This window comes from Ovis aries, chromosome 1 (genome assembly GCF_016772045.2).
Source record: "Ovis aries strain OAR_USU_Benz2616 breed Rambouillet chromosome 1, ARS-UI_Ramb_v3.0, whole genome shotgun sequence".
Classification (NCBI taxonomy): domain Eukaryota; kingdom Metazoa; phylum Chordata; class Mammalia; order Artiodactyla; family Bovidae; genus Ovis; species Ovis aries.
The window spans coordinates 266,393,461-266,464,305 of NC_056054.1; the positions used below are offsets into that span (position 1 = coordinate 266,393,461).

A 70,845-nucleotide genomic window follows, 5' to 3' on the forward strand; every position below is an offset into this window, starting at 1 on the left:
TAACTTCATGATTTAAAGAAAAAAAGGGGAGAGAAGAATGACCAGAGCCTCCAGGAATTGTGGGGCATTGTTCATACACCTACGTGTGCATAATGAGATGCCAGAAGGAAAGACAGTGGGGAAAAAAAAATCCACCAGAATAATGGCTGAAAGCTTCTCAAATTTAATGAAAAACAGCAATCTATGTATCCTGGAAACTTCACAATCTCTAATAGGATAAACACAGAGAGATGCACACCCAGACACATCACAGTCAAAATATTGAAGTCCAATATTTTGGACCTCAGTTTTAAAAATAATTTTATTTATTTACTTATTTTTGGCTGTGCAGTGGCTTTTCTCTGGTTGTGGAGAGTGGGAGCTACTCTCTAGTTGTGGCGTGCGGGCTTCTTAATGCAGCGGCTTCTCTTGTTGTGCAGCGTGAGCTCTAGGGCATTGGGCTTCAGTAGTTACAGTTCGTGGGCTCTAGAGCACAGGCTCAGTAGTTGTGGCTCATGGGCTCAGTTGCTTGGAGGTCTATGGGATCTTCCTGGATCAGGGATCAAACCCATGCGTGTGCTGGTGGGCAGATTCTTTACCACTGAGCCACCAGGGAAGCCCTCTCTCTCTTTTGTTTTTTTTTTTTAGGTCCCAGGCTTCTTTATTTAAGAACAAAGTGATGAGTGATGTGGGGATTAAAGTCAAGAGCATCACTGAACTTCACCTTCCCTCCAACCAGTTTCCCCAAACTCCCTGCCCCCACACCCATTGTGTTCCCAATTCCTTTCTTAGTGAATGAAAAGCTTAATCCCAAAGCCCTAGTACAAACCCTAGGGTTCTCTCCCTAGCTCTCCCCTTCCTCTGCCCCCCATTCCTGGGGTGAGCAGGCACCTCAGTTTGAATGCGTAGGAGAACCCAGAGCGGTGACAGACACCGAGGGAAAGGCCTCACCCTCAGGGAATGGGACCAAAGAGTACAGTGTAATGAAGTGAGGGCCCCCGTAGCCTGGGGTGCCAACAGGGGGCCCTGGTGCCAGAGGAAAGGATACGGGTCCCCCTGTGAAAGGAGACCCAGCAGCCTCAAAATCCTCGCGTTGGGAGTAGTCACTGCTTGATCGTTTGCCCTTCTGGCGACGGTTGCAGAACCACACTCGGACCACATCCTCTCCAGCCCGAGCTGCTGGGCGATGTGGCTAATTTGCTGCAGGGTGGGCTTCGGGCACTGCAGGAACATGCTCTCCAGGTTGCCTCTCACTCGGTTCTCGATACTCGTCCGCTTTCTCTTTCGGGCCTGCACAAGGGTCTCTGCCTTGCCTATCTCCTGCAGATTCTCGTTGTTGTCAGCTTCCTCCACCTTCTGCAGCAGGGCCCGCAGCTTACACATGTTCTTGAAACTGAGCTGCAAAGCCTCAAAACGGCAGATAGTCATTTGGCTGAACACCTTTCCAAAGAGAACCCCCAGGGTGAGCCCCACATCCTGGGTATATTCTAGGGTGATCCTCTTCTGCTTTAGGAGCTTGGCAAATTGTTCAAGGTCTTTCTGAAGAGCTTTGATGTCCTGGGACTCCTCAGGGTTCGGCTCCAGCTTCTCCTTGTCCAGCTTCGCGGCACCTGCGGGGGCGGCATAGGGGTCCGGGGAGGCCCCCTCGGAGTTGCTCTCCACCCCGGCTCCCGCCTCGCCCTCGGGCTGAGGGGTCTCCAGGCCGCCTGGGGGCACCGGCCCCACTCCAACCTGTGGCGCACAGTAGGCCATCCCTCCGCACAAGTCATAGGGCGGGGGTCACGGGGGAAGCCCCCACACCTCGGCGCCGGGCACAACCCCCGGTCCGATCCCTGACCCACCAGGAGGCCCTTGGAAGCTCAACCAGGTCCGAGGATCAACCCAGCCCGGCTCTGGCCCTCCCGGCTCATCGCCTCCACTGCCCGGTGGGGGCGAGAAGGCAAAGTCAAAAGCGAGGTGTCCCGCCATGGGGAAGGAAGGCACCCCGAGCCGGGGGCCTAGGAACTCAATTTTTTTTTAAAAGAAAATGCTTTAATTGTAAAACTAACTTGAGAGAAGGGGAGGCTACGTCTAAGGGGTAGGAACCTGACCTTAGAGCAAAGGTTCTGTCCCTAGTGCTGCTGCAGGCCATAGCCATCTGCAGGCCATGTACCCAGACAGGGCTAGAATGTCATAAGATGATGACACAAGTAGATTCTAGGAAAGAGAAGGTTGTCCAAGTGCCATGGTCATGGCTGGACTGGGTTGAGGTGAGTTCAAAGGCAGAAAGATTTGAGCAGTAAAAGAAAAATGACCTGCCGCACACAGGGAACCCCAAGCATAGTAACAGCTGACCTCTCATCAGAATCAAAGATAGGCAGATGACATGTTCAAGTACTCAAAGCAAAAAGCTGTCAACTGAGGCTCTTATATCTAGCACAACTATCCTTCAGAATGGAGAAGGCAATGGCAACTCACTCCAGCACTCTTGTCTGGAAAATCCCATGGATGGAGGAGCCTGGTAGGCTGCAGTCCATGGGGTCGTGAAGAGTCGGACACGACTGAGCGACTTCACTTTCACCTTTCACTTTCATGCACTGGAAAAGGAAATGGCAATCCACTCTAGTGTTCTTGCCTGGAGAATCCCAGGGACGGCAGAGCCTAGTGGGCTGCCGTCTATGGGGTCGCACAGAGTCAGACACGACTGAAGCAACTTAGCAGCAGCAGCAGCATCCTTCAGAAATGAAGATAAAATGAAGAAACTTTCGGGTAAACAAAAACGGAGAAGGTTTGTTATTAGTGGGCCTCCTGAATAAGATATATTACAGGAATTTCTTTGAGCTAGAAGCACAAGACCTCAGACAGCAATTCAAGTCCACACAAACTCATGAACCAAGAGCACCAGTAAAGTTAGTATGTACTAACTATAGAGGCAGCACAATTACATATTTCTTTTTTTTCCTGACTTAAAAAACAATTGTAGAAAATAGTATCTATAAAATTGTATTATGGGGCCTATAATATACTTGACCTTTGTCACAAGGAGGGGGTAAGACTGATGCTATGTTGGAAACAACAGCAGATGAAACCTCAGATCCACAGGGGGAAATAAAACTTAAAAAATAATAAATATATGGGTTAATATAAAAGTCAATAAACATATTTGCTTCCTACATGTCCTCTGAAGGTGGGGGTCCTCCTCCCAGCCCCCTTCTCTACCCACTGGAAACCACACCTGGACTTTGACTGTTTTATCTCCCGCCCTATATATTTTACCTCCTCCTTGCACAGTGTTTCATTTTGCACAGTTTTTAATGCTGATAAGTTTAATCGTGCTAAGTGCATTTTCTACTACAAGCGTTTTTTTCACGTGGTTTTTGTGTGGCCACTGACTCTGTGACCCAAACATTTTTAGGGTCAAACAGCATTCTGGTCACATGTGTCTGCTCATTGCAAGTGGAATTGGGGTTATTTGCAGTTCTGTTTGCTTTTTACTGTTATAAAGGTCACTGCTGTTATAAAGGTCACTGCTGTAAACATTCTTCTGGGGTCTCCTCACACAAGTATTTGTATTTCACAGGAAACACTAGGATTTGGACAGCCCCCATGCACAGCAAGCGAGGACACTCATGGTAGAGGCAGCAGGCCTTGGCGGAGGTCACTGCAGCCCCACTGGGCTGCCCAAGAGAAGCCCCATCAGGGCACATCTGCCACTAGGATCTGCACTCTGACTGGGAGACCCTCCAGGGCACTGCATACTGATAGCTTATGGTGAACGGTGTCCGCTTCGTGATCTCTGCAGAAGATTTAGCTTCGAGACCAGGGGCCAGGCTTGATCACTCAAGAGCTTTTGTGTAGCAAAGTTTTATTAAAGTGAGAAAGCTTCTGACATAGACATCAGAAGGGGGACAGAGAATGCCCCATCCCTAGGCTTAGCAAGGGAACTATATGCTTTTTAACTGATTGTTACAATAAATCAAAAGAATGTCTCAAGGTTATAAGGATCTTACTAGACCTACTCCCATAATATACATTTTAAGATAACAGGATTAGTCAAGAGGTTTTCAGGAAGGAGAAACATGTCCTTAAGCAGGATACATTATTGTTATACAATTCTTACTAAGGAATGTAGAAAAAAAAGTTTGTGCTTTCCTCCTCCTTGAGAATTCCAGATCCCTCTCTCCTCCTTGAGAGCCCCAGACCCCTTTCTCCTTCTCAGGGACCCTGGACTTCTTATCAACCTGCCTAGGAATTGACTGTCTCAGTGCTGATGGGAGACCCTCCAAGGAGCTGTACACTAACTGGGACACCCTCCAGGGTGTGGCACGTGGACTGGGAGACCAGGAGCCAGTGAGGCTGGAGGATCCTCCCCCAGAGCTCCAGAGGGCACGCACCTCTAGGCTGTGAGAAAATGAACTTCTACGGCTTTAGGCCGCCCAGTGTGTATACTTCATTATAGCAATCCAAGGTAATGTAATCACACAGGAGAAAATGGAGCCGAATTTACAGCCAAAGGCCCTGATGGGACTCAAACCAGACCCCCGGGAAAGGAGCCGCAGCTGTCGGGCCAAGTCCCAGGGCAGCACTGCTGGCGCCCCAGGGACACAGCTGCTGGCCCTGGTCAGGCACAGGCATCTAGATGAGCACGATGCACATCCCTCCAGACCCTGGTTCTAGAACCATCTCTGCAGGTTTCAGAAGGAATCTGGCTCCCTGGGGACGTGGCTGGTCCAGGGCAGAGCACAGAGAGGGTGAGCTGGAGCCTGGTGCTCAGAGAAGCACAGACACAGGGCTGGTTCCACTGAGTCCTGCTGGCAGTCAGGAGGCCAGCGTGAGCAAATAAAGTCTCAGCAGTCACAGGCCACAAGCTACAGAACAAGAGGAGAATCCGTGGGTACCCACAGCAATAAATGCAGGAAAAGTCAAGGGGTGCAGGAGGAAACTCTCCCTTAGAGCAGAAAGCAAACAACTGGAGATGGAACAAGGAAATTACAAAAACCACCATTAAAGAAGTCAGAGTCAGAGTTGTTTTCATCAAGAATCATCAAAGGATGTTAAACACTTGTAGGTGAAGGTTTAATGAGAAATAAGAAATTTAATTTCTTAGAAATAAGAAAAGCATGTTTTCCAAGAACATGCCCAGAAGATGGTAACCTCTCAGTGGAAATCTTGGTTGATGTCCCTTCACCTGGGAGCTGATCAGCCATGATGTTCCCAGCGGGACACGTGGACCTCAGGAGGCTCCTGACCCCATGTCCTAAGAAGGGCTCAGAATTCCTGCCAGGAACATACAGCTTGAAGCTGACCAGGAGGGAACATCAGGCAAACCCAAAGTGAGATGCATTTTACAAACTAAGTGTCCTGATTCCTCAAAAAAGTCAACTCAGGAAAGGCAAAGAAGAGGTTGAAAAGGTCTGACAGCCAGACCTAAGACGTCATCCCGGGCTGACCCAGGCAGTAGGTGTGTGTGTGTAAATAGAAAATTTTCCTCTTTGCTGTAAAGCATGCTACCATGATGATTAAAAGCACTTGAATATGCTCTGTAGATTAGGCAGTGTTATCTGGTCAATGTTATTTCTGATGCTAATTATGATACTTGCTTGCCCTCGATTATCAGGAACATGCAGGCAAGACTGACTGACCTGACCCTACAGAGCCCTGGGGGTGAGTGTCTCTTGGAGGCAACAGCATTTGCCATTGTGGCTCCTGGGCCCATCCATCCGTGGGGGCTGCAGCTGCCCCACGGGGTGGACCTCGCCTCCCAGGTGTCCATAAAGGCTACTTCAGTGGTCAGGGCGTCCTCCCAAGCAGGTGCAGACGTGAGCCTCCAGTGCTGGGGATGGCGCGCTGGCCCCTGACGGGGTCCGAGCAGGGCGCTGCCAGGCCCTCCATGGACACTACTTGGCATGTGCAGGGGGCCAACGGGATGGCTGGGAAAAGCTGTAGAGACACAACTCCTGGAAAAGAGGGCACCGCACCCGACCGGACTGCACCTGTGAAACCCCCCAGGACACAGGATAAACAACCGCAGAAAATAATTCTAAAGTGTCAGGTTATGAACTCAGTGTAGGGGGAGATGACCCCGCTTGCAAGAGTGAAACAACCTAAGACAGCAGAATAAAGTGAAACAACAGACCCATCAGCGTACACTGAACAAGAGCTGCCCAGAACATGTGAGAAAAGACCCATGCCTGCCCTGACATTTCTGCCTGTGGTCGTCCCCTGGGCCCCCACACCCCGATGCAGATGCTCCACCTGCCCCCCACAACCAGGGCCTCGGCCTCGGGCTCAGGCCCTGGACGAGGCTGGGAGGGGGGCGTCTGCATGAGTCCCCGGTGGGCAGCAGAGGGCGCCCCAGGCCCAGCACACTCGCCCATCCAGAGTGACCATGTATGATTCCTCCAAGCATGCCGCGTCATCCTGAGTGTCCAGCGGGTTTGGTGGGAGGGAGGCAGTCCTGGCCCCTGCCCTCCTACCACGCCCAGGGAGAGGGCCTGGAGGGAGCAGAAGGGTCCACAGACAGAGACCCCCCAACTCCAGCCAGTGTCAGATGTGAGTGCCTGCTTCTGCATGTGTGGGGGACACTGGCGCCAGCCCATGGCCCACAGAGACCCTCGGTCCCGGTGCTGAAGCCTGGAGGTGTCAGCCTCATGGCTGGGGGCTCAGAAGGCCTCATCTCCCTCGGCCTCTCCCTGGAGGGGAACCCAGGCCCTGCACACACCCGTAGCCCAGCACAGGGCAGACTAGCGCTCCCCGTCTGCCCCACACCTGGGCCCACTGACACGTAGTGGGAAGTAGAGGCTTTAATGGTGCTTCTTTGGAATAATTTAAAACCATGGCCCCTGGAGGCCCCTTTCCCTGGAACATCAGTGTTCTGTTCTGTACACTGTCTCTGGGGTTTGGCTGGACGGCAGAGGACGAGCAGAGGCCAACCAGGCCCCACGTGTTCCAGAGAACCCCAGCTATTCACCCCAAGCACACATCTGTCCCCCTATGCACGCTCAGCACCACTCATCCCAGAGGCGAAGCAAATGTGGGAAAAATGGAGACGAAACGTGGACTCAGGCTCAGGAGGGTGGCCCACTAGACCACTGGACCAGTGTCCACGTTCTCCAGCCTCGTGGGGAGCTCGCCAGCCAGACTCCAGGCCAGCGCCATGCCCCACCCCCACCCTGCTATCATTACCACCCCCGCCCCCCAGCTCCCACCCTGAGCGAGGCGGGATTTCTCTGGGCAATTTTTGGAGCTGATGTGGCTGGCCTGAGGTCACACAGCAGGGGACAGGGCTGGACCTCTCCAGCCCGACTGTCCCAGCTCCTGGGGTTTTGGACCTTGGGGTAAACTGGCTGGACACCAGCAGCTTCCTAGAGCTGTGGTTCGGTCAGGCTGAGGGTCGAAAGGGCTCAGTGGCCCTCTGCAGATGCTTTGGTTCTGGGACTATCAGGGCAGGAAGCAAGGAGAGGGGCTTGCTGGCCAGGGGCCACAGTGGCCCAGGGCGGAGGTCATTCTGCGCCTGGCCAATGGAGGGGGCTCCCTCCTTCCTTGGGATCCTCTTTTGTGTACTGGACCATGGATATGGCGGCCTCGCCCTTCTGGAGCCTGGTTGCACCTCCAAGAGGCCAGGACAGGGCTGGCCACCCCACAGGGCCTTTGCCTTGGGACCCCTGGCCTAAATACCAGCAGGGCAGGAGTGACCTTTGTCTGCAGGAATGTTCTGGCAGCCGGGGCCCTAGCGGGTGGGCTCTGGGCCCATGGGAGACGGTGGTGGGCGGCCGGGTCCATCGCTGCCTGGGAAGCCCCTTCCCCCTGAGTCCTGGCTGGGCCTCCCACAGGCCCCCAAGTTCTGTCTAAACCTTGGCCGTCTCCAAGGCAGGCGGCCAAGCTTCTCCCGCAGCCTCAGAGCCCATTAGAGACATTTTATTGCCAGATGTTTTGCTTTTTCCACAGAACCAGAGGCCAGCTTGAGGTAGCCGGGGGAAGATTAACCCCTCCAGACCTGCAGCCGGGTCCTATGTCTCAGCCTGTCCTCCAGGTCCTATGTCTACCCTCCCAACCCACTCAGGGCAGGGCGGGGGGCAACCTCCCCAAAGACAAGAAGCACCCCAGCCGAAGCCCCTGGGAACTTTGTGAAACAGACAGCTATGGGTGCTCAACCAGCCTCGGACAGGGTCCCCCGTGGTCCCCCATGCCAGCCCACTCCCCCACTGTCACAGCCGTGCCACAGTGCGACCCAGGGGGGTGACCCTCAGCCACAGGTCCATCAGGTGGGCAGTGGTCCCAGCCCCACCCCCCAGGACGCGGGGGCAGCCCCCACACAGAGTCCATCGCAGACAGTCTGGAGGGTCCTTCCCTCTCCTCCCCATCCCTTCCACAACCTCCCTCTCCCCTTCCCCTCTCTCTTTCCTTGCCTTTTCACTGTTTTTTCAAACACAACCACAGCCTCTATCTGATTCCAGCCGACCAGAGGACCCGACTCTTGGCTCTTGAGCAACATGACAGAGTAAATCAGGCCAGGCCAACGCATGTCTCTGGGACGCCGGCCAGTCAGACTCATGGGTTTTCTCGGGGCAGCTGGGGTGGGAGGGGTGGGGCAGCCTGGTGACAGCCCCTCGGCACGGTTTCACAGGGAAGCACACAGCCCCATACTCACGATGAACAGGGCAGTACAGAGGGCCGTGAATGCAGGCGAGATGAGGCTGAGCCCCTCCTGCCCAGGGCCCCGTTGGCCAGAGGCTGGGTGTCCAGAGCCTCCCCAGACAAGTGGGGAGCCCTGCTGGGTCTGCACAAAGGGGCTGCTGTCCCTACCCCTGTGCCCCAACACCCCCCCAACTGCCCACCCTCCTCTTGTGCCTCTCACACCAGGCCTGCGTATCCAGTTCCGTTCTCTGCAGCTGGTGGACCTCAGACAGTGAAGGGCCCCATAATTTTCTGAACAATCCCTATTGTTGATTTTTCTGGGGATGTTGCCACATTTTTTCAATTAAAACCCATCGTTTTTCTGTTGGTTTTACAAACATGTCTGTAGGATGTCTTCCTGGCAATGAAATGGCTCTAATTCACACTCCCTTGCGGGTGTGCCCCACCCACCCTGCAGGCTGAGGCCCTGGGGGCCTCCTGTCATCCAGAGTGGCGAGCACACATCGGCATCAGTGGGCTAGCACAAGCCCCTTGTCAGTTAGGACGTGAGTCACTCCTCGAGGGGTTCCGCCTGCAGGGCAGCATGACTCAAATACCCCATCTACCAGCGCTTCCTCCTGGGCAGGCAGCCTGGCCGTAACTGGTCCACACCTCTGAGCCCTAGGAGCCTAGAGGGAGAGGCTGCTCCACGCTGGGGGCGGGGACAGGAGCCCGGCCAGTCTGGTGCCCCCAGTTCCAACCTCTGCTCAGTCGCACCGCCATGGAAACCACATGTGTAGCTGCAGAAAACGTTTTCCTTGATGAATCATGTTCTAAGTTGGGAGGGAATTCACTCGATAGTTGAGGCATTAAAAAGAAATCAAAAGGGTTTTGTTCAACAGATGCTAAGAGGGCTTGAGTCTTTGGTGTTTATAAATGAAGGCAGCTTTCCATCACCCACGCCCAGGAAGGAGCAGGACATTCTGGAAACACCCGCCATCATCGCTCAGGAAGCCAGGCTCCTAGGACACTCTTCACGTCACTCTAGAGCCCCCATCAACCCATCCTCTGGGCCCTTCTGGTCTAGAAAGTTCTAGCAGGAGGAATCTGAATTTTTGGAGACTGTCAAGGATGGCTTACCCTGGTGTGGGTCCAAGTGGCCCTGGGTGGGGCCGGATGGTGTACATTCAGTGGTGAGGGCTCAGCAGTGGGCAGCGGCCTAGGTCTGTGTCCGTGGGTTTCTCATCCACCATATGGCTGAGACACCCATCCTCACTTTCCCCACCTGGACAATGGGGGTAATTTCTGCCTACCTACCCCGAGTCAGAGGAAGCCTTGAACCAGGAGACATAGGACAAAGCCCTTTCTGCCTTGACAAATAGTGTTTGCAATTATAAATGTAGTTTTTCCCAGAAAGCACCATTTCAGACCAAAGAATCAGCATTCAGCAAAGTGGACTTTGCTCCCAAGAGCAGTGCCATCCGACCCATCAGCTGACCGTGGCCGTGGGGACTCTCACCCCAGTATGGGACAGAGGAAGGCCCTCTGGATTCCATCCGTATGGTTGCTTCAGACCAGAAACCTCACTGCACGTGGCCTGGACCCTGGGCCTGCACAGAGGCAGGTGGAGGTAGAAGGTGGACAAGAGGGAGTCAGGTGGGGGCTCTGCAGCTGCACAGACCATCCAGGGAGGACTAGCCCTCACGAAGGTCCTGGGCACCGAGAGTAAGAGCCAGGCCTGAAACAGTTGCCTGTGTGTTCTGGACATTACACCAACAGCCTGCCCAGAGAACTACCAGTTGTTTGGTGGCTTGGGGCACAACATGGGGTCACCCGCTGGCCACCTTCACTGTGTGGACGCAGTGCTGTGAGCATGTGGAGAGGAGGTTCTGGGGGCTACATTGCCCATGGCAAGGCACGCTGCCTGTCTCATCCTCTGTAGGTGTGAACTTGTTCTAACAGCCGAGGAGCAAAGACCTTGAGGCCTGACGGGTGTCCTCACAGCCCACAAAGCATGTCCACATTCCCCACCTGCCCAGGCCAGATGGTGCTTCACCCGTCTGGGAACATCATGCATCTGGGGGTATCACCCATCTAGGGGCCATCACCCATCTGGAGGGCATCACCCGTCTGAGGGCACCACCCATCTGGAAGCACTGCCCACCTCGGGGCATCACCCACGGGGAGCATCACCCATCTAGGGGTGTCACCCATGGGGAGCATCACCCATCTAGGGCCATCACCCATCTGGAGGGCATCACCATCTGAGGGCACCACCCATCTGGAAGCACTGCCCACCTGGGGGCATCACCCAAGGGGAGCATCACCCATCTGCGGGGCATCACCACTGATGCAAAACCCTCTCACCCTCCTTTCATAAAGGTCCTGGGCTGTTGCTTTGCTGTCCTTCCTGGGGGTGATTCTGTGTCTATGGGGCCTGACCCCTGGCTGGGGCAAGCTGGTAGCCCCCCCACAAGATCCTGGAGAGGGTCCCACAGCTGGGGTAGGTGGGGAAACGTGCCCTGGGGATCCTGGCACGACCCGGGCCCTGACTGTGGCTGGTGGGGCTGCAGGAGGTCACCTCCATACTTGCTGCCTGAAAGGGTGGGAAGAGAGGGGAAGGAAGATAGCTGAGGAGAAAAGAAGAGTATTAAGCTCAGATGGTAAAGAATCCACCTGCAATGCAGGAGACCCCAGTTCAATTCCTGGTCGGGAAGATCTCCTGGAGAAAGGACAGGCTACCTACTCCAGTATTCTTGGGCTTCCCTGGTGGCTCAGCTGGTAAAGAATCCGCCTGCAATGCGGGAGACCTGGGTTTGATCCCTAGACTGGGAAGATCCCCTGGAGAAGGGAAAGGCTACCCACTCCAGTATTCTGGCCTGGAGAATTCCATGGACTGTGTGATCCATGGGGTCACAAATAGTTGGACACGATTGAGCAAAATCACTTCCCTAGAAAAAGGCCTGCCCTGAGCTGTGGTGAAGACTTCCGCAGGGTGGAGGGGGCGCTGTTGCTCCACGGAGGGGAGGGAGGGGGCGGGGAGGTCTGCTGCGCCGCCGCCCCCCACCACCCCCATCAGCACGGCCTGGGCAGCAGGCCCTTCCCGGCTGCACTGCGGCTGCGGACGCCAGCCGTTTCCTCCCAGCTTCCACCCACTCCATGGTTGGGTTTTAACCCCAACGACCGCCCTGGTGGACTTCCTCTTGCCTCACACCTACTTTTGAAGGCTTCTGGTGACTCAGGGGTCGGGGAGGCGCTGGAGTCCATTCGGAGGGTCTCCCGGAGGGCTCCTGTTAGGGCCCGGGGCCCAGTGCTCCAGGCCTGAGACCAGGGAGTGAGTCGCGCGGCCTCTGGGCACCAAGGGGCACAGGACACTGCAGGCCGCACCCTGGGGCTAGTGACCCATGCTTCCCCGAAGCAACCACCCAGCATGGGTGCGGAGCTCCTATCACCACCCTGCCCTTCCTGGGGACAGCCCTGTCTCCAAGCCTCCTGTCCCGAAACCTCCTAGCCCCTCTCCAGGGCCTTGACTCCCCCTTGGAGACCTCGGCCGCCTGAACAGGGTCACGGGGTGGTGGGTGGATCCCTTCAAACCTGCAGGAGCCCTGCTACCTGCCCCACCCCGCCCCTGGTCCCAGTGGATCTCGACCTGTCTGTCGCTCACCTCTCATGGATGCTGGATGCCAGGCACAGTTCAAGGGCGGGTTGGTGGGGGGGGGGGGTGGTGGTGCTTGCATCCTTGGGGCCAAGTATGTCCCTGTAGCATCCCCCTCATGACCCTGGAGGTGGGGGATTCTGGTGCTCCCACCTGGCAGCCTCCCTTGTGGTCCTCGTAGTGCTGTGGGGAAGGCCGGCGCCCTCAAGGCTCCTCTCAGACTTCACATGAGTGACACCCCAACCCTGGGGAGGGGTCAGCAAGGCCCCTGGGGGAGCAAGAGGAAGAGACAGCAGCACCCAGCTGCCTGTCCTCTTTCCTCTCAACAAGTGGGGGACCGCAGAGCCCTGAGCCCCAAACTTCCTCCCTTACACCCTGGCAGACAGTCCCTCAGGGCAGCTGTGCTGTCTGTCTGGCTCCCGGGAGCCCTGCAGGGATGGGGCAGGGGCCTGGCTGGGCCCTGGGGGTGGGGGTGTTGACGCTGCCAAGGCTGGTCCACCTCGTGTGTTCAGAACCACCCAGACTCACGGTTCCTGGTTTTGTACAATATGGTTCGATTTCTTCTCCAAACCTGCAAGAACCTAAGAGTTGCTATCTCTGCAGGTAAAACAGCTCAGACTTGGAGAGGCCATGGCAGGTAACAGCCTCGCATGAGGAGCTGAGGCCCTTTTTTTGACTCGGAAGCTGGGCGCCTGTGGCAGACCCCGAGGCACAGAGAGAAGGGCCCACAGCAGGGCTGGTGAGGCTCGGGGCAGGAGAAACCACCCTAGTCAGGCCACAAGTTTCAGAAAGTAGGTACGGGGAGACGCTGGAAGAGATGCTACAGCTGCCACGGAGACGCACGGTCTCCAAAGTTCTCCCAAACTTCTTACGGTTACACGATTTCTGCATGTCTTAAACTATAAAACATTTCAGCTGGTATTAGACCAGTGTTAACAGCGCCAGCTCTGGGGAAGATCTAGAATGTTCTCTGGGGCTGGGGTGGGTGTGGCCTCGCCCGGAGCCCACCCCCAGCAGGCCCCAGGGTGGGGCCTTCACACCTGTCCCCAGAAGCAGGGCCTCGGCTCCTCCCTGTGTCTCTGTCTACTCACGCTCTCCGGTTTCTCCAGTGGCTCAGCTGGTAAAGAACCTGTCTGCCAGTGCAGGAGACTCAGGAGACGCGGGTTGGATCCCTGGGTCAGGAAGATCCCCTGGAGAAGGAAGTGGCAACTCGCTCTAGTATCCTTGCCTGGAAAATCCCACGGACAGAGGGCCTGGGGGTTACAATCTATGGTGTCACAAAGAGTCGGACACAACCGAGTACAAATGTGTGTGTCATTATTGCTCTGTGCTTCCCTAGAGCAAAAGTGGAAGATCTTTTGTCAATATGTATGTGACTAAACCGTGAAGAGGTATTTATACAACAGCTCGAAAGTCAGACAGATCCACGGAGCTGAAACATTTAAACAAACAGCACCACTTTGTAGAAATTGGTTAGTGAGGGGGAGGTGAAGAGGCCGGTGGATCCCATGCAAAGACTGGAAACACCCAAAACATGTTTCAGGGAAATTCATCTTGGGTTATGCACTCTTTTTCAGACTTCTTAAACTCAACAGGAGAATTGTAAGCAAATAAAAGTCCTCATAAACCAGGGAGGTAAATCCTCTAGCCGAGGGCTCCAGTGGGAGGGGAGAGGGAGTGACTCACCCAGAGCTGGGAGAGACGCCCCCCACCAGGCTCCTCCTCCACCCTCTCCTCCCTCCACCCCTCCCTCCCTCCTGGGCTGAAACTCCGGAACGAGAGCAGACAGGACTTCTCTCTGCCCGGCCAGCATCACGGTCACTGCAGCCCACCCTGCCCGCGGCCCTTGCTCCATGGTGGCACGAAGGCCGGTGACATGAGGCTGCCCCGCGCTCTGCTGCCCCTGCTGCTGCAGGCCTGCTGGGCCTCCGCGCAGGACGACACCGTGGCCTCGAGGGCCATCGCCTTCCAGGGTGAGTGGACTTGCCGCGTCTGTTGGGCGAGGCCGGCCTGGACCAGACGCATCCGGTGTGAGGTCCAGGGGACCCCGGCCCCTGCCAGGATGCTCAAGCGCTTAGATGCGGCCCAGCTGGTGGGGGACCCTGGGGAGGAGGATGGGCCTCACCAGGTCTCAGCCCCTGTGTCCCCTGAGTGTCTGTCCTCAGCGGGCACTGCACCCCCTCTGCCTCCATCATCGGCTCCTTCTGATTCCTTCCTGGTGGTCAGTCAGGAAACACGGTCACCTGGTCCTACCCACCCTCTCCTGAAGGTCAAGCCCCTCCCTGGTAGTTTCAAATTCAACTTGGAAACACAATGAGAAACGTCTCCTTGCTCTTTCAGGAGTGTCGGGGCCTGACTGGGTATAAGGGGGTAACTGGCTGGGGAAGGGGCCAGGGGGGCTGGTGGGGGCTTCCCCTGAGGAAGGGGGAGCGCAGGGCTGAGCCTCTCCTCCTGTCCCTGGCCCAGACTGCCCTGTGGACCTATTCTTTGTGCTGGACACCTCCGAGAGTGTGGCCTTGAGGCTGAAGCCCTATGGGGCCCTGGTGGACAAGGTCAAGTCCTTCACCAAGCGCTTCATTGACAACCTGAAGGACAGGTAGGACCTTGTCCTCTTCCTCCCATCCACCATCCTCTTGGAGGGCGGGGGAGACAGGCTGGTGTCTCCCCTGCCGCAGCCAGTGGGCAGGGCTGGGCCTCAGTGTCCCCATCTGAGAAGGGCAGTGTTGGCCAGGCCACTCGAGTCCCTTCCCCTGGGGCTGTGTGGTTCAGATGGGCTAGAAAAAGACTGAGTTGAGATGGAGCCGGCTGTTTAGCCAGGAGGGCCAAGGGGGACAGTGCTACAGCCTGGGCTCCCCAAACGCAGTGTTGAACAGCTCCCCTCCCCCACCCTGAGACCGCTTGGGAAGCTGGCCTGAGGCCCTGTGGGTCTGCCTGGTATCTAGAGGGGGTGCCCCTCACCAGCCACCTGGACACTGACGGCTGCCCAAGTAGACGGTCACAGCCCAAGTCCCAGACCTGAGGTCTCAGTGTCCCCCGTGTCCAGTGTCCTGGTCAGAGGGGCCCCAGCCTGGAGTTGGCTTTGGGGGCAACATGCTCCATCCATCCATCCATCCATCCACTCACTCACACATGGGGAAGCCCCCGGCAGCGGGTGTGGCGGAGGACGGGACACGCCTGCAAGGAGGCGGGGCCGGGCCAGGGGGCGGGCTAAGCTCAGAACCAGGCTCCACCCCATCTCCCTCACCCTCACAGGCCCTGCCCCTCCTCCCACTCTGACCCGCTGACCCGCTGACACAGGCCCCCAGCCTCCCACCCACCAGAGAGGCTGCAGGGAAGGAGGAACATCTGCCAAATGCAGGGCACGGTGGGGCAGAAACCCCAGACCTCCTGAAATGCCCGGGTTTATGAAGGCCAGGGAAGGCCCAGGTGTGGACAAGTTTCGTAGAGTGGGCACGGGGCAGCCAGGTGACCCAGCATCCCACTCTGGGGGGCTTTGGCCCTGTACCTCATTCACTCCAATTGTGAACTGGGGGCTCTTCCTGCCTTTGGGGCTGTTGGCGCCCCACGGAGGCCTCTGTCACCTGTCTGCTGATGGGCTGGAGGGGCCTGGCTACCCCCTGAGATCCTCGGCCAAAGTGACCAGGGCAGAGAGAAGAAGCTACTCAGATCCAGGGGTCCTATCCTCTCCCTCCCCCGTCCCCTGTCACTGGCTCCACTTCTCTCTATGCAGGGTCTGTCCCCCACTCCATGGCCCTGGGATAGGGTCTCGCTCACGGCTCCTCTTCTGAGGCCTTGGAGATCAGGGGATGTGGTGGTCACTAGCTGGCTGGGCCCGCCCTCCTGGCCACCGCCATCTATCCGCCATGTGCCCCGGCGCGGGGACCAGTGTCTCAGGGCTGCTCACGGGGCCACAGGCTCCTCCCTCTCGGCGTGAGAGGGGACCGGCCGTCTGTCCACCTGTGACCCTGCTGAGCAGGGGAGGAGAGCGGGCCGGGGTGTGTGGAGGCCCGCTCACCATCCCGGGCCCGCAGGTACTACCGCTGTGACCGCAACCTGGTGTGGAATGCGGGCGCGCTGCACTACAGCGACGAGGTGGAGATCATCCGCGGGCTCACGCGCATGCCTAGCGGCCGCGACGCTCTCAAGAGCAGCGTGGACGCCGTCAAGTACTTCGGCAAGGGCACCTACACCGACTGCGCCATCAAGAAGGGTCTGGAAGAGCTGCTCGTGGGGTCAGTGCCTGCCTCCCTGTGGCGCCGCCCCCCACCCCCCGATGCCCCGTAGCTCTGCCTGGGGAGCGCCCAGCGCTGCCTGGTCGCTGCCCGCTGGCCGGCGGACTTTGGTGCCTGAGGTCCCCAGAGCAAACCTATGCCCCAGGGGGTCATGCTGGTGACCACCGCCCAGCCTGCCCCCTCACTCTCCACCAATCTGTCCCTCCCTCCAGCTATCTGCTGTCTCCTCAACCACTGAAGGCAGAGGGGACCTGAAGTGTGATCCCACAGAACTTTATTTTCTGTTTTAATATCCTTTCCTATGTTGTTGAGTCGCTCAGTAGTGCCCCCCTCTAGACCCCATGGACTGCAGCCCTGCCAGTCTCCTCTGTCCTTCACCACCTCCTGGAGCTTGCTCAAACTCATGTCCATTGAGTCAGTGATGCCATCCAACCATCTCATCCTCTGTCAACCCCTTCTACTCCTGCCCTCAACCTTTCCCAGGATCAGGGTCTTTACCAGTGAGTCGGCTCTTCGCATCAGGTGGCTAAAATATTGGAGCTTCAGCTTCAACATCAGTCCTTCCAATAAATATTCAGGGCTGATTTCCTTTCAGATAGACTGGTTTGATCTTGCAGTCCAAGGGACTCTCAAGAGTCTTCTCCAACACCACAGTTCAAAAGTATCAGTTCTTCGGCGCTCACCTTTTTTATGGTCCAACTCATCCCTTTCTGTAAGCCCACCTTGTGGCCGGATCAGCACAGAGAAACTGGAAACAGTGCTCTGAGAGCCACCCTTGGGTCTGCATCTCCCTCTGGGGTCTCTAGCCCCCTGCCCCTCACCTCCAGCCTCGGGGTCTCAGCGATGTGGTCCCAATGGGGCCCTGGGCTGGCTGGGCCAGGTGGTCTCACCTCCTCCACACCCTGCAGGGGCTCCCACCTGAAGGAGAATAAGTACCTGGTCGTGGTGACTGACGGGCACCCCCTGGAGGGCTACAAGGAGCCCTGCGGGGGCCTGGAGGACGCTGTGAACGAGGCCAAGCATCTGGGCATCAAAGTCTTCTCTGTGGCCATCACGCCCGACCACCTGGTGGGGCATCCCCCAGGGCCTGCAGTGGAGGGAGGGGGTACCCAGGGACTACACTGGGAGAGGGGTACGGACATAGCCCGAGGGACTGCGGCTCCGGGGGAGCAGAGGAGGGGAGGGCCTGGCGCTCTCACTGTCACTGACGTTCACCCTCGCTCTGGTTGCGTCCATGGCAGGAGCCACGTCTGAGCATCATCGCCACGGACCACACATACCGGCGCAACTTCACAGCAGCTGACTGGGGGCAGAGCCGCGACGCGGAGGAAGTCATCAGCCAGACCATCGAGACCATCACGGACATGATTGTGAGCACTGCCTGCAGGCCCGCCCCAGCACCCCGCTGAGTCCAGGTGCCAGAAACCCTGTGCCCAGGAATGGAAGCTAATTTGACTTTTCTCTCTCACTTTTCAGAAAAATAATGTGGAGCAAGTGGTAAGCGCCTCCCCGCCCCCCTGCCCCCCGCCCTGGCATCACCAGCACCCGTTCCTCCACCAGCATCCTGAGCGTGGGCTGCTGGCGTGGCCGTGCCCACGCTCCTGACATGCCCCTCTGTCCTCCCATTCCGCAGTGCTGCTCCTTCGAGTGCCAGGTGAGTGTGGCCCTTGCCAGCCCCCACCCCTGGGCCGCCCCAATAGTGCCCCCCTGACTGTTCTTTTTGTGTCTTGTAGCCTGCCAGAGGACCCCCTGGGCCTCGAGGCGACCCCGGGTACGAGGTAAGTGGCCACATCCTGCCGGTGCTTACCTTGATGAAGGGGGAAGCCTGGGAGAAATATCCTGCAGGCTGGCACCTGGTCTAGGGGTGCAGCTGGACCCCAGGCAGCTGCCCTCAGCACCCACCGCCCACCTGCTGTGCTGAGCAGGTGTGCCCCCCATGGGAGAGGGTCTGGGCGTGGTGCCCCACAGCCGACGTGGTGGCCATGCTGCCGTGGAGGGGGGTCCGCTGCCCCAGCCTCCTTCCCGTGGTAGAGGGCATGGCCTTCCTGGAGTGAGTGTCCCTGTGGCTCTGCTCCTGGAAGTGGGCCTGCCGTGGGATGGAGCAAACATGGGCCTGAGGCCGGACTGGAAAACAAAATTCGTTGCTAGTATTCACAACCTAGGAGCTCACTCGTGAAATTCTAGATTTCTGGCTTTTCCTGGAAAGTGTCAAGTCCAGTGGCCATGGACCCATGTGGCCACCTCCCACAGGGGGCTCCCAGGCTGCGTCCACCCTGCCCTCCCACCCATCCCTGGGGGCCCAGCACGGCAGCAAGAACAGGCAGACAGAAAAGAGTCAGGGTTTTTTTGCTGGTGCCAGGCAGTCCCAGGGCTTGGCGGAGTGTGTGGCAGAAACCCTGGGCCTGGCCTCACACCCTGGGCCACAGGAAAGATGTCTGGAAACCACATAGACGCTGGAGATGGGATGGAATAGCTTCACAGACCTGTTTTTGTTAGCAAGTAGGGGCTTCCTTTCACCAGCTTTTTAGAAATAAATGGAATCTGTCCTCTGACCATGATCTGCTCTCTGTTCTAGGGAGAAAGAGGGAAGCCTGGGCTCCCAGGAGAGAAAGGAGAAGCTGGAGACCCTGTGAGTGCCGGGTACCTGACTGAGGGGTTGGGACGCTGAGAAGCCAGAGGCCAGGGAGCCAGACTGTGGAAACTTCCAGAAGGATGACTGGTTTCATGAGCATCATGTGGCCTGATCCTCAGAGGACACGGCTCCTGTGGGTGATGAGGACTTGGGGGCAGACGGCACAGCTGGCCTTCCAGCACCCCCACTGGGGCAGACCCCGACGCCCCTCAGCCGCCCCCCACAGGCCCACCTGCTCCCAGAGGACAGGTGGCAGGGATCAGCCAGCAGGTGGCCTCTGCTTCAGCCATGGTGGTCTCCGCCCCGGGGGGACCCCGGTGTTTCTCCCTCCCTGGAGCTCCACTGAGAGCCCCCAGGGGTGGGGTTGGGCTTCCACAGCAGGGCGCTTCTTGGACACAGGTCAGTGGTCAGCAGGCCGGGTCTCTCTAGCTGACCAGGCCTGAGTAGGGTGGCGAGTGAGGGAGCTGGGTGGGGGTTTCCTGCTCCCAGGGCTGTCTAACACGACCCCCTCCTCTGCTGCAGGGAAGACCTGGGGACCTTGGACCCGTCGGCTACCAGGGCATGAAGGTGGGTCTCTCCTCCCCAACGCGGCCTTGCCCTGGGCCTCAGGGCATTAGGCCTCCGGCACCCCTCACAGCCCCTTCTTCTCCTCTGTTTGCTGTGTAGGGAGAAAAAGGGAGCCGAGGAGAGAAGGTGAGTGACCTGCGGCTTTGGGACGTGTCCCTGGGGCACGGAGTGGCCCCCCACTCTGGACAAGGACAATGCTGCCTGTTCCCGGCGTGGTGGGGCTGCAATGAGCTGGGGGTGCCTCACCCCACGATGGGGAGACCAAGCCCCTCACCCTCCCTTTCTATCTCCACAGGGCTCCAGGGGACCCAAAGGCTACAAGGTGAGATGCTGGAGGGGCACAGCCGGTGGAGACACTGTCCTGTGGGGGTGCAGTCTGACCTTCGTCTGACCTTTGATTTTTTCACTTCTCAGGGCGAGAAGGGAAAGCGTGGCATGGACGGCGTGGATGGCATGAAGGTCACCCTCAGCTCGGGGAGGGTGGAGGCGGGGCACATATTTCGGGGAAGGGATGGTGGGCCAAGCTGGCTATCCTCGAGGAGGTGGGTGGGTAGGGGTCTCCTGTGTGGCCACCCTGGGCAACTCTGAGGTAGCATGGAAGGCAGGATTCGCATTCTACCTCTAATTAGAATCTGCTGCTGATTCTTGCCAAGCCTCAGGTCCCAATGGACCCTAAGCTACCCAGCCAAGCTCAGAGCGTCTTCCACTGGGGAGAACTTCCTTGGGAAATGGTGGATGAGCCAGAGCTGAGAGGCTTGACCCCCAAACCCACCTTCCTCCTTACAGGGGGAGTCAGGGTACCCTGGCCTGCCAGGCTGCAAGGGCTCGCCCGGATTCGATGTAAGTCACTTTCTCTCACCCACATCTTAAGGCTATAAGCTCTCAGAAGTGAAAATTGCCTCAGCCCTCCTGCTAACCATGTGAAGTCACGCATGCCTTGTAGCTTGGGGACCTGCCCTGCTGGCTTGTCGCTCGCCAGCAAGTGGCTGCCAGTGGCTGCCGTTTCAGACTGTGGTCTGACTCTGCGACCTTTCCCCAGGGTGTCCAAGGACCCCCCGGGCCCAAGGGCGATGCAGGTGCCTTCGGACTGAAAGGAGAGAAGGTCAGTGACTCGAGCCCACAGGGGTGGCCCGGCTGGGGCTTCATGACCTGCCTGGCATTGAGGAGAAATTCCTTCTGGAAGCAGGTTCTCGGCTTTAGTGTGGGGGCCAGGCCCCACTGCCCTTCCCGGGCTGGCAGGGATGGGCATGGGAACCTCTGCCCGGGAGAGCACTGGGTGCCCAGCCTTGGGTGTTTCTCCCCGCCGCCCCCCCCACCTCCATTGCACTTCCTGCATCTGCCTGTCCATCCAAGGCCTCTCTGGGCACCTCAGGACCGTCCCTGCAGCCTGTAACCCTCCGGTCAGCCCAGGATCGACCTGCTCACGTGAAATGTAAACTCAAGAATAAGCAGGGAGATACTCAAACTGCAGCGGGCAGAGCAGTGAGGCCTGAGGATTTGTATTCTGCCTCTAATTCGAATCTGTTGCTGATATTTCTTTGGGTTTTCAGCAACAGGAAATGCTGGAAAAGTTGGAGGAGTAACACGGATTCTGTCCCAAATGCATTCTAGCAACATGGATGTCCTGGAGTGTGGTTGAGGTCTGAGGGTGCCAGCCCCCAGCCTGGTAACCCCAGGCTTCCACTCTCGAGGGCCCGGCTGGCCCCTGCCATGGGCAGTGTTTGAACCCGGGAAGTGGGTTTGGTGCAGAGATGTGGGTGGCTAGGGTCGTCAGGGACCACGGCCTGAAGCCTGGGTGAGGAGGGCCAGTGTGGGGCCATGGGCCTCCAGGACAGCCGGGCACGACCTCCTGAAGGCTGACCCTCAGGTCTTTCCAGGGTGAGCCCGGAGCAGACGGGGAGCCTGGGAGGCCAGGGAGCACGGGGCCCCCCGGAGATGAGGTGAGCGTGCATGTTTCCCTGATGCAGTGGGGGTGCCCATGCCTGGGAGGGCCGCAGGGTCAGAGGAGACAGTCTGCGCTGTTGTTCTCAGGGTGAGCCTGGAGAGCCCGGTCCCCCAGGAGAGAAGGGAGAAGCCGGCGATGAGGTAGGCGCCCTCCTGCCCGCGACGCCCCAGACTCAGCAGAGATCCTGCTGCTGATGAACTCATGTCGATTCCTCTTACTCCAGGGAAATGCAGGACCAGACGGAGCCCCCGGAGAAAGGGTGAGCGGGTGCTCTGAGCCTCACCAGTCAGTGGCCCACGTGGCCCCAGGTGGACAGGGCAGGGCATGAGACGGAGAGACCACACATCCTGGCATCTGCTGGGGGGACAGCCCCGAGCCCAGGCCCCAGGCTCCCACCCCACACCTCACCGCCTCTGCTCCCTCCACACAGGGCGGTCCTGGGGAAAGAGGACCTCGAGGGACCCCAGGTGCGCGGGGCCCAAGAGGAGACCCGGTGAGTCACTGTCCCCAAGCTGGGACCCCCATGCCCTTGGCAGGGGGGTGCAGAGACCGGGCCAGACTGGGGTCAGGCCATCAGAATCAAGGACAGGCCACCATGACCCTCTGGCCCTGAGATGTGGATGACCCATACACAGGACTCCCATGTCCCAAAGATCCCCCTCTCCTGCCCACTGCCTGTGTGGGACCTCACCCCCCCCCCCCACCCAAGGCCCCAAGCTGCAGAGAAAGGTCAGCAACAGATTTGAATTAGAGGCGGAACACGAATCCTTAGGCCTCCCTGCTCCGCCCACCATGGTGTCAGCATCGCCTTGCTTGTTCTTGAGTTTACATTTCACAGAGGGGAGTGTGGCCAGTGCCCCCCGAACCCCTGCCGGGGGGTGGGGGGAATGAGCTGCCTCCAGGCCTCGGCAGGGGTATAGGCCCCTCATCATGGCCCTTAGAAAACATGAGTCCCCTGATGGCCAAGCACGTGCCACTTTGGAGGACTGAGGTGAGAAGGAAGCGAGGCCACGCACAGCAGATGGCAGACGCTGCTGGACCTCAGCCGGTGGCCCCCAGGGCAGCCGGCCTCCTCCGTCTCCTCCTCAGTGGCTTTTCCTTCCCAGGGTGAAGCTGGACCCCAAGGTGACCAGGGACGAGAAGGCCCCGTCGGTGTCCCCGGTGACCCGGTAGGAAGCCTGGCTGGCAGGGGTGAGGGGCATGGTGCTGCCAGATGGGAGCAGCTCACAGATGCAGGGGGAGGTCTCTTCACTGCACACCCAGGTGCTTCCTTGTGGGGTGTGGCCTGGAGACCTGGGGTGTCTGGGGCTGGGGGGACGGTGGCCAGGGGGCTGGTACAGATTGGCAAGGTGGACCAGTGCTCACAGGGGGAGCCCTGTCCCTGGGTGGGCACTGCCAGGATGCAGCCCTGAGCAAAGATCCCTTATGCTGCCCCTCACACTGCCCTCAGAGTGGGGAGGGTGCCTTGGTGTGGCTAGTGCTGGAAGAGGTCACTGAGGGTGGAAGCCGGGCAGTGAGCCATCAAGACCAATGGAGGCAGGGCTGGCAGCAGCAGAGGCGTGCTGGAGCCTGGGCCCTGGGGACCCCTCCAGCCTGGGGAGACGGGCGAGGTCTCAGAGGACTGAGCCCAGACAGGCACCACACTGGAGATGAACTGTGTAAACCTCCCTCAGGGTTTGGAGCCCTGGGGGTGAGATGCTGGCAGGAAGTTGACTTGGGAGTGTCAGTTCAAGGAACATTCCAGAATTCCTGGGCGTGACCTTCTAGAGGCCATGCTAGGGGAGGGGAAGACAGTGGAGGCCTAAGGAAGCAGTGGGCTGGGCGGGAGGAGCAGTCAGGGAATAGGCTGGAAGCTGTGAGCGGCTGGATGGGAGGGAGAGCTGAGACTACTCCCCCAGGGAGCATCGTGCCCGAACGCCCCCCTCCCCCCCTTGCCCGCTGGTACTCTCAGCCTGTCTTCTCCAGACCCTGACTGGGTCCTGCCACAGGGCTCGCAAGCGGAGGGCATGTGGGGTGACAGAATGACACAGAGGCGAGGCAGGTTGGGTGGACTGTCACCACTGAGCAGGCCTCGGCCAGAGGGACAAGGCAGGAGCCTGGCTGTCGGGTTTGTCGAAGCTGCCACACCACATTGATGGGTGGTCTTGGCCAGGCCATGCTGGGGCTCTGGTGGTGTCCTGGCACTCCTGGTGGCCAGTGGGTCCTGGAAGAGGTCTGCAGAACCCACTTGAACTCCAGCCCACCCTGGGGAAGCACTGGAAGGGGGGCACACAGCCTGGTGCCACCCTCATGGGGCACGGGTGCTGGCAGTATAGTTGGGAGACAGGCCATATGCACGTGAACGCATAGCAAATGGACCAACGTGCGTGGTGAAGATGCATGGCAAGGGAGCTGGGTCCTGCGAGGCCCCGGACTGCACCTGCCACCTCCTGTGGGGTGAGGGCTGCACCCGGAACCCACAAGCCCCTGAGGGCCCCTGAGATGCAGGGCACAGCCTGGGCTGGACACCCTTGGCCTGCGATGGGGCCTCTTCCTTGGCGTCCTTGGAAGGCTCTGCTTCCTGCCCCTCATCATTCGCATGGACTGTGTAGATTGTCTGCAGTGCTTTGCTTTAGAGAAAAATACTGTCAAAAATATCGACGTCCATCTGTTGTTCAGTCAGCTCATCCGTCCGTCCGTCCATGTGTTTATCCATCTTTATCTGTCCATCCACTTATCACCTGTGTACAGGTGTCAGTTCAGTCCATCTGACATATGTGTCCATTCAGTTCAGTCGCTTGGTTCTGTCTGACTCTGCAACCCCATGGACTGCAGCACACCAGGCTTCCCTGTCCATCACCAACTCCCGGAGCTTTCTCAAACTCATGTCCATAGAGTCGGTGATGCCATCCAACCATCTCATCCTCTGTCATCCCCTTCTCCTCCTGCCTTCACTCCTTCCCAACATCAGGGTCTTTTCCAGTGAGTCAGCTCTTCGACTCGGGTGGCCAAAGTATTGGAGCTTCATCTTCAGCATCGGTCCTTCCAATGAATATTCAGGACTAATTTCCTTGAGGATGGACTGGTTTGATGTTCTTGCAGTCCAAGGGACTCTTAAGAGTCATTTCTAACACCACAGTTCAAAAGCATCAATTCTTCAGAACTCACCTTTCTTTATAGTCCAGCTCTCACATCCATACACGACTACTGGAAAACCACAGCTTTGACTGGATGGACCTTTGTTGGCAAAGTAATGTTTCTGCTTTTGCTTATGCTGTCTAGGTTGGTCATAGCTTTTCTTTCAAACATCAAGCGTCTTTTAATTTCGTGGCTGCAGTCACCATCTGCAGTGATTTTGGAGGCCAAAAGAATAAAGTCTCTCACTGTTTCCATTGTTTCCCCATCTATTTGCCATGATCTTAGTTTTCTGAATGTTGAGCTTTAAGCCAACTTTTTCACTCTCCTCTTTCACTTTCATCAAGAAGCTCTTTAGTTCTTTGCTTTCCACTATAGGGTGGTGTCATCTGCATATCTGAGGTTATTGATATTTCTCCTAGAAATCTTGGTTCCAGCTTGTGCTTCATCCAGCCCGGCATTTTGCATGATGTACTCTGCATAGAAATTAAATAAACAGGGTGACAATATACAGCCTTGATGTTTTGGAACCAGTCTGTTGCTCCATGTCAGTTCTAACTGTTGCTTCTTGACCTGCATACAGATTTCTCAGGAGGCAGGTCTGAGATGGTCTGGTATTCCCATCTCTTTCAGAATTTCCCACAGTTTATTGTGATCCACACAGTCAAAGGCTTTGTTGCATAGTAAATAAAGCAGAAGTATGTTTTTCTGGAACTCTCTTGCTTTTTGTATGATCCAGAGGATGTTGGCAATTTGATCTCTGGTTCCTCTGCCTTTTCTCAGTCCAGCTTGAACATCTGGAAGTTCTCCATTCATGTACTATTAAAGCCTGGCTAGGACAATTTTGAGCATTACTTTGCTAGTGTGTGAGATGAGTGCAATTGTGCAGTATTTTAAACATTCCTTGGCATTGCCTTTCTTTGGGATTGGAATGAAAACTGACCTTTTCTAGTCCTGTGGCCACTGCTGAGTTTTCCAAATTTGCTGGCATATTGAGTGCAACACTTTCACAGCATCATCTTTGAGGATTTGAAATACCTCAACTGGAATTCCATCACCTCCACTAGCTTTGTTGGTAGTGATGCTTCCTAAGGCCCACTTGACTTCACATTCCAGGATGTCTGGCTCTAGGTGAGTGATCACACCATCATGGTCATCTGGGTCATGAAGATCTTTTTTGTATAATTCTTCTGTGTATTCTTGCCACCTCTTCTTAATATCTTCTGCTTCTGTTAGGTCTATACCATTTCTGTCCTTTATTGTACCCATCTTTGCATGAAATGTTCCCTTGGTATCTCCAATTTTCTTGAAAAGATCTCTAGTCTTTCCCATTCTGTTGTTTTCCTCTATTTCTTTGCATTGATCACTGAGGAAGGCTTTCTTGTCTCTCCTTGCTATTCTTTGGAACTCTGCATTCAAATGGGTATATCTTTCTTTTTCTCCTTTGCCTTGAACTTCTCTTCTTTTCTCAGCTATTTGTAAGGCCTCCTCAGACAACCATTTTGCCTTTTTGCTTTTTTTTTTTTAATGTATACACATGTGTGTATCTATCCATCTATCCATCCACCCATCTGTCTAGTCATCTGTCATATATCCATGGATGTATGTATCCATCCATCCATCTGTCTGCCCACCCACTTGCTCATCCATCCATCCTGAAGAACTTCCAAGGCAATATCCAGAATGTAAATTCTTAGCAGCAAAATGTCTTAGCCCCAGTGTTGTGTGTATGAGTTGACATTTGCCAAATAATCCTACCTACCTGCCCATCTGGCCCCCACTCACACTCCCCCAAGAATGTAAAACAAGCTGCGCACACACCTCTGCCAATATGAGCTATGATGAGACTCTGGCTCCGCACATTTACTCGTCTCCCGGTTTGACTGTTGGTGTGTTTGTGGGCTGAGTGGTCTCTGCAGGGCTGTTTATGCAGGTGATCACTTCCCGCCAGGGTCTGTGTTCCCTGTGGTGGGGGGGGATGGGGGGCTGCACCCATGGTGCGGGCGTTGTTCTCATCTGTCCTGAGCTTGTCTGGGGGGCCTTGCAGTTGAGGTTGTCCTGCTTGTGCACAAATGTTCACAGATGCACTCACCCCTTCCAGTGTGGTTTTGCTCACCTCTGATTTGTCAGGAGCATAGACTTCAGCGGTGGAAGAGGGGTGGGCTTGCCCTGCATGGCTTTTTCAGTGAACAGCCAACGCACACGAGTGCAGTCTGTCTCAATGATTGAAATGCAGTTCCATCAGGTTTAAAGTCCCTCATCTCTACGTGTCTCTTTCTGGAATGACTGTCACCCGCCCCTGCTCTTTCCGTGTCCACCCCATTCCCACAACTGATTCTTGTGGCCTCAGGCTGAGCAGGCCCTGTTGCCAGGCCACCTCCCCGGCTGTGGCCTTTCCTGGACGGTAACTGAGGAGCTGTGACCGCTCCCGGCCAGTGGTGCTGACACATTCTGCCCAGGTTCTTCCTGAGGCACTGTCAGGAAGTCATTAACTCTAAAGGCACAAACACTGGAAGCAGGACCCGGCACGGGGTCCTGGGTGCATCCCAACTGCGTTAGTTTCCAGAGTAATTGGTCGCTGCAGTAAAAGGAAGCTGCCGAGAGTGTGGGGCAAAGGGAGGCCCCTCCTAGGCCGCAGGAACCCTGGACACTGCTGGGAACGGCTGCCTCCTTTGGGAGGGGGCCCTGTGTCCCCCTAGCCTGTGACCAACTGCGGATGGTCCCCCCTGGACCTGTGGCTCCCAACCCAGGTGGCACTTGGTCACCTGCACATTCAACTTCCCGGCCCCCAGGTCTTCTGCTTCTGAGCTCAGCCCCACCCTCCTGACCCTGTTAGGGGTCCCACAAGCCCCTCCTGACTCCAGACCCAACAGGAGGTCGGCTCCGACACCAGGGTCCATGCGGAAGGTCCTGGGAAATGTGTTTTCCCAAATCGCAGGAAAAGGCCACTGAGAAACTGAGGATAGGGTCCCGTTCTCCCGTCGTGCACCCGGCCACCAGGCCTCGCCCATCCCGTGTCCCCCTGCAGTGGGCACCCCCGTCCCCCCGCAGTGGGTGCCCCAGGAGCTCCACCCAGTTTGGTGTTTCCATGTCTCAGGTAGTTCCTTGAGTTCCCAGGATGCGCTACTGGGGACCAGGAGGCATCACCACACAGGGCCACTCCCATCCCTTTCCTGTCCCAAGATAGGTCAGGGGTCTGTGGAATCCTTGGGGGACCAAGAGCCTGGACGGAAAGACAGGCGATGGCCCCCAGGGAGCGGCAGGATGGAGCAGCCAGCAAGGGTGGGGTGTGGGGCCGGGGGCCGCTGTGGGTCAGAAGGGGCCCATCAGGTGTGTCCTCTCTCTGCAGGGCGAGGCTGGCCCCATTGGGCCAAAAGGATACCGAGGTGATGAGGGACCCCCAGGGACCGAGGTGAGTAGCCCTCCCTGCCACTATCCCAGGAGGGACTAGCCTGACCCCCGTCCCCGCCCCTCACCCAGACTTCTTTGGGAGAACCCCCTGGGCTCCTACACATAAGTGTTTCATTTCACTTCATGGAATGTGTGACTCTGATGACATTTAGAAAATGCAGAAAAATATTAGAAAGAAAGAGAATTGAAATCTAAGCCCCCTCCCCACCTCAGAGAGAAACAGCATCAACAGTTTGACTTATTTCTTTCCAAATTCCTTTTTTTCTTTCTTTGCATGTTATGCCTTATGCATTTGACTTGAGAAAGTTTTTTGTTGTTTTTCTCATTATGAACTCAGACCTTAACGATTTTTCAACTTTGCTGATGTGCTGGCGCTGGCCACGCCTGTGGCGTGTCTGCTGGCTCCTCCACCCTCTCTGGTTGGGCTCTTGGGTGTGAATCCCCCACAGTGACCCCATGGGTCCCTGTCCCTGTTCTGGTCACCTCCTTCTTGGGTCACTCCCTGGGTGGACATGGGGCAGGTGTAGCTTCTAAGGCCCAAAGGTGGCGTGGCCTCCAGGATTTCGGGTCTAAAAACCTTTCTTTGAGTAATTTATGTGCTGCATGAAAACATGTTACCTTATTTAATTCTCTTTGCTCCAGGAGGCCTCGTGCCTCCAAGCCTGTGTGACTTGCTACCCAGAGACCACTTCATTTTCTCCTCCTTAGGGTCCCAGAGGAGCTCCAGGGCCTGCAGGCCCCCCCGGAGACCCCGGGCTGATGGGTGAGAGGGTGAGTGACACAGAAGGGTACATCCTGGGCGGGAGGTTGCCTGCGGCCCAGAGTCTGGAAGCAGCTGGCCTGGGCGAGTCCTGCAGTAGCTGGACTCCATCTGCTCTCCCAGGGTGAAGACGGCCCCCCCGGGAATGGCACCGAAGGCTTCCCCGGCTTTCCCGTGAGTACCCTGAGTCCTGCCTGACGCCCCCTTAAGCCAGTGGGGCACATGGCTCTCTGGCTGGGGCTGCCCCTCTGGTGTGACTGGTGTGACTGATGTGACTGTCCCGCCTTTCCCCAGGGCTATCCAGGCAGCAGAGGTCCTCCTGGGATAAACGTAAGTACATGCCATCTGCTCTGTTGGCCATGGGAGGTGCACACGGGCACACACGCTCGTGCAAGCACATCACTCCTACACCTGAGCACACATGCAGACACACATAGGCCTGCTCATCGCCAAGGCCCCCGCCCATGACTCTGTCTCCCTAGGCCCTGCTGAGCCCCAGGTGCCCCTGCTGGCTGACACTCCCCTCAGGATCTGTTCTCTCCATGGCCCACCCCAGAGGCCTGCCCCCTAGAAGCCCAGAGCCACAGCACCCACCCCAACCCTGGGCCGGCTCCCCCTTACTATGTGCTCTCCATCACCTGCAGGGCACCAAAGGCTACCCCGGCCTTAAGGGGGACGAGGGAGAAGCCGGGGACCCCGGAGAGGACGTGAGTGCAAAGCCCACTGCATTTGGCAACATCCCCGGTCAACCTCAGTCTCGAGGGCCCAGAGCCCACAGACCATGGGGGAGCGTGGCTCCAAGGGTGGCTGAGCCTTCTGGGGCTCAAGGGGGTGGTGGCCAGGCTCACAGCACTTGGTCTGGCCATGCGTGGCAAGCCTACAACACTGCACTGTTTCTTTCCAGAATAATGACATTGCTCCACGAGGCGCCAAAGGAGCAAAGGGCTACCGAGGTCCCGAAGGCCCCCAGGTGGGTCCATGGGCGAGCGGGCGCCCTCCCTGAGACTGTGGAGTCTGGGGTGGTGGGAACCTGGGAGCAAGGCTCTGGAGATGGGCTCCAGGAGGACTGGGGAGACATGCAGTTTCAGGGCCTGAGGGGCTAAGCATGAAGGGGTGGGCAGAAAGGGAGGGCAGGTCTCTGGGCGAGCTGTGAAGGCATGGCAGGGCCTCAGGTTGTGCCTGGGTGAGGCCGGGCACCTTGCTCATCAAGGTGGTGCCATTAGACCCACCAGGACACTCACCCGCAGAGGGTGAGCTCCCACTGACCACCAGGAAGGGACAGTCGGACAGTGGCCACCAGGTGGACGACAGTAGCAGGTTCCCCAGCCTTCAAGGTGCAGAAGCCTCGGCTCCCCCCTAGGGCTGGGGGACCCTGCATGAAGGGGGTCAGCCAAGGGCTCCCGTCAGATCTGCGGCCCAGGAATCAGCATGGCCCCAGCGTCCATCCTGACAATCCTTCTCCCATCCTGTCTCTGACAGGGACCCCCAGGACACGTGGGACCTCCGGGGCCAGACGTAAGTATTGTGAATATCCTTGTGGACTGACCACTCTGGCCAAGGCTCCTGTCGGGGTGGGGAGCCTGACAGCAGCAGAGATGGCCACAGGGAGACATGCGGAGGCCATGGGGGCACGTGGAGGTCACAAAGGGGCACGTGGAGGCCACCGCAGGGACACAAGGGCCGCGGGGGAATGTGACAGTCATGGGGGTCACCTGGAGGCCACAGGGGGACACATGGAGGTCACAGAGGGGCATGTGGAGGTCACAGCAGGGACATGGGGAGGCCATGGGGGCACGTGGAGGCCCCAGCATGGACACATGGAGGTCACAGAGGGGCACGTGGAGGTCACAGCAGGGACATGTGGAGGCCATGGGGGCACGTGGAGGCCACAGGTGGGAGACATGGAGGCCACAAGCCACCACGCAAGGGCCGTGGGGGCACGTGACAATCACAATGGGGATGTGTGCTGGTCATAAGGGAACATACAAAGCCATGAGGGGAACACGTGATGGCCACAGTGAGACACCTGTGGCCACACATCAGAGGCCACATCAGATGTCCATGCCCCGAAGGCAGGGGCCTCGCAGGTAGAGCAGGGCACGCCCTGGGAAGGGGTCACCCTGCACAGCCCAGCCCAGCCCCTCTGGGGTCCCAGCTGGAGTCCCAGGGGAGGGGGACCTGGAGGGCTGGCCTCACCCCCCGAGCCCTGGGAAGCCTCTCACCCCCCAATTCCATCTCCTGGGAGTATCTCTTCCCTCATCCCCAGGAATGCGAGATTTTGGACATCATCATGAAAATGTGCTGTGAGTGTCTCCCCCTTGATGCCTACCCTGAAGAGAAAGAGTGTCCTGCCAAATGCTGACTGGGGGGGTTGGGCAGGCAGGAGGGCAGGCATGGGCCCCTCCTGAGAGGAAGTTGCGGGGAGGGGTGAGGAGGGCCTTGCTGAGGGGTTGAGTCCCATGAGAAAGTCAGGAGGGGAGAAGGGGGAGCTGGCTGGGGGGTTAGTCTTGACACCATATGATTGCCTTTTCCTTCTCTTCCCAGCTTGCTGTGGTGAGTCTGACTCTTCACCTTGGGGGGTGGACTCACCCCTCCCCACTGGATTGGCCCTGGGTGCTGGCCTGCCGGTCCTCCCCTGGTCATTCACACAACCAGGGATGGGGGGGTGCAGAGTTCTCTTCATGACCCCCAGTGCTTGAGCCCCCACCCCTCTCTGCCCTGCTTTGGAGGGGTCCTGGGAGGGGCTCTGAGGCTTACCACACCCCTGCCGCCTGTAGAGTGCAAGTGCGGGCCCATCGACATCCTCTTCGTGCTGGACAGCTCCGAGAGCATCGGCCTACAGAACTTCGAGATCGCCAAGGACTTCATCGTCAAGGTCATTGACCGACTGAGCAGGGACGAGCTAGTTAAGGTGAGGCAGCCACCCTGGCCTCGTTCGAGGATGAAGGTTCCCAGGGAAGCAGGGGTCTGTCCTGACACCAGAGTGGAAGGGCCGGGTGCTGGGGGCTGCAGGAGAGATGCCTTGTTTTTCAAAAGCCAAAGCCCCCAGCCCAGCAGAGCACAAGAGCCACCTGGGGGCCTGGGGGCCAGTCCAACCCGGGATGGGAGCGGGTGGAGGCACGACCTGAGCAGGGAGAAGCACCAGCACCCCGGGGATCCCTGAGGGTGCTCCTCATGGTGGCGGCTCTCTCGAGCAGTTTGAGCCTGGGCAGTCACATGCAGGCGTGGTGCAGTACAGCCACAACCAGATGCAGGAGCACGTGGACCTGAGGGACCCCAACATCAGGAATGCCCAGGACCTCAAGGAGTGAGTGTGGCTGCTTGGCGCCTGACCCCTGACCCTGGCCCTGCCCTGGCCATGACCTTGACCCCTGGCCCCCTAACTCCTGGTTCCCACCCCAATGGTACTGTTGCCCTGCAGGGCCATCAAGAAGCTGCAGTGGATGGGCGGGGGCACCTTCACGGGCGAGGCCCTGCAGTACACCCGGAGCCGGCTGCTGCCGCCCACCCAGAACAACCGCATCGCTCTGGTCATCACCGACGGCCGCTCGGACACCCAGAGGGACACCACCCCACTCAGCGTGCTCTGCGGCCCTGACATCCAGGTGGGGCGGCCTCCATGCCACGCTGTCGCCCTCATACCCAAGGGCTTGGGGGACTGTCCCCACCAAGGGCCACACCAACACTGTCCCTCTCCCCAGGTGGTCTCTGTGGGCATCAAGGATGTCTTTGGCTTGGCTGCGGGCTCCGACCAGCTCAATGTCATCTCCTGCCAAGGCCTGGCACCCCAGGGACGGCCGGGCATCTCACTGGTCAAGGAAAACTATGCCGAGCTACTGGACGACGGCTTCCTGAAGAACATCACCGCCCAGATCTGCATAGGTGAGCATGGCAGGCGGGCCTCATGGCTCTGCTCTCCGCTCTCCACTCGCTGTGACCTCCGGCTGTGGCAGCAGACGCCCATGGCCAGCAGCGTGTCCACTCCCCCCTGAGCTGCTCCCCATTCTTACTTTGGAGGCTGTGGCCTGACTCCCTTGTGGCTCAGCATCCACACAGGTGTTCCCCAAGTGTGGGCTGCACCGTGGTCCCCCACTAAACACATGTGCACTGGGGTCTGAGGTTTGGTGCACCTAAATGTGTGGGCAGGGGTGGGCCTTGGAGCCTGACATCCCTCAGAGGTTCCCACGTAAGGGACACATTTGCCATGTCCATCTGGGCTTGGCCCAGGATCAGAGCTGAGTCCACACTGCAGCTGCTGGTCAGCAACTGGAGAGTGCTTCAGGCTCAGACTCAGGGCCCCAACTGGCACAGTGGAGTCAGCATTATCTGGGGCCTCTGGCATGGGGCCTGTGCTGTAGAACACCCTTCCTCCACCCTGCGCTTGGTTTCCCTGCTCTCAGAAGGGCTGGTGCCTGGAGGACCCTTCTGTCACTCAAAGGCCCCCTCTGGAATAAGGGACATGCCTCCTGTAGGGTGGAGACAGTGGTGGCCGTGCCCTCCACCTCAGAAGTGCCAGGCATCCTCTGCTGGGGGGTTATAGGAGGAACAGCGGTCCCTGTGATTGCTGGGTCATGCTATGGGGTTTTCTCTTTTACAGACAAGAAATGTCCAGATTACACCTGCCCAAGTGAGTACTGGGGGGTGGATGGGGCACTCTCGGGGTGGGGGTGCTGGGTAAGAAGGTCTGGAGGCCGTAGGGAGCGGGGCAGGCCCCAGGGTCTGCGCTGCACACTCACAGCTGCTCCGCCTGCAGTCACCTTCTCCTCCCCGGCCGACATCACCATCCTCCTGGACGGCTCCGCCAGCGTGGGCAGCCACAACTTTGACATCACCAAACGCTTTGCCAAGCGGCTGGCAGAGCGCTTCCTGACAGCGAGCAGGACAGACCCGGGCCAGGACGTGCGCGTGGCAGTGGTGCAGTACAGTGGCACGGGGCAGCAGCGGCCGGAGCGCGCGGCCCTGCAGTTCCTGCAGAACTACACTGTGCTGGCCAACACCGTGGACTCCATGGGCTTCTTCAACGACGCCACCGACATCATGGACGCCCTGGGCTACGTGACCCGCTTCTACCGCGAGGCCTCACCCGGCGCCGCTAAGAAGAGGCTGCTGCTCTTCTCGGATGGCAACTCGCAGGGCGCCACGCCAGCTGCCATCGAGAAGGCGGTGCAGGAGGCCCAGCGGGCGGGCGTGGAGATCTTCGCGGTGGTGGTGGGCCGCCAGGTGAACGAGCCCCACGTGCGTGTCCTGGTCACTGGCAAGGCGGCTGAGTATGACGTGGCCTTCGGTGAGCGCCACCTGTTCCGCGTGCCCAGCTACCAGGCGCTGCTGCGGGGCGTCTTCTACCAGACGGTGTCCAGGAAGGTGGCGCTGGACTAGTGGCCTGGCCCCTGCCACCGAGACAGAGGCAAGAGAGGACCCAACGTTCCTGACCAACCCAACTAGCTAGGATTTTTTAAAGGGAAAGCTTGAAAAGCCGTGATTCGATGCTCTATGCTTTGCCCACCCCCCAACCCCCAGAGCAGAGTATCAGTGCTGGGGATCTGCCGGCCCCCTCCTGCTGCCTGCCTGAACCTGCACCCGAAGTGCCCTCCTCTTGCTGCCTGTCCACGTCCCCTCACCCCAGTCAGAGCCCCGGCACCTGGTTCTCTGTCCTTTCTGGGATCAGCTGTTGCTGCCTTCCCTCCCTACCACCCCCCACCACCACCCAGAGCTTGGCTCCCCTCCAATCCTAGAGTCCTTCAGGAAACCCTCGCTCACCCCAAAGTCAGGTCTCCCAGGGAACTGGCACAGGAGCGTGAGCCCTGGAGAGCTGACCCCCCTCACGAGGCTCTTGTCACTCATGCCTGCCAGCAGAAACCACGACTCCTCCTTGATGGCAAAGCCCAGACCGCAAACCCCAGAGCGAAGGTGCTATCCTGCCCCACCCCACCCCAGGACCAGAGGCCTGGCCGCACCCCCTGGGGCACAGTGAGGCATTTAATCAGAAACAAGCCGAAGTCCTTTCTCCTCAAGGAAGTAATTGGTTCTACATTTTATTGAAGATTTTCTTGGTTCTTTAGTTTTACTTTTACTCCTTTCTGTGTTTTTTCTCAACTGTGTTCATGTGGGCGACTTTTCCAAATAAAGGTTTTCACCCTCCTTTCTGTGGTCATCATTCCGAGGAGCTTTGCAGCGACAGGAGGACTCAGAGGGGCTGAGGCATCCAGGGGCCTGAGCGGTGCCTCCACGGCCAGGCACCACCCATCCACATCCCTCTTCCAGGTCTGGAGGAAAATCGGGAACTTGAAGGCCGTCCCTGGTACTTGGGGAGGAGCTGGGAGGACGAGCCTGACACCCTGACTGTAGAATCGGAAGCAGTGGGGGCCGCTGGGAGATAAGTCCCAGCAAATGGCCTGCATTCCAGCCCCAAAACCACCCCAGGATGTCTGCAGGGGCTGGGCAATCCAGCCTGGATTCAGAGCAGAGTGCAGAGAAGCCCCACCCCCCGCCCCGCAGCCCCCACCCCTGTCTTCAGGAGAAGCCCCCCATCTGAGGAAGGGTTAAGGCAGGGAGAGGGCTGTGCGGGGAGGAAAGGGGAGATGTGTGGCGTGGGCTGCAGCTGAAGAAAGAGGAAGGAGTTTGGGCAAGAGTCGCCCAGGGGCCTCCACATGGGCATGACGGGAGTGGGGAAGGGACCCTGGCGAGCATCCTCGGGCGGGGGCCCTGGGGGTGATGGCGCCCCCCCAGCACCACACAAGATGGGGCCATGATAGCAGAGCACCAGGCGATGGGGGTCCTGACTCTGGGGGGGCAGCACCCCTGTGGAACGGGGGGATTCAGGGATCTCCCGGGGGCTCGACCCTGACCAATGCCACACTCAGCTCCGTGGGAACCTGACCGCTGCTGACAGTAAGGGTCCACTATTCACTGTCACCAGGAGGAGCCCTGGTTAGAGGGGTGACCCCCTCCTTAGCACCCCCAGTGGTGTGACCATGAGCTGGTCACCTTCACCTCAGTGTACTCAGCCATAGCTGGGGTCATAACTCGGAGGCACCCGCCCAAGGGACAAACAGCATGCACTTCTCTGTTTGGGGTCCAGGCAGCTGGAGGCTCTGTGTGTGGCCACAGCAGAGAAGCCAGAGGACTGACAGGAAAGGGCAGCTTTAGGGGGTGAGCCTGGTTGGGTAGGGGGTACCAGGGCTCCAGGAGTCTCTGCAGGACCCCTGCACCCCCACCTTCCACCTCCACAGTCCCCACTGCTTTGACTGCCTCCTAGGGATCCAAGGTCTGCACCTGGATCAGGGGCTTTGGCACAGGCCTGGGGGCTCTCCCCACCTGGGGAGACCTCCTCCTGATGGACAGTGAGAAATCAGAAACTTCGCCTTTAAGAAAGGATGAGCCTTAATCGCTGAATCACCTCTAACTGGACTCCCGGCTGGGACCAGGCTTTGGGATCCTCTTCCCGACACCTCCAGATTAGGACGAGGGTCTTCCTTCATTCTTTAAAACTACGGTGAGGGAACCTGGGGCCCAGCACGCCCATATGTTCTCCATGTGTGTAAAGGAAATGTCCCAGACCCTCACTTGAAGTCCCGCAAACCAGGGTAAAACCGGTTCCTGTTCCTGTTCCTGTTTGTGGTTGGGCTCCCGTTCTTTCTAGGCTTTGGCTCATGGCTCCAATGCCTGCTCCCCTCCCTCTGTGCACAGTGGGAGCTACAGGGCACCCTGGGGTGCGGCCACCCTCTTTGCCCTGACCCATAGCTGTCGGGGGCGACGTCGGCCTCACTCCTCTGAGCCTCGGCTTCATCTTCCTCCTCCTCCCAGGAAGCCTGGTCCCTGAAGTGGGGTCTGGAGGTGCTCAGAGGCCCCCTGCCAGCGCCCCCTGGAAGCTGCCCAGGATCCATCAGCCAACGGGAATGGACAGACAGGGCATACACAGCCTCCAGGTCCCTTCACTCTGGCCTAGCCCACAGTCTGTCCAAGTGTGGGGAGGGGGTGGTCAGAGGGCCAGATGTTTGTGAAATCAACCTCGAGGCTGTGGCCTCCACGGGGTCCTCCCGGATGTCCCAGCTGGTTGGCAGAGGGGCCACAGCCTTGACCGCCTTGGGTTGCAGATGAGGTCGCAGCCCCTCTCACTTTCAAACTACAGACACGTCCGTCATCTTGGTGAGTGTTCAAACACAGCCTTCAGAGGCGTTTAGTCCTGTCTGTTGGTCCTTGTTCTTCGTGGAGAGTCAGTCATCTCCACCCTCACTGCTGCATCCAGGATCTGGTCTTTGTGGTGAGGTGTTTTTTTTTTCTAAGAATGCACAAAAAGGAACACTTTTTCATCTGTGATCTTTCAGCATGGGGGGGGGCAGGTGGTGGCCATGGGTCAGATTGCTGCTGAGCAGCTCTCTGATGGAGACCCAGGCACCTCCACCCATGTCCAATTGTCTGGTGGTCACTGTCTAAAGGAAGTGATGCCCTCCTAGGGTGGTATTTGAAATTCAGTGACTCCTCTGTCTTTCAGCTCCTGGATGACGACACTTAACAGTTCCCAGAGACTGAGAGGTCCTCCTCCAGTGAAGCCTGGACAGCCGCTCCGCTTGGGGAGCAAGGTGACCCAGAACAAGATGTCACCAGGGGTCAGGAAGGCATGAGGCACAGAGCTGCACCATGAGACGCTGTGGGAAGTAGCACCTCCGTGTTAGAACCCCTGGGTCACTTGCGCTTCCCACATAACCCATCACCCCATCCTGAGCCCTGTGTCCAGCTGCCTGGAGAAAGGACAGAGAACCACAACCCATCCACTCCAATAACTCCACATGTGACACCAGGGAGCAGGTGGCCAGGTGAGCCTCATGCCCATCGTGCTGCATGAAAGACTCAGGACTCACACGTGTGTGTGACACACGGTCCCATATGCAAAGCTCCAGGGCAGGAAAGCTGATGAGTGGTAATAAGCCAGGCAGTCTCAGCCTCTGCAGATGGGACTGGTGGGAAGGATAATGGAAGTGTTGTTTGTCTGGATGGTGTGGAGGTCACAGGGATATGCATTCGTCACGATTTTCAGAAATGTACATGTACAGATGCTTTAGATTAGGAAAGAGAAGCTAGAATCTCTGCCAGTGGCTCACCACCTCCATGGTCTCCACCAGCTTTCGACTCCTCCTTCCTCTCCCCCAGCACATGTCCACCCACCCCCTTGGAGGGGCTAGGAGCATCCCCCTTGGCAGCCACATGGCCCTTCTTACAGGCAGAGCAGGGTTCCTTTTATTCATACCAACCCTTCCCCTGAATGTGAGTTGGCTGGGATGCCTGCCAGAGACTCTGCAGGGTGACCAAGGTCCCAATCAGTCAACTCTGAGTGGAAAATTCTCCTGGAAGGATCAGGTCCAAGAGACATCAGAGAGAGTCTTCTAAACTGCCCATGAACCCCACCAAGAACCAATACATCTGAAAGAGGGCCCCAACCTCAGAAGAGACGGGCCAGCACCCTGGTTCCAGCATGTGAGTCTGAGCAGGACCAGCAGAGCTGTGCCCAGACCGCTAACCATGGGGCCCATGAGGTGCTCTATTTGTGTTATTTTAATCTGCTGAGCCAACAGAAGTTTGTTATGTGGCTGAACTGGTTCAAAAACCGTACACCCTATCTCCACCTCTTATCCCCGATCCTTCAAAAGTCTCATAATTTAACAGATGGCGCCCTCGCCACACCCTTCCCTCCTGGAATTAGGCCCGCCAACCTCAGTGGGTGCAGGAGAAGGGGGCACCTTTTTCCCCCCCATCTTCCTTCTGCAAGTCTCTTGCCAGGGCCGCTGAGACCACCCACCCATCAGGTGCAGCCTGGCTGTCAGACCTGATCAGGGACAATATTTGCCAAGGACTGCCAAAGCCAAGTGCTTCCTCCCATCTCTGGTGCCCTCCTGGAGGTCTCCAACTCCCTCTGCAGTTTAGGTTCTCTCCATTAGGGACATCCGGGGTCATCTGAGTGGGCCCGATGTCGTCACAGGGTCACACTGTTTGTGGGGATTTGCTGCAGAGGCCAAGGGACACACTTTCTCCCTGAGACACAGAATCTCTTTCAGGATTGGCCTTGTGGCCCCGTCAGATGCCCTGAACTTTCTTCTCCAATCAAGCCTGAGAGGATCTCCCAGATGGTCCAAAATGGCACCAGGGTCAACAAATAAGAAATGGATATCCTTGGTAAGAATAAAGTTTGTAACTTGATTTTGCTCCTCAAATCCTGATGGTTACTCCACTTCGGCTTCTAACTTCTTGGGATTCTTGGAAAACAGCTTGGACAAAGTGCTTGAGGGTCCTTGGTCTGGGGATGGGCCGAGACAGAGCTCCAAGCTCCCAGCTTTCTCCAGGGAGATGCACATCTGGAGCGAATTGTCTCACTGACTCGGGCATCCTGGAGTCCCAGACCCATCGCGTGGGAACCTAAGTGAGAAGGAGCTGCCAGTTACTTGTGGACCCACCAGTAACTTTATGGTCTGCATCTGAGAAACCCTGGAGGGTGGGAACAGGTGTGACAGAGAGGACAGGCCCCAGCATCAGGCCATGTCCACCTGGCCAGGCTCTAGGCTAGCACCATAGCCCTCCAGTCCGCCCCCCACCCACAACCCCACACCCCTGCCTGACCCCACACCCCTCCTCCTTCCTGACCCCACCAGTGGGTCTCTCTGGCCCAGAGGAGCTGCTGGGCCATCCCTGAGGCATCCATCCTGCTTTCTGGAGAAGCTGTTGGCCGAAGACGAGACCATCTGGTTTACGTAGGAGGTGAGCACAAACTTGGCCAGCAAAGAAGAATGGGTCCTTGTGAGAATAAGCCCTCAATAGATCTTAGTTTTTTGAGGAAATGCTTATTAGGGATAAGTAATGATGCTGAAAATAAGGGGTCAAGAGACCGCAAGAGACTGTCAACCACCCAAGGCCCCCACCCTCACTCCAAGCACTCACGTCTTGCTTCTCAAGGACCAGCTTAAATGCTTGCCCTTCTCATGCCTGATCTAAAGCAGATCCTCCTTGTCCTTTTTAAAATTGATGACAAGTTGAAATTATAGTGGAGCGATCCCAGTTCCAGGGAACAAAAATGGAGTCAGGCAGCCACCAAGGGTCTGCTCTCAGACACATCCCTGCCCCACCAACACTTTCAAATTTCTCGGAACCTCACCAGACCAAAAGCACTCCCAGCCATACTCAGGACATCAGCTGCAGCTGCAACCTTGAGGTCTCAAGGTCGCCCCTTGAGACTGAGTGATCGTTTCAGACCCCAACCAATCCTCACTTAGCAAGCAGCACCTCTTGCCAGCTGCAATTATAATTCTTGATAAACAACTCATGTGACTCACTGTGGCCCTGTGGTTCTGTCTCTGCAGGTCTTCTCTCCCATTTTGTAATTCAGTGCAACATAGTTCAAGTGTTTCTTGAATCTGTGTCCAGGGATGCAGTCCTAACAAACCCCAAATAACCTTTTTTTAAAATTCAATCAGTTCTCCATTTCTGAAATTTTAAACAAAATCATATTGTGCTTTTCACGCATGAAACATTTCAAACCTAGGACATTGCAAGGACAGTGCAATGGCCACCCTGTACTTCTAGGTTCACCTATGATCATCTTCCAGACCTGCTTAAATGACTTTATGGTTGAAATATTTTATAGTAAATTACAAGCATTATGATGTTTCACACAAATACTTTAATATTCATCTCAAAAAAAAAAGAATTACTTTCTGCATGACGTAGTACCATTAGCAAGTCAAATTCAAAATAGAACACCACACTAAAAATAGCTCATAAGCATCATCATATACCCAGGCCATATTTAAATTTCCATAATTTTCTGAAATTGTCTTTTACAAGTTGTTTGCCCCTTAAGCTCTGAATAAAGTTTAAGGCTCCTTTCCAGTCCTGTCTGAGAATGGGTGGTAAAGCTACAGTGTTCTAAATTACTTGAAATTATATTTTTTCCTTCTTCAGTTTAATAAGATATGCAGTTAGGGTTACTTTATCTTTGCTTGTTCTCTGTATTAGGAACTTTTACTTTGCAATTTAATTGTTCAAATATTTGAAATATTGACCTAGCTCAAAAGTCAGAGGTCAAAGAGTACCCTGGAGAGGTCACGGTCCCCTACCTCACTCCCATCAGCTCCCTGCAGGCTCCTATTTCTATTAGTTTCTAGTTAGTTCTCTTGGTATTTTGTTTTGTGACACAATTTCTACACAAAAGAGAGAACATGGAATTCACCCACCTGAACTCTAGTTTTCCCTTAACAACACAGGATGGAGGTTCCTTTATATCAGTGTCCATCCCCTGCAACAATTGGGTTTTCCATCTTGTGCGTTCACCATGGTTCCAAGAAGTATCTCAAACATTTGGGTGGTTTCCAATCCCACGGCTGCAAAGAACCCCCCCCCCCACACACACACACACGTGTCATTTCCTGCTCATGAACGAGTGCGCATCCTTAGGACAGATCAAGGGAAGCACATTTGTCACTTAGTTAGATCCAGCCGAGTCCTTCCATAAGCTGTGTTGTTTTGTGTGTGTACTGAGCCTGGCGTCGCATCCCCACCATTGGCTCTGGCCAATCTGATGGCTGAAAGCCAGTGCTTCAGAAAATGGGTACACATTTCTCTCACTACAAATGATGCTGAGCACTTAATGTGATGAGGCCCCTTGACATCCATTTTTTCTTAGAAAGGAGTATTCCTGGCTCTTGCCCATTGATTCATTGATCTTGATTTTTTTCTTCTCTGTTTTTGGAAAATCTTTTCCTATTAAGTAGATTAGCCCATTAGCCCTTAGTAACAACTTGCAAGTGTTTTTTTAATCAACCGTCATTGGTCTTTGCCATTTGGTGGGACGGGGCGGGGAGGAGGGTCAGGAGTGTTTAAAGTAATTGAATTTATTGATCATTTCCTCTGTTGATATTTAGAACAATTTTAAGACAGGATTTCCCCATGCCCAAGTTATAAAGCAATTCACATGTTTTCTTCTAGTACTTCTAGGGTTTCATGTTTTATATTTGTATCTCTGATCCACTTGGAGTTTATTCTATAGTGGATAGGATAACAGAATCCAAGATGGCTATCCAGATTCCCCAATATCATTTATTAAAATGTCTATCTTTCGAAGTAAGGTGTCCATAGGTGTGTGGATTTATCTCTGGGCTTTCTATTTTGTTCCACTGATCTATATTTCTGTCTTTGTGCCAGTACCATACTTTCTTGATGACTGTGGCTTTGTAGTAGAGCCTGACTGAAGTCAGGCAGGTTGATTCCTCCAGTTCCATTCTTCTTTCTCAAGATTGCTTTGGCTATTCGAGGTTTTTTGTATTTCCATACAAACTGTGAAATTATTAGTTCTAGCTCTGTGAAAAATACCACTGGTAGCTTGATAGGGATTGCATTGAATCTGTAGATTGCTTTGGGTAGTATACTCATTTTCACTATATTGATTCTTCTAATCCATGAACATGGTATATTTCTCCATCTATTAGCATCCTCTTTGATTTCTTTCCTCAGTGTTTTATAATTTTCTATATATAAGTCTTTAGTTTCTTTAGGTAGGTATATTCCTAAGTATTTTATTCTTTTCGTTGCAAAGATGAATGGAATTGTTTCCTTAATTTCTTTTTCTACTTTCTCATTATTAGTGTATAGGAGTGCACTTCCTTTTATATTTCTGTGTGTTGATTTTATATCCTGCAACTTTACTATATTCATTGATTAGCTCTAGTAATTTTCTGGTGGAGTCTTTAGGGTTTTCTATGTAGAGGATCATGTCATCTGCAAACAGTGAGAGTTTTACTTCTTGTTTTCCAATTTGGATTCCTTTTATTTCTTTTTCTGCTCTGATTGCTGTGGCCAAAACTTCCAGAACTATGTTGAATAGTAGCGGTGAAAGCGGGCACTCTTGTCTTGTTCCTGACTTTAGGGGAAATGCTTTCAGTTTTTCACTACTGAGGATAATGTTTGCTGTGGGTTTGTCATATATAGCTTTTATTATGTTTAGGTATGTTCCTTCTATTCTTGCTTTCTGGAGGGTTTTTATCATAAATGGATGTTGAATTTTGTCAAAGGCCTTGTCTGCATCTATTGAGATAATGGCTTTTATTTTTCAATTTGTTACTGTGGTGAATTACATTGACTGATTTGCAGATATTGAAGAATCCTTGCATCCCTGGGATAAAGCCCACTTGGTCATGGTGTATGATCTTTTTAATGTGTTTTTGGATTCTGATTGCTAGAATTTTGTTAAGGATTTTTGCATCTATGTTCATCAGTGATATTGGCCTGTGGTTTTCTTTTTTTGTGGCATCTTTGTCAGGTTTTGGTATTAGGGTGATGGTGGCCTCATAGAAGGAGGCAAGAATATACAATGGATTAAAGACAATCTCTTTAACAAGTGGTACTGGGGAAACTGGTCAACCACTTGTAAAAGAATGAAACTAGATCACTTTCTAACACCATACACAAAAATAAGCTCAAAATGGATTAAAGATCTAAATGTAAGACCAGAAACTATAAAACTCCTAGAGGAGAACATAGGCAAAACACTCTCCGACATAAATCACAGCAGGATCCTCTATGATCCACCTCCCAGAATACTGGAAATAAAAGCAAAAATAAACAAATGCGATCTAATTAAAATTAAAATCTTCTACACAACAAAGGAAACTATAAGCAAGGTGAAAAGACAGCCTTCTGAATGGGAGAAAATAATAGCAAATGAAGCAACTGACAAACAACTAATCTCAAAAATATACAAGCAACTCCTGCAGCTCAAGTCCAGAAAAATAAATGACCCAATCAAAAAATGGGCCAAAGAACTAAATAGACATTTTCCCAAAGAAGACATATGGATGGCTAACAAACACATGAAAAGATGCTCAACATCACTCATTATTAGAGAAATGCAAATCAAAACCACAATGAGGTACCACTTCACACCAGTCAGAATGGCAGCGATCCAAAAGTCTACAAGGAATAAATGCTGGAGAGGGTGTGGAGAAAAGGGAACCCTCTTACACTGTTGGTGGGAAAGCAAACTAGTACAGCCACTATGGAGAACAGTGTGGAGATTCCTTAAAAATTGCAAATAGAACTACCTTATGACCCAGCAATCCCACTTCTGGGCATACACACCAAGGAAACCAGAATTGAATGAGACACATGTACCCCAATGTTCATCACAGCACTGTTTATAATAGCCAGAACATGGAAACAACCTAGATGTCCATCAGCAGATGAATGGATAAGAAAGCTGTGGTACATATACACAATGGAGTATTACTCAGCCATTAAAAAGAATACATTTGAATCAGTTCTAATGAGGTGGATGAAATTGGAGCCTGTTGTACAGAGTGAAGTAAGCAAGAAAGAAAAACACCAATACAGTATACTAACGCATATATATGGAATTTAGAAAGATGGTAATGATAACCCTCTATGCAAGACAGCAAAAGAGACAGAGATGTATAGAACGGACTTTTAGACTCTGTGGGAGAGGGAGAGGGTGGGATGATTTGGGAGAGTGGCATTGAAACATGTATACTATCAGGTAAGAAACGAATCGCCAGTCCATGTTCTATATAGGATACAGGATGCTTGGGGCTGGTGCACGGGGATGATCCAGAGAGATGATATGGGGTGGGAGGTGGGAGGGGGGTTCAGGATTGGGAACTCATGTACACCCGTGGTGGATTCATGTCAATGTATGGCAAAACCAATACAGTATTGTAAAGCAAAATAAAGTAAAATTTAAAAAATAAAGATAAAATAAAATAAAATGTCTATCTTTCCCCCAATTTGAGGTGCTGCCTTTATCACGTTTAAATTCCACACATGTATGTGGGCCCACTTCTGGATCTTCCAATCTGTCTTACTGCTCAGACTATTTATGTACCAGTACTATGCTATAATAGTAATTATGGACACTCTATAGGATTTTTAACATCTATAGGGAAAGCCCCATTCCTCTCTCCATTGCTAATCATTTCCAGCATCTTCCTGACTCTTCTCATGTATTTTTTCATATGAGCTTTAGAGTCAGTTTTTAGGACTGTAGGAGAGGAAGAATCTTTTGGTATTTATAAATTAAGACAACCAGACATCATGATAACAAGTGTTCCTGTCCAAAGACATAGTCTGTATTTTCATTTGTTTGTCTAATTCAGTATGTTTCAAAGTAAAACTTACTTCATATAAGTTTTGCATGTATGCATGCATGCTAAATCACTCAGTCGTGTCTGATTCTTTGAGACCTTATGGACTGTAGCCCCGCTCCTCTGTCCATGGGATTCTCTAGGCAAGAACACTGGAATGGTTTGCTATTTCCTTCTCCTTAATTTTTGCATATTTATTGTTAATTCCTGGCTATGTTATCTGTTTTTACTATTGTTTGGCCATTGTTTCTATGAAGACTACTGATTTCTCTATGTTAAGGTTGCACCCTGTTATGTTAGTGAATTCGCTTATTGTTTTAGTAGTTTCTCAGTCTTGATTTTATTGGAACTACAATCTACACTGGACAATGAAAGTCATTTTACCTCTTGCTTTCCAGTTCCTATGTCTGTGTGTGAGTGTGTCTGTGTGTATGTCTACTTGTGTGTGTCTGTGTGTGTTTGTGTGCAATTGCATTTGATGATGCTTCCAACAGGATTAAGTAGCCGGGGTAATGGTGATGGTTGGTCATGTTTCTGACTTTGGAGGCAATGCCTCAGTGCGCCCCATTAAGATACTGTTCTTTTTCTATTTATCCATTAAAGATCATGAAATGAATTTTCTTTAGCATATATGGAGATGGTCATATAATTTTCTGTTTAGCTCCCTTTGAAACATGCAAGGATGGGTGGTGGAGAGGAGTAGTTAGTTAATAAAAGATCATTTTTCTATGTGAATTTGTCTGCTTAGACATTCTGTATTGGCTTAGCTTTGGTAAGCAATAGAAAATTGTCTTTTCATCCAGGCTTTCAAGTGCTTTTGTAGTTGTTGTTGAGTCACTAAGTCGTGTCCAACTCTGTGACCCCATAGACAACAGGTTCCCCTGTCCTTCACTGTTTCCCAGTTTGCTCAAATTCTATCCATTGAGTCATCAATGCTATCTAACCATCTTATCTTCTGCCACCCCCTTCTCCTTTTGCCTTCAATCATTCCCAGAATCAGAATCTTTCCCACTGAGTCAGCTGTTCACATCACGTGGACAAATTATTGAAGCTTCAACTTTAGCGTCAGTCCTTCCAGTGAATATTCAGAGTTGATTTCCTTTAGGATTGATTGGTTTGATCTCCTTGCTGTCCAAGGGACACTCAAGAATCTTTTCCAGCACCACAGCTCAAAAGCATCAATTCTTCAGTGCTCAGCCTTCTTTATGGTCCAACTCTCACATCCCTATATAATGACTGGCCTAGAACTATTAGCAATTCCTTAAGATTTATTTAATTTGCTTGATGATCATTCCTCCTCATTTTAAGATATTTATTGTGTATATTTATGGTTTTATTTTTTCTGGATTAAATTCATGAGCAATGTACCTATTTTGTTGGTAATTTTCAGAGAACTGAGTTTTTGCTTATTTCTTTTGTTTTTCTGTTTTCCAACTCAGTCCTTTTCAATAAGACTTTGCCTTATTAATGGCTACTTTCAGTTCATTGGGTAGTTCTTACATTAAATTTTTGAGTTGGACACAATTCATTTATTTTTCTTTTGTTTTTCATGTTATAAATATAAGGCTACAAGTTTGTCTCTGAGCACTACTTGAGCTGCTCTCCCTAGATTCTGATATGTTTTCATGATCACATTTCCTACCATTTCTGGAATTGGTTCACATTTACCCTTTGACATAAGAGTTTTTAGACAAAGTTTTTACATGTACAGGGGAAAAAAGCGTTTAACATTTCTGTTTTGAGCTCTAGCTTTATCATGTTGTCTACGTTACTTCTGTCTGGAATTGAGCTTTTTATTGTGGCCTAATTTATGGTCCATTTTCATGACTATTCTATGCGCCCTGGAAAAGACAAGGTGCTTCTCCCCGGTCAAAGCACAGGTTTCAACAGCTCCATGAGGCCCACCAGGCCACTTGTTCAGGACTTACACCTGGTTCCTCGCTTCTGACCCCTTGGTCTGTATTGAACTGAGAGAAGAGCATTAGATCTCCTAAGAGCAGGATTTCTTTCTGTTTCTCCTATTACCTCCTGCAGTTTCTGCTTTGTGACGATAGTTGCTGTCATTTGTGGCATAAGTAGTCACGGCTACAACACAGTTGTCTGGAAGAGTAGAACACACTCTGATGTCTTCTTCTCATTTAATGCTTCTTGGCCCGAAATCTATCCTGTACAAATCAAAATCATGATCCCTGTATTCTTTTACTTAAATCAACTTTACTGAAACACATTTGCATACAGTGAAATGAGCTCATTTTAAGTGCATAGTTAGATAAGTTTTGACAAGTATATACTTCTGCATGGCCCCCACCAGAGTCAGGAACATTTGCAACACCTCCAATCTCAGTCATCCTCTGATGCCTCATCAGATGCTCGGATCCCCAGGCAGCACTTTCTTTCTGACACTATAGATTAGGTTTGTCTCTTTACAGGTGCATATTGTGGAATCATACAGTACATATCCTTCTTGTCTGACATTTTTCACTCCACATTACAGCGTTTTTGAGGTCTGTCTGTGTTGTCACCTGCCTCAAGAGTCTGTTCCTTTCTATTGCTGAGCTGAGCCAGTTTCCAATGTATGGTGTTTGTATTACCCTTGACACACTGATAGTAATTGTTTCCAGGTTTGGACCTCTGTAAATGACATGGCTATAAACTTTTCTGTACAGGTCTTGCTTTAAGCCAGTATTTTCATTTTTCTTGGGTAAACACCTAAGAGAGGAATTGCTGGATTGTATGGGAACTATCTGTTTAACTTTTTAACCAGCTGTTCTCCAAAGTCTTTGTACCATTTCATATTTCCATCAGAAATGTATACATCACAGCTACCGCCTCTTTGCCAACACTATTCTGCTGGGAGTGTAGTACTATCTCATTGTGGCTCTAATTTTCCCTTATGACTAATGAAGTTTAATACTTTTCATGTAATTATTGACTAATCACTCCATTGTGGGGTGTCTGTTGCAATTTGTGCCCAGTTTTATTGGGTTGCAGTTTTGTGGTTCTGTGTACATGTAGCTGTACATTTAGTTCTTTTAATGGTCAGAGTAAAAGTCCTTCATTGACATACTTTGCAGATATTGTCTTCCACTCTATGACTTGCTTAGTCGTTATTTTCTCAATACTGCCTTTTTATCCTATGGACAGAGGAGCCTAGTGGGCTACAGTCTCACTAGGTTGCAAAGAGTTGGACATGACTGTAGCAACTTAGCACATGTCTTTTATAAACAGAAGATTTTAATTTTTATAACATCTAGTACCCAATTTTATTTTATAGTTATTGCTTTTTGTGTCCTAAAAAGTCTTTGACTAATCTCAAGTCATTAAGATACTCTTGTTTCACTTAAAATTACAGGCCTCTGATCTACCTCAAATTTTCTTTGTGTGTTTGCTGTGTGTGTGTGTGTGTGTGTGTGTGTGTGTGTGTGTGTGTGTGTGTGTGTGTGTAGAGGGTCTGTAAAAGGAGAGAACTCAGACAGGGAAAGATGTTGACCCACAAATCTGAATATCAACTCCAGATCCTTGGCTGACATCTGAACTGCATATGTTTAGGAGAGAGTGCAAGAGATCCAAAGAAAAGCAGAAGATAAAGAGAGCAAAGCTGGTGAGCAAAGAAAACTCTTTTCAACTAATGGTGCAAGAAAAACCAAAGATTCTTTTTTTTTTTTTAACCTCCTAGAAGGTGTATACATCGTGGACTTCCTGATATGATAAAGTAAAAAGGATAAAGTAATCAGAATCCAATCAAGGGGAAACATCTAACTACACCAAGTTGAGAGATAGTCTGCAAAATAGCTGGCCTATATTATTCAAAGATGTCATAGTCATGAAACACTGAGGGACAAAGGAACCACTTCACATTAAAACAGGCTAAAGACATGACAACTAAATGCAACATGTGATCCAGGGTTGGATCTTGTTACAGGAAAAAATACTATAAAGGATATTATTGGGACAATCATCAAAATTTGATTATGGTCTCTAGATTAGATGATGGCTTTGTATCAACATTAAATTTCCTAATTTTGATCATTGCACTCTGGTTATGTAAGAGGGTATGTTGTTCTTAGGAAAACACATGGAAATATTTAAGGATAAAAATAATACCAACTATACTCAATAATGGAATTAACTTTTATTTAGAAATTGTAATAAATAACTTCTGCGAATGTACCAATGATCACACAATTCAAATATTTTCAGCAAAGTTTCCGTTTGAAATAAATTTACTAATACCACTTAATTTTCCAAGGCAAAGAGGACATGTAAAGGAATATCCCAACAAACATACAACTAACATATTTCAGTGTGTATTTCTGAATCAATTCAATTTCTATTGTTTTCAGAATATCCAAAGTAACCCAAGATGTTCCAAATGAAAGATGTGACCATAGAGCCAGTCTCACACAAGGTAAGGACTAAATTTCTCTTGGGAGAAAAAAGATAGATATTGCTAAACCGCTCCCCTCAACAATGTTTGCACAAATGAGAGTCCTACTGACAGTACTCAGCCAAGACCATTTCTGCACACATTCATTGGCTATGGACATTTGTATGCAAGTCTTTGTGTGGACATACACTTTCATTTCTCTTGGGAAATATATTTGGTTAACTTTTAAAGAAACAGACACACTTTCCAAAGTGGTTGTAACATCTTGCACCCTTACCAATAATGTGCGAGAGTTCTAGGTGCTTCACATCCTCAACAACATTTGTTATAATCAATCTCTTAAATCAGAGCCATTTCAATGTATAGTGGTATCTCATTTTGTATTTCCCTTATGACTGATGATACTGAGAATCTTTCATGTGCTTATTTGTTAACATACATCTTCTTGAGTTATGTCCATGTTTTGGCTATTGTAAATAATGCTGCAGTGAACATATCTTTTCTAATTAGCGCTTTTTTTTTTTTTTTTGCTAAATTGCTGGGTCACATGCTAGTTCTAGTTGTAGTTTTCTGAGGAATCTACACAGTTTTCTTTAGTGGCTGTACGAGTTTACGTTCCCATTAACAGTGTAGGAGATTTCACTTTCCTGCACGTCTTCATCAACTCTTATTTGTTGTCTTTTTTAATAGCCATTCTGAGAGATGTGAGATGGTATCTCATTGTGATTTTCACTTGCATTCCCCTGATGATGGCTAGTGATGCTGAACACTTTTTCATGGGCCTGTTGGCCATCTGAATGTCTTCTTTGGGAAAAAAAAAATCTATCCTGATCCTCTGCCCAGGTTTTTTAGCAGGTTGTTTGTGTTTGTTCATTAGCTATTGTGTTGTATGAGTTCTTTGTATATTTTGGATATTAACTCCTTATCATATATATAGTTTGGAAATATCTTCTCCCATTTTATAAAGTGTTTCTTTTCATTTTGTTGATAGCTTCTTTCACTGTGCAAAACCTTTTTTAGTTTGACATAGTCCCATTTGTCTCTCTTTGCTTTTGGTAGCCATATTATATATAAAACTGGGAATGATGGCAAAGAGACTACTGTCTACAGTTTCTTTTTAGACGTTTTATGGATTTAGGTCTTACATTTAAGTCTTTAATCTATTGTAAACTTGTTTCTATGCAAGGTGTGAGACAGTAGTCCAGTTTGAGTCTTTTGCATGTAGTTGTCCAGGGTTCCCAACACCATTTACTGAAGAAGTTGTCTTTTCTCCATTGTATACTCTTGCTTCCTTTGTTGTAGATTAATTGCTCATATAAGCATAGGCTCATTTTTGGGCTCTCTATTCTTTTACATTGAACTATGTGTCCTTTTGTGTGTGCCAGTTTTCAGAAAACAAAGATCATGGCATCTGGTCTCATCACTCCATGGGAAATAGATGGAGAAACAGTGGAAACAGTAACAGACTTTATTTTGGGGGGCTCCAAAATCACTGCAGATGGTGACTGCAGCCATGAAATTAAAAGATGCTTACTCCTTGGAAGAAAAGTTATGACCAACCTAGATAGCATGTTGAAAAGCAGAGACATTACTTTGCCAACAAAGGTCCATCTAGTCAAGGCTATGGTTTTTCCAGTGGTCATGTATGGATGTGAGATTTGGACTGTGAAGAAAGCTGAGCGCTGAAGAGTTGATGCTTTTGAACTGTGGTGTTGGAGAAGACTCTTGGGAGTCCCTTGGACTGCAAGGAGATCCAACCAGTCCATTCTGAAGGAGATCAGCCCTGGGATTTCTTTGGAAGGAATGATGCTAAAGCTGAAACTCCAGTATTTTGGCCACCTCATGTGAAGAGTTGACTCATTGGAAAAGACTCTGATGCTGGGAGGGATTGAAGCAGGAGGAGAAGGGGACGACAGAGGATGAGATGGCTGGCTGGCATCACTGACTCGATGGACATGAGTCTGAGTGAACTCTGGGAGTTGGTGATGGACAGGGAGGCCTGGGAACCCCTGCAATTCATGGGGTTGCAAAGAGTTGGACATGACTGAGCAACTGAACTGAACTGAGTACTATAATGTTAATGACTGTAACTTTGTTGCACAGTTTGAAATATGGGAGTGTGATACCTCCAGCTTTGTTCTTTCTCAAGATTATTTGACTATTTACGGACTTTTGTGTTTCCATACAAATTTTAGAATATGCCTTTATTCTCTCAAAAATGTTATTGCCATATTGATAGGGATTGCACTGACCCTGTAGATCGCCTTGGGTATTTATGATCTTTTTAACAATATTAATTCTCCCAATTCAGAAACACAGTGTATTTTTCCATCTTTTTGTGTTTCATTGGTGTCTTATAGTTTTCTGAGTACAGGTGTTTTATCTCCTTAGTTATATTTATTCTTAGATATTTTATTCTATTTGATGAGATAAATGGGATTGTTTTCTCAATTTGTCTTTCTGACAGTCCATTGTCAATGTATGAAAGTACAACAGATTTCTATATATTAATTTTGTATCCAGCAAATTTAATGGACCAGTCCATTCTGAAGGAGATCAGCCCTGGGATTTCTTTGGAAGGAATGATGCTAACGCTGAAACTCCAGTATTTTGGCCACCTCATGTGAAGAGTTGTCATTGGAAAAGACTCTGATGCTGGGAGGGATTGGGGGCAGGAGGAGAAGGGGACGACAGAGGATGAGATGGCTGGATGGCATCACTGACTCCATGGACGTGAGTCTGAGTGAACTGGAATTTCAGCTTTAGCATCATTTCTTCCAAAGAAATCCCAGGGCTGATCTCCTTCAGAATGGACTGGTCCATTAAATTTGCTGGATGCAAAATTAATATACAGAAATTCATTGATGAGCTCAAGTAGATTTTGGTGGTATCTTGAGGATTTTTCTGTATATAGTATGATGTTATCCACGAACAGTGGCAGAGTTAATTTTCCTCTCCAATTTGGATTCCTTTTCTTTCTTTTTCTTGTCTGATTGTGGTGGCTAGGACTTCCAGTATGTGATCTTTTGGGATTAGAGTTTTTTTCACTCAGCATAACTCTCAAGAGATTCATCTAGGTGTTGTATGTAACAGTAGCCCATTCTTTTTCACTACTGAGTAGCATTACATAGTAGATATAAGTGACAGTTTGTTTAACCATTCACTGACTGAAGGACATCCAGATTGTTTCCTGTTTGGGGCTATTACAAGTAAAGCCGCTATATATTTTTGTATACAGGTTCTTTTGTGAGCATTAGTCTTAATTTCTCTGAGGAAAATGCCCAGGAGTGCTATTACTGAGTAGCAGTTGCATATTTCCCTCTCATAGATCAGAGTCTTGTGGTGAAGGGGCTTACATAACTCAGTGAAGCAATGAGCCAAGCCGTGCAGAGCCATCCAAGACGATGGGTCATAGTGAAGAGTTTTGACAAAACGTAGTTCACTGGAGAAGGAAAGGGAAACCCACTTCAGTATTCTTGTTTGGAGACCCCCCACGACAGTATGAAAAGGTAAAAGATATGACACCGGAAGATGAGCGATCCCCCTTTGCCCAGGTCAGAAGGTGTCCAATATTCCCCTGGGGAAGAGTAGTTCAGCTCAGTTGCTCAGTCGTGTCCAACTCTTTGCGACCCCATGAATCGCAGCATGCGAGGCCTCCCAATCCATCACCATCTCCAGGAGTTCACTCACACTCAGGTCCATCGAGTCCGTGATGCCATCCAGAGTAGAGTGCATTACTAATGGCACCAGAAAGAATGAAGCAACTGGGCCAAAGCAGAAATGATGCTCAGTTGTGGCTGTGCCTGGTGACAAAAGTAAAATCTGATGCTATAAAGAACAACATTGCATAGGAACCTGGAATGTTAGGTCCATAAATCAAGATAAACTAGATATGGTCAAGCAGGAGACAGCAAGATTGAATATCAACATCTTTAGGAATCAGCGAACTAAAATGGATGGGAATGGACAAATTTAATTCAGATGACCATTACTGTGGGCAAGAATCCCTTAGAAGAAATGGAGTAGCCCTCAAAGACCTCTGAACAACAACAACAAAATCTGCCATCAATATACTCTTCAGTGAAATTTTGTTGCATATCTTTTCCTTATTTCCTAATGGGATTGTTTGATTTTTTTATTGTTCTCTCCCCTTTCTCTTCTCTCTCCCCTCTCTTTAACAATTCTTCATATATTCTAGATCACTAGTCCTTTGTTTGATATATGGTTTACAAACATTTTCTTTTATAGCTTACCTTTTCATCTTCTTAACAGGAGCTTTCACAGATCAAACATCTTCCATTTTGACAAAGTTCAATTTGTAAATTTTTTCCTACTATTAATAAATATTATGTTTTTGGTATCAAGTCTAAGAACTCTTTGCTTAGTGCTAGATCCTATTGCTCTAAATATTTTGTATTTCTATGTTTTAAATTTACTTCCACTATCCATTTTGAATTATTATTGGTATAAGTTGTGAGACTTAGGTTTGTGATGTGTTAGTCCCTCAGTCACATCTGACTCTGCAATCCCATAGACTGTAACCCACCAGCTTCCTCTGTCCATGAGATTTTCCAGGCAAGAAAATTGGAGTGGGTTGCCATTTCCTACACCAGGGAATTTTCCTGACCCAGAGACTGAACCAGGTCTCCTGCATTGCAGGCAGACTCTTTACCATCTGAGCCACCAAGGAAGGTGAAACTTAGGTGGAGTTTCATTTTTTAACTTTGTTGTCATTCAATCATTCAGTTGTATCTGACTCACTGTGACTCTACAGCACCACGAGGCTTCCCTGTCCTTCACTATCTCCTGGAATTTGCTCAAACTCATGTCCATTGAGTCAGTGATGTCAACCAACCATCTCATCTTCTGGCATCCCCTTCTCCTCCTGCCCTCAATCTTTCTTGGCATCAGGGTCTTTTTCAATGAATCAGATCTTTGCATCAGGTGGCCAAAGTATTAGAGCTCCAGCTTTAGCATCAGTCCTTCCAATGAATGTTCAGGATTGATTTCCTATAGGATTGACTGGTTGGATCTGCTGGCTGTCCAAGGGACTCTCAAGAGTCTTCTCCAGTGCCATGGTTCAAACAGCAGTTTTTCAGTGCTCAGCCTTCTTTATGGTCCAACTCTCACATCCATACATGACTACTAGAAAAAGCATAGCTTTGACTATATGGACCTTTGTCAGCAAAATGATGTCTCTGCTTTTTAATATGCTGTCTAGGTTGGTCATAGCTTTTCTTCCAAGGAGCAATGGTTTTTCATTTCATGGCTGCAGTCACTGTCTGCAGTGATTTCGGAGCTCAAGAATATGAAATCTGACACTTTTTTCACTTTTTCCCCATCTATATGCCATAAAGTGATGGGACCAGATGCCATGATCTTTGTTTTTGGAATGCTGAGTTTTAAGCCAGCTTTTTCACTCTCCTTTTTCTCTCAAGAAGCTCTTTAGTTCCTCTTCACTTTCTGCCATTAAAATGGTATCATCTGTATATCTCAGGCTATTGATATTTCTCCTGGCAATTTTGATTCTAGCTTGTGGGTCATCCAGCCCAGCATCTCATGATGTACTCTGTATATAAGTTAAATAAGCAGAGTGACAATATACAGCCTTGACGTACTCTTTTCCCAATTTTGAATGAGTCCATTGTTCCATGTCCAGTTCTAATTGTTGCTTGTTGTCCTGCATACAGGCTTCTCAGGAGGCAGGTAAGATGGTTTGTTATTCACATCTCTTGAAGAATATTCCACAGTTTGTTGGGATCCACACATCAAAGGCTTTAGTGAAGTCGGTGAAGCAGAAGTATATGCTTTCTTTGGAATTCACTTGCTTTTTCTATGAGCCAGCGGATGTTAGCAATATGATCTCTGGTTCCTCTGCCTTTTCTAAATCTGGCTTGTACATCTGGAAGCTCTCAGTTCACGTACCACTGAAGCCTGTCTTGAAGGATTTTGAGCATAATCTTGCTAGCGTGTGAAATGAGCGCAACTGTGTGGTAGTTTGAACATTCTTTGGCATTGCCTTTCTTTAGGATTAGAATGAAAACTGACCTTTCCAGTCATGGAAAACTGCTGAGTTTCCCAAATTTGCTGGCTTACTGAGTGCAGCACTTTCACAGCATCATCTTTTAGGATTTAAAATAGCTCAGCGGAATCCCATCACCTTCACTACCATTGTTTGTAGTAATGCTTCCTAAGGTCCACTTGACTTTATACTTTAGGATGTCTGGCTCTAGGTGAGTGACCACACTATTGTGGATATCCCAGTCATTAAAACCTGTTTTGTATAGTTCTTCTGTGTATTCTTGCCACTTCTTCTTAATCTCTTCTGCTTCTGTTAGGTCCTTGTTGTTTCTGTCCTTTATTGTGCTTATTTTTGCATAAAATGTTCCCCTGGTATCTCCAATTTTCTTAGAAAGATCTCTAGTCTTTCCCATTCTATTATTTTTTTCTATAGAGAAGAGAAGACTATAAGAAGACTTTCTCATCTCTCCTTCCTATTCTCTGCATTCAGTTGGGTATATCTTTCCTTTTCTCCTTTACCTTTCACTTCTCTTCTTTTCTCAGCTCTTTTTAAGGCCTCCTCAGACAACTACTTTGCCTTCTTGCATTTCTTTTTCTTGGGGATGGTTCTGGTCACCACCTCCTATAAAGTGTTATGAACCTCTGTTCATACTTCGTCAGACACTGTTTACCAGATCTTATCCCTTGACTCTGTTAATCACTTCTGTATAATCCTAAGGGATTTGATTTAGGTCACACCTGAAAGGCACAGTAGTTTTCCCTACTTTCTTCAGTTTAAGCCTGAATTTTGCAATAAGGAGCTGATGATCTGAGCCACAGTCAGCTCCAAGTCTTATTTTTACTGACTGTATAGAGTTTCCCTATCTTTAGCTGCAAAGAATATAGTCAAACTTATTTTGGTATCGACCATCTGGCAATGTCCACGTGTAGAGTCGTCTCTTGTGTTGTTGGAAGAGGGTGTTTGCTATGACCAGTGTGTTCTCTTGGCAAAACTCTGTTAGCCTTTGTTCTGCTTCATTTTGTACTCAAAGGCCAAACTTGCCTGTTATTCCAGGTATCTCTTGACTTATGGATGTCCAATTGCTCTAGGACTATTTGTTGAAATGGCAGACTTTCCTCCATTGAATTGCTTTTGCACCTTTCTGAAAAAAGTCTTTGAGCACTTGTTCAGCCCTATTTTCTTGCTCCTTGCTCTCTGGGATCCAGATGACATGAGTATCAACTATTTTGTCATAGTCCCGCAGGTCCCCGAGCTTCTTTGTGTGTGTGTGGCTCTCTTTTTTTGTCTTGGCATATTTTCTCTCTGTTGCTCATGTTAGGTCATTTCTATGGTTTTACCTTTCCTCTGTTTCTTCCATTCTACTGCTGAACCCATCACTGAGCTTTTACTTTGATTACTGTAGTTTTCACTTCTAAAATTTCCATTTGCTTCTTCTTTACATTATATTACATCTTATATTGGGTGAGGCAATGTATTCAATTTCTTTGTTGAAGCTTTCTATTTTTCATTTGTTTCTAGAATTTTCATCATGACTGATTTAAATTTTGTCAGATAATTCTAACAACTCTGTCATCTCAGAATTCATATGCATTGTTTGTCTTTTTCAACTTGACATCTTCCTAGTACTTGGTATAATTAGAGATGTCTGATTGAAATCTAGATTTTTGTGTCATAAGACAATAGATGTCATTTAAATCTTGTTCTAGTGGCCTTCTTTGACACTGTTCTTACAAGGGGAAGGGGCACTATCTTGCCATAGAGACAGAGGTCCAGGTTCCCCATGAAGGCCCCCATTGACACCCAAAGGGAGGTGGGTTCCTTGATGCGTCTCAGTGATGGAGGGAGTTCCAGCTGATACCACACTGAAGGTGGCCTCGTTACCACTGAGCCATGTGTGAGTCCTAACTCTCAGCAGGTGCCTATGACATCATCCCAGTGAGGAGGGGGAGGCATACTTCATTACTGTTGGGTAATGAAATGTGCCAGCTCCGCCATCCTGCTCTCTCAGATCTCTCATTTGTCTTCTCCTTTCTTTATCTTTGGCCACATTTCCATCTGTTGTTTGTGATAAGCCACTCTAGGTGTTCTGTCTTTCAGTCTTGCCCTCTGCTGACAACCCTCTTTTACCCCAGGAGTCATCACCATCGCTGAGACTAGGGCAGAAGGAAAAAGGTGAGAAAAGCTCTGCCTCTCTGAATCCTCATCTCCTTTCCCAGGGCTACTGACTCCCATCTCCTTTAGCCCTACCATTGACAGGATCAGTGGGCATGTCCCCCAATACTCTGACTTCTGTCTTCTCTCTCCACAGCTTCCAGTCAGGGTGGAGGCAGGTGCTGCTTTGCCAAAGGTAACTGATCTCTCTTCCTTCCAATAGTGAAGGCTCCTGCTGTTTGCTTCACATGTTAAAACCCCCTGTTCTTAATATTCTTTGTGTTTGAGGATAGCAATAAAGAAAACTGCTGTCACCAAACCAGATGTGGCTGAAAACTCTTCCAAGGTGTGGGTTAGTTGCTTTGATCTCTAGCTTATGGATGAGGAAACTGGGGACTTCTTCCAGAGTCACAAGCAGTGAGTTGAAGGGATTATGCATACAGTCTTCTCACTCATGTCATGCTTTTAATTCTTCAATATGGTAAGGACAGAACCAACATTCTCTGATCAAAAATGGAGACTATTATATTCAGTAGGAGATGTCTTGGAAGAAAGAACACTTTCTTGGAAAGAACTCCTTGACAAGCACTAGGGTAGAGGGGCAAACGAGTTGGCCCCCTCTCTTCTCACTGTGACCAAGGAGGACAGCAATGCTTCAGAAAAGAAAGCAGGTGATGCGGATGTTCACCACAAGAGAGAGGAGTTTATAAAGTCACCAGGGGAAATGTGGGAGGGAAGAAAAATGCTGGCGCTATGTAAGGGGGGAATACAGGGGAGAGCAAAGTGGACTTCAGAAGGTCAGGCACACCCCAGTGTTTTATTCAAATCCCCCCTCCATCACCCATGAAACACTTGGTACAGTCTACACAGCTCAGTGAAAACTTGATATGCCGAGATGTAAGGAGTCCTGCATCTGGTGGATGTGGTGGTTGTACAGCAGGTCTGGGGACAGTGTACTGACCCGTGTCCTGCGGCACAGAGATCAGGAAATGAGAGTCCCCATGGATTAGCAGAAATTCCCCAGCAAGAAGCTTTGGATTTTCACTTACCTGAGGTCAAATCAGTTGTATCTGGAACTTGGCAGACTTCAAACTCAAATTTGCTAGCATCCAGGCTTTATCCCTTTGGCTGTTGTGCCTGAGGCACTAAGCTTGACACTTACGGGCACAGGATTAGGAGCTGACCACTTAGACTCAGATCTTGGCCATTGGTGCCTCCATTTGCTCATCTCTGGTGTGGGAGCAGTAATAAAAGCCACAGTTGAGTGCTGTCCTGAAGATTACAGTGATCCTTGTAAAGCACCTAGACAGCACCTGGGCATGGTAATTGTGACAGAAAGCATTTAAATCTGCAAATTCGATAAAAATATCTATCCCATGGCTGTGAGATGAAGGGACAGGGGGATTATAACTGCACCTCACACTCCAGAAGTGCTAAACACATACAAGCCCCCACCATACACCATCTTGTCTTTTGCAAGGTCATTCCTAGGTCAAATTCCCACTACTTTTGCTTTAGGGTTGCTTTTCTGTGGGTTCTGCCCTTGTGTTCTGCATCTGTGTTCATCTCTTGCCCGCTGGCTCTAAGCAGGTTTCCTCTCAAGACTCTGTTTGATCTCCACTTCTACCATATGGTCCCCACATGTGACAGGCGAGGCGTAGGAGTGGCTGTGATAGTGTTGTTCAGAATTCTCTCCCCGGAGGAGCACATGTGGAATGGCTGGGCTGAGGATGGCAAGCTTCAAACTGCTCGAAGAGACAGAGGGTGTGATATCAGCAAGACATATGACTGACTCCATGTGTCAGGCCACACCACACTGACTCAGATACCATGTAGATCCAGTGCATAGGTTCACAGAGAACTGGAGCAGCACGTGGACTCCATGGACTTCCCTGTCTTCCAGGCCTTCAGAGCTGAGGTTCTCCACCGGCTACCAGATGTATAACGGCCAGGGTTGGGAGGAGGCTCTTAAAATCTGTGATGTCAGGCCTCGCCCTGTCCATGGACTAGAGCCTAGGCCCAGCCAGCTCTGGAAGGAGTCTAGTTGATTTTAACGAACAGCCTCTGACCTGGAGGAAAAGCGGCCTTAGCATTCCTCACATGCTCTGGAAGCTACAGAAACCAAATGAAACACTTAGTCCAAACACCACTTGGCGGAAGAAGAGAGCCACTCCCTTTCCCAGCATTCCTGCCATGGGGGATGAGCTCCCTGCCAGCTTTCCGGGGAACTGGGGCTGGAAACGCTGCTACTATATTCACTCTTCCTCACAGACCAGCTTCCCACATGAAAAGCCCTTGGACATTGCGGAGACAAGTGCATCAATAGAGACGAGCTTCAGGAGGGAGGCCTGGGATGCCTCATAGACACCGATGGGAGTCTGAGGCCAGAGAGTGGTTTGGGAGCCCATGACTTCCCCAGGACCCTGCCCGTGTATCCAGGTCCCAACTTCCCAGCATACCTTAGGGGACCCCATGGGACCCCACGCTGGACCACTGTGCACACACATGCCTGCGTAACGCTGAAGCCAGCTCCTCCAGTCCTGTCAGGAGGAGAGCCCATCCCAGAATCCCTTAGCAGCCTCGTCCTCATATCTCATTGGCCAGAGCCGCATCACGTGCATGTCTCTAAGCCAATCAGTTCCAGCTCCATAGAGGACGCGCCTCAGCCTCAAGGGCACCAGGTGACATGCTGAAGCCAAGTAGGCGACATTGAGGTTCTGCTGAGAGATGTTTCTGAGCCTGTGTGGTCCTAAGCCTGGCCCCAGGGATGGCCTCCTGAACAAAATGGGACTCCCAAAGGAACAGGAAACTGTCGGTGTTGGATACCGAGCTTGTGGGCTTGAAGCACTCTCATTTCCTGGTGGTTTGTCCAGCAGTGATAGCCTTAATTTGAGGCTTCACAATGTACCAGACGCAGTTCTAACAGTTCAGTGTCCATTAAGTGGTGTGACCACCCTCCTCCCCCAAAGCACCTACCTTGAGTGAAAAACTTGAACATGCCCACTGGACAGATGAGAAAACTGAGGGCAGAGCCCAGATCTGAAGTCTAGGTTGCCTAATTTAAACCTGTGGTGTTGCTGACTCCACTGATAGTGCCCTGTGGTCAGTCACGTGGTCAGCATCTCTCACATGTCTGAACCTTGCTCCTCACTGGAGATTCACTTAGGAATGAAAACCACAAGCATAATTGTGTCAGCTTTTCTGTGGGCTGTTGCTGGACACCGTTCTAAGTGCTCTGATATAGCCACCTTATGAAATGACTCTTATTCTTTCCATATTTACCAGATGAGAAACATGAGTGCTGAACAGGTTAAAGGTACTTATCCAAACTGACATAGCTAAACAGTTGAGGATCCAAGATTTGAATCCAGAATGACTGAATTCAGAGCGCTTCACCATTATCTAGGGTGGGTTTCAGAATGGTTTCTAGGCTGGGTGTGTCATTCATTGGTGGTCAAATCAAGTCTTTCCTAATCTTCCAGTGTTTGGATGGACTCAAAGTGCTTTCTATACCAGGAACTTAAGAAAGGAAAGAGTACCCCCAAGTCTAAATGTAGGAGGTGTTCCTGACTGGAGCAGAGAACAAGGATCTCCATGACAGAGGTTTCTAATTTCCATCTTGATAACATGAATCAGGTGGTGTGGACAGACAACTGGGACTGCGAGACCTAAAGTCCACAAGAGAACATCTTCGCTGTATAGCCTTTTCTGATTGGCTTCTGCCGTTGCTGGTCTGCTTTGCTGCATTGACAAGCAACAAAACTGCTTTCTTTAAAATTCTTTGCTTAAAAGCGCACACAGGAAAATGTATCCCACTCATGCTGATATCAGAGGAAATGGGGACCCCAGGAGAAACATTTCAAGAAAGAGAAGATGATATATGTGGAATCTGAAATACAATACAAATGGGCTTATCAACAAAATAGAAAGAGACTCTCAGATGTGGAGAACAGACTTGTGGTTGCCAAGGGAGAGGGGAGAGTGAGAGGGATGGACCGGGAGTTTGGGATTACCAGGCGCAAACTATTATATACAGAATGGATAAACGACAAGATCCTACTGTATGGCACAGAGCACTATATTCAATATCCTGTGATAAACAATAATGGGAAAAAATATGAAAAAGAATGTATCAGTTCAGTTCAGTTCAGTTGCTCAGTCATGTCTGACTCTTTCAGACCCCATGAATCGCAGCGCGCCAGGCCTCCCTGTCCATCACCATCTCCCGGAGTTCACTCAGACTCATGTCCATCAAGTCCGTGATGCCATCCAGCCATCTCATCCTCTGTGGTCCCCTTCTCCCTTCTCCTCCTGCCCCCAATCCCTCCCAGCATCAGAGTCTTTTCCAATGAGTCAACTCTTCACATGAGGTGGCCAAAGTACTGGAGTTTCAGCTTTAGCATCATTCCTTCCAAAGAAATCCCAGGGCTGATCTCCTTCAGAATGGACTGGTTGGATGTCCTTGCAGTCCAAGGGACTCTCAAGAGTCTCCTCCAACACCACAGTTCAAAAGCATCAATTCTTTGGCGCTCAGCCTTCTTCACAGTCCAACTCTCACATCCATACATGACCACTGGAAAAACCATAGCCTTGGCTAGACGGACCTTTGTTGGCAAAGTAATGTCTCTGCTTTTGAATATACTATCTAGGTTGGTCATAACTTTTCTTCCAAGGAGTAAGCATCTTTTAATTTCATGGCTGCAGTCACCATCTGCAGTGATTTTGGAGCCCCCCAAAATAAAGTCTGCCACTGTTTCCTCTGTTTCTCCATCTATTTCCCATGAAGTGATGGGACTGGATGCCATGATCTTCGTTTTCTGAATGTTGAGCTTTAGGCCAACTTTTTCACTCTCCACTTTCACTCTCATCAAGAGGCTTTTTAGTTCCTCTTCACTTTCTGCCATAATGGTGGTGTCATCTACATATCTGAAGTTATTGATATTTCTCCCGGCAATCTTGTATACGTATATATAAATGAATCACTTTGTTGTATAGTAGAAATTAACACAACATTGTAAATCAAGTAAACTTCAATAAACTAAAATTAAAAAAAAAAAGAATGAATGAAAACACAGCTTGAGAAGTCTGGGCTCTACATGGGAAAGGCATCATGTTTCCCTGATGTTTTGGTTCAGGGTGACTGTGTTTCATGAGACAAGGCATCACAATGCTAGACTGGTGGTTGTGGACAAGCTGTAAGAGCTTTGCTGAAAGGCTTGCTCCCTTGAGCTTTATACTGCAGTGTGAGTGCCCTAAGACCAGAAATAATTGTATGTGGGTGCTAAGGTGTGGGTCAAAGGTATATAATGCCCTAGTGTTTTCAAAAATTGAAACTTTAAAGATAATGTCAATCATAAGGAAATGGCAAAATAAGCTCTGGAACGTTCATACTGAAGGATATCAGGCAGTCATTAAAAAGAATTGGAGGCCATCATAGAAGTACAACTTAAAATTAATGAAGCTCTACTGTTCATCTGACTAAATGTCAGAAATCTAAAAAGATTGAAAATACCAAATGTTGGTCAGGATTTAAAACAACTGGAACTCTCATACACTGATGGAATGTAAAATTATTCTACTACTTGGGAAAACTGGCAGTTTCTGCTAAAGCTATATGTATACCTTCTTATAATACAAGTCCACCCAAGGTGAAATTAGAAACAATAGTATATATGCCCACCAAAATAACCTTACAACAACATTCATGTTGGCTTTGTTCATAACAAGTCAAAACCTGGAAGCACTAGTCCATCAACTGGATAATGAATAAATAAATTGTGGTATAATTCATCAATGAAATATTACACAGCATTAAAAAAAGACACATGACAATATAATGAACTTCACAGACATCATTTGAGCAAGAGAGTTCAGACACAACACAACGCATACTGTATGTCACTAAGTTGGGACCATCTCTTGTGACCCCATGACCATAGTCCATCAGGCTCCTATGTCCATAGGATTTCCCAGTCAGGAATACTGGAGTGGTTTGCCATTTCCTTCTACAGGGGATCTTCCCAACCCAGGGATCGAACCCAGGTCTCCTGCATTGCAGATGGTCTCTTGCATTGCAGGCATACTATATGCTTTCAATTATGTTAAACAAGAACTGACAAAAACAATCTATCATACTAGAAATCAAAATAATGGTTATCCCTGGGAGGGAGTATTGACTGAGAAGAATCAATGGAAATGTCCTGTATCTTCATCTGAGTGGTGGTCACAAAGCGTAAATGTATATAAAATTCACTGGGTTATAACCTTAAGATTTGGGTACTTTGCATTAAGAAAATTATTTCTCAATAAAAAGGAAGACAAGAGAAGTTAACAGCAATTACCTTAGATATTGTTTTTATTGAATGTGTGTGTGTGTGTGTGTGTCAAGTTGCATGTAAGTCATTACTTTTGGGGAAAAAGTAAAAGTGTTTAAAACTCTAAAATTATGAGGTAATCCTGTTTGTGTTTACAAGGTAAGATGTCCATGACATACTGTCATGGAAAAAGCATGTAGCAGAATACGAAGTACAGGAGATTTCTGATTCAAATCCAGATGGGAAGGACTTTCATTCCCATGGGGACAAGAAGGAAAACCAAGACAAAATAAAAATTGTAATTTAATGTAAGAGTAAGAAGAGAGGAGGATAGAGGGAAGCCTTGGGAACTGGATTCCAGAAAGAAACTATCATGAGTAAGCAGAGACACATGGCAGCTCCCTACTTCCATGCAGAGGTCTGGATGAAGTCGGCCTGCCATGGATGAAGACCCTTCATGATAACAGAGGGCTGTGAGCTGGACTTCGGACAGCAATATGGACTGATGACACAAACTGGAGTCTAGGAGAGCCACAAGGCAAGGATAGAGGACTCAGCCTGAACAATTCTTTCCCACTCCAAGTTTTGCCATGAAAATGGCATTGGAGAAAGGGTTACTAAGCACAGAGAAATCAAAAAGTCCCATGCTTTCTTTTGTTTAGTGGCATTGAAACTACAAGCAACCCTTCCCAGCACAAACACTGACAAGATCCAGAAGACTATAGCTCAGATTTAGAGATTGGGCTAATTCACAGGTTAACTCAACCTGAAGAAAGACACAACTTCTCTACCTCAGCTAGGCACTAGGAGAAAGCTGAGAGACTAGTGCCTCACTTTTACAGCACTCAGAGGAAATGGACTGCAATCTCTAAGGAACAAATAGAGCAAAACAGAAGCACGTAACTCTTTATTATTCTCTTTTACACAATGTACAGAATAAAAATAACTGTAAGACATGCAAAAGCAGGGAAATGTGCCCTGTATTTAAGAGAAATTGCATTCTTTAGGAGAGAGCACTGATGGTTCAGTTACTAGAATAAGAATAAACCAAAACAATTATTTCATATCTGAGCTAACAGATGGTATAATTTAGGAAGTGAATGGAAAACTAAATTAAAAAAAAAAGAAGGCTGAAAAATAGACTGGAAGAGAAAACAATCAATGGGTGGACTGGATAATGTAGAAGACAGAATCAGTGAATGTGGGAAAAAAGGTCAATGGAAGTTATCCAAATTGGACAAAAGAGAGAAAAATGTTTCATAAAACATCTGTGAAGTGCAAGATCCATATCAAGTCGTCTGAGATATAAGCATTTTGGAATCCAAGTACAAAAGGAAAGAGAGATCATAGAAGAAAAATATTTGAAGAATTCTTGGCTAAAATATTCCAATCTTATGAAAAAAAATCTACAAACTGCTGAAGGCCAAATATAAAGAAAAACATCTAAAAATCTGGCAGAGAAAGAATATGCATTACATAGAACAATGACTTTTTTAAATGGCTGGTTTCATTGGAAACATTTGGAAGCAGAGGCAATGGGGCAACATGCTTACGATGCTGAGGAAAAAAAAAACTTCAGCTAGAATTCTTTAACTAGCAAAATTATCCTTCAAAAAGGAAGGTGAGATAGAGATTTTTCAGATAAAGAAAAACTGAACAAATTAACAAACAAACCTCTGTGCCAATTGAACCTCCACTACAAGAGATGCTAAAGGTAGGTTTGGGGACTGAAGGGAAATGATACTGAATATAAACATGAATTTACAGCAAGTGCTCAGCTGTAACACTGCTGATATTTGGGGCCAAATAATTCTCTGTTGTGATGCAGAACGCCGGACCCCAGTTGTGACAAGCAAGAACGCCTACCATGGAATGAAGTCTGCAGAAGAAATGAAGAGCACCACAAAGGGTAAATGACAGGCTGAACGTGTCCCCCCTGCAAATTCAGGTACTGAAATTCTAACTCCCAGTATGACTGTATGAAGAGGTGAGGCCTTTGGGTGGGGCCCTTATAAATGGGTTTAGGGTCCTCTTGGCAGAGAGCCACCTGCCCCGTCTGTGACATGAGGACACAGTGAGAAGTCAGCCATCTGCACCAGAAAGGGCCGCCTCACCCCACAGTACATGGCCCCACACCACATGGTCCAAGTACATGATCTTGGACTTCTGGCCTCCAGAACTGTGAGAAATATATATATTCTATTGTTTACAAGCCACCTAATCCATGGTACTTTGTTATAGCAGCCCAAGCTGATTGATAGTAACTATGTCAGTACATATAAAAGAATATTTTTCTGAATTTTTACTTTTTGAAAGTAAATTTAGTTAAAAACAATGATAACGATAGTAAATTTTGTGGTTTGTAGTTCAATTAGAAGTAAAATATAAGACAAAAATAGTACAAATTCAGAAGAGAATAAATAGAAATATATTGTTGCTGTTTTTATATTACAGTGAAAAGATACATATTAATTTAAGGTAGACTGATAAGTGTACGTGAAATTTATAAAACAACCACTAAAAATATATAGTTAAAATCTAATAGAGGAGAAAGAGTGGAATACAAAAATTTATCAGAACCGTTACTTTAGAAAAAAGCAGGAAAGGAGAACAAAAATAAATAATAATAGGCAGTAATGCTGTGCTTTACACAGCATTGTATAAGGCAACTGTGTGTTGTGTCTGACTCTTTGCGACCCCATGGACTATATACCCCGCCAGGCTCCTCTGTCCATGGGGATTCTCCAGGTAAAATACTGGAGTGGGTTGCCGTGCCCTCCTCCAGGGGATCTTCCCAACCCAAGGATCAAATCCAAGTCTCCAGCATTGCAAGTGGATTCTTGACTGTCTGAGCCACCAGGACCTTATCAATAATTAGAGTAATGAAAATGGCCCAAATCCTCCAATTAGAAAGTTGAGATTAGTAAACCAGATTTTTTAAAAATAAAAGCCAATTAATTATATCCTGTTTGTCAAAGATGTCATAGAGATATAGATAGGTTCAGATTTAAGCAATGAAAAAGTTATACCATGAAAACATGAAAGATAAAACTGAAGTGACTGTATTCATGAAAACCAGCGTAGATTTCAAGACAGGAAGTGTTGGTTGTGACAGAAAAGCACTTTATAGTGATAAAAGCATTATTTCATGAAGAAAATATAACAAATCTAAATGCATTTATACCTGAGATAAACCCATTATTATTGTTGGGGATTTAATTCTCTTCTCTTAGACAAAAAAAAATTAGTAAGGATATATAAAGCTTGAACAACTGTCAATTAACTTAACTTCATTGACTGTGTGGATCATGACAAACTGTGGAAAGCTCTTAGAGAGATGGGAATACCAGACCACCTTACCTGTCACCCGAGAAGCCTGTATGCAGGTCAAGAAGCAACAGTCAGAACCCTGCATGGAACAACTGATTGGTTGTTGTTGATCAAGAAAGGAGGCTGACAGGGCTGTCTGCTGTCACCCTGTTTGTTTAACCTGTACTCTGAGCATGTCATGAGAAATGCCGGACTGGATGAGTTATGAGCTAAATCAAGATAGGCTGGAGAAACATCAACAACCTCAGATAATCTCATGATACCACTCTGATGGCAGAAAGTGAAGAGGAACTAAAGAGCTTGCTGATGAGGGTGAAGGAGGAGAGTGAAAGAGCTGGATTAAGACTAAAAAAAAAAAATAAAACTGAGATCACAGTATCCAGCCCCATTACTGCATGGCAAGTATAAGGGGGAAGGGTGGAAGTATCCTCTTCAAAATCACTGCAGATAGTGACTGCAGCCATGAAATCAGAAATCAGAGGATGATTGCTTCTTGGCTGGAAAGCGATGGCAAACCTAGACAGTGTGTTGAGAAGCAGAGACATTACTCTGCCGACAAAGGTCCATGTAGTCAAGGCTATGGTCTTCCCAGTGGTCATGTACAGTTGCGAGAGCTGGACCGTAAAGAAGGAAGAATGCCAAAGAATTGATGCTTTTGAACTGTGCTGCTGGATAACACTCCTGAAAGTCCCTTGGACAGCAAGGAGATCAAAACAGTCAATCTTCCTGAATATTCACTGGAAGGACTGATGCTGAAGCTGAAGCTCCATTATTTTGGTCATCTGATGAGAATGGAATACTCATTGGGAAAGTCCCTGATGCTGGGAAAGACTGAGGGCAGAAGGAGAAGAAAGCATCAGAGGATGAGACGGCTGGACGTCTTCACCAGTGCAACGAACATGAACTTGGGCAAACCTCAGGAGATGGTGAGGGACAGGGACGCCTGGCATACTGCAGTCCATGGGGTCACAAAGAGTCGGACACGACTGGGCAGCTGAGCAAAAATAACAGTTGAAAAAATTTTAAACTATACCTAATGTTTGAAAACTACATATTATTTTCAAGTTCACATTGAATATACTCCAAAATAAGCTATATAAACTGAGCCATAAAATAATGTCAATAAAAGTAATAGCATTGAGATAATATAGGATATGGAGTTGGTTAGAAATCAATAACAAATATATCTGACTCAGCAGCTTTAACACATTGGACGCATACTTTGGCAGAGGTAATGACTCCCAGGGATGCTGAGAACATAATATTTGATGGGTCTTTGATTGTGGAAGGTGAGCTTCATCCCACACCTCCTACTCCCAGAGGTCAACTGGAAGGAAAGATGCAACTGGGAAAGACCTGCATTTCTGCACAAGGAAAAAGATCAACAAAATGTTAGTAAACCAGACAGCAATACACAAAGAAAAGGTAATCCATCATAAACAAGTGAGGCTGTCAACACCCGATGCCCATGTGGATGTGAGGGGCTGGCCGTGCACAGACCAGTCATGATATGATGCAATAAACAAGGCTGCAATGAACAAATCCCGTGTCCTGAAGCACCCTCTAGATTGGGTATTTGTAACACACGCTATTGAATTTTCCCTTCCTGTTGTGACCTTGCATATTCAGCCCTTAATATGGAGTGTTTGGCACATGGCCTCCAAGCCAGATGTGACCCCAGTGAGGTTATCACAGAGCTCAGGGAACATTTTCAAAGTGTGAGGCAAGATCTGGCATCTCTTACAAACATCTTCATTTCCGGGCAATCTGCTGGATGGAGGCTATCTGACCTGCTGGGGTTTTCACGAGAAGAGATTGGGTCTCTTCCTCTGCGCTGGCCCGTGGCTTTCTTGGCTCTGTTGGCAGCAGCCTCAGGTGGGTTGCAACACCAGCAGGATGGAGAGTGGGCACCTGAAGCACGCACATCACAGAGTGAGTTGTCGTATTTTACATCAATTAACTTGTCTTTCCAGAGCCCTTCAGTGCGTATGCTTTGTAGTAAAGGAAATAAATTCAAAGTGTTTTTTAAATCCACATGTGTATTACCCTACTTTTAAGTAATTATGAAGTAGACACGCTTTGTTCATTCAGGGACCTTTATCCAGCTGGAGACGGCCCCAGTGTTGGAGAAAATAAACCAGCCTCTGACCAGAGCACAGCAAGTGCCGAAACCTCACTCATGCTCTGCCTTCTCCAGAGCTTGCGCAGAGGCTTCTGAGGAACATTACTTGCTCCTCATTAAACTCGTAGAGTGAGCCAGGGACTGGAGCTGGCTCTCCTTCTTCCATAAATCTTCTTCCCACTCAAACAGGAGGTGGTAGCCAAGAACAGCACCCCCATCTGTTTGGGGATACCCAGAGAAGCCAGGGTGCCTTCGGGTCTTTGGATGCCCTGAGGACGAGGGACCAGAAAGGTTCCCTCCTCCCACCTCTCGCCCGTCTCCTGCTCTGAATGGTATAGCACTTGGAGTGTTGTTTATGGCACCTAGGTCCCTGGCCTCAGCTACCTGTCCAGCTGCTGCTGTGGGCCCTAAACACCTCCATAGGCCATTTAAGGAACACAGTTCAGATGGCAGCAGTTTGCCCAAGAGCACAGCTGTCAGTGGCAGTCTGGATTCCAGCCCAAGTCTGCCCAGTTCCAAAGTCTGTTCTCTTCCGAAGAGCGTCCCATGCCATGCTCCTTGGCACCACACCATTGATGGGATAAGAGAAGAAGGTAGAATCCCTGCCAAGACACAGAAGGACCTATGTTTAGGTGTGGCTTCTGTCAGATGCGGTCTCTACAAGTTGAACCCCACACTGTTTGTGAGAGAATGTATCAGCTTAGTCTACAGGGAATAGAGTTGTATAAAATTGAAAGAAGGCTTCAAGCTCCTGAACTTCTGCAGAAAGGAAGCAGGCCAAGAACACCCAGCTGCAAATGCTGGTCATTTCCTGCGGAAGACAGGGGTGACTTGGGGGCCATCCTGGCTCAGAGAAGAGAGAGGGGAATTTCTCAAGAGACATGGGTCAGCATGAGATGGATGCCCAGCTGAACTTGAGACCCCTGTGAACCATGAACTGCTGTGTGCCCCTGTGTTATCCCTGTTTGCACAGGAGCATCCACAGAGATGGTCCTGTTGGCATGTTGAGTGTGCAGGAGAAGAGTTTGTCCCTTTCCCATAAGCCTGGGGCTTTCCCCCAGGAACCCAAGGGTCTCAGTCATACCTGAACTTGATTAGGGAATAGAGCCTCGACTTTGAACGTGTGCTGGAGAGCACGAGAGAATGAAGCTATCTGGGGAGGAAGTGCGTCTGTCTGCTCGGGGGAGGAACACAGTAACTTCTGTCTAGAGACAGATGGTGGCAGTTTTTACTCTTCTCCGTTCAGAGATGACCATTTATGACCTTTCTCCTGAATCTACGTGAGCCTGTGACCCCATCCACTAACAACACAGTGGGAGGGACATGACAGCATCTCTGAGCCTGGACTTTTATGAAAGACGGTGCCACTGCCCCCTGGAGCAGGATGCTGGCTCCCGGAGCTCTGAGCCCCAGGTGGGCTTCCAGCTTGAAGTGGCCGTCTTGTAAGAAGGCCGTACTTGTGTGCTCTCCTCAACACTTCCGGTTAGGCTTGT

The 70,845-nt window shown here is 50.4% G+C and overlaps 1 protein-coding gene and 1 pseudogene across 1 annotated transcript; one reads left to right on the forward strand and one right to left on the reverse strand.

Moving 5' to 3' along the window:
- Positions 1-636: 636 nt before the first annotated feature.
- LOC101111681 (POU domain, class 5, transcription factor 1-like) lies at positions 637-1,947 on the reverse strand (annotated as a pseudogene).
- A 12,041-nt stretch (positions 1,948-13,988) lies between these two features.
- COL6A1 (collagen type VI alpha 1 chain) lies at positions 13,989-35,028 on the forward strand. Its single transcript, XM_027961249.2, has 35 exons — positions 13,989-14,202; positions 14,696-14,825; positions 16,261-16,461; positions 17,370-17,529; positions 17,703-17,831; positions 17,938-17,958; positions 18,095-18,115; positions 18,195-18,239; positions 19,037-19,090; positions 19,616-19,660; positions 19,760-19,786; positions 19,956-19,982; positions 20,075-20,119; positions 20,447-20,500; positions 20,700-20,762; positions 21,538-21,600; positions 21,692-21,745; positions 21,829-21,864; positions 22,036-22,098; positions 22,712-22,774; positions 28,069-28,131; positions 28,839-28,901; positions 29,014-29,064; positions 29,185-29,220; positions 29,535-29,597; positions 29,795-29,860; positions 30,370-30,405; positions 31,157-31,193; positions 31,435-31,443; positions 31,668-31,801; positions 32,088-32,197; positions 32,312-32,495; positions 32,592-32,772; positions 33,488-33,517; positions 33,644-35,028. Exons 1-35 carry the CDS (start codon positions 14,106-14,108, stop codon positions 34,264-34,266), a joined length of 3,084 nt encoding a protein of 1,027 aa, XP_027817050.1. The 5' UTR covers positions 13,989-14,105; the 3' UTR covers positions 34,267-35,028.
- The last annotated feature ends 35,817 nt before the right edge of the window (positions 35,029-70,845 follow it).

What these genes read in the sequence shown, in the direction of transcription:
- COL6A1 (XM_027961249.2), top strand. Translation starts at nt 14,106, where the DNA reads ATGAGGCTGCCCCGCGCTCTGCTGCCCCTGCTGCTGCAGGCCTGCTGG. An exon ending in ATTGACAACCTGAAGGACAG is followed by an intron (nt 14,826 to 16,260) that starts GTAGGACCTTGT and finishes CCGGGCCCGCAG; the next exon opens with GTACTACCGCTGTGACCGCA. An exon ending in GGGGACCCAAAGGCTACAAG is followed by an intron (nt 19,983 to 20,074) that starts GTGAGATGCTGG and finishes TTCACTTCTCAG; the next exon opens with GGCGAGAAGGGAAAGCGTGG.